Source organism: Salmo trutta, chromosome 21 (assembly GCF_901001165.1).
Source record: "Salmo trutta chromosome 21, fSalTru1.1, whole genome shotgun sequence".
NCBI classification, from domain to species: domain Eukaryota; kingdom Metazoa; phylum Chordata; class Actinopteri; order Salmoniformes; family Salmonidae; genus Salmo; species Salmo trutta.
Genome location: NC_042977.1, coordinates 5,267,828 through 5,328,775, shown reverse-complemented (window position 1 = coordinate 5,328,775; position 60,948 = coordinate 5,267,828). Strand labels below are relative to the sequence as shown.

The 60,948-nt window shown below is 42.8% G+C and overlaps 4 protein-coding genes across 6 annotated transcripts; 1 reads left to right on the top strand and 3 right to left on the bottom strand.

Annotated features, from left to right (window-relative positions):
* Window positions 1-3,104: 3,104 nt before the first annotated feature.
* proca (protein C (inactivator of coagulation factors Va and VIIIa), a) lies at window positions 3,105-10,035 on the bottom strand. Its single transcript, XM_029704005.1, has 10 exons — window positions 9,925-10,035; window positions 9,580-9,629; window positions 9,309-9,408; window positions 8,057-8,214; window positions 7,925-7,949; window positions 7,504-7,614; window positions 7,091-7,231; window positions 4,555-4,673; window positions 4,088-4,205; window positions 3,105-3,794 (listed from the first exon to the last, which is right to left on the bottom strand). The coding sequence occupies exons 3-10, from the start codon at window positions 9,376-9,378 to the stop codon at window positions 3,247-3,249; spliced, it is 1,290 nt and encodes a 429-aa protein (XP_029559865.1). The 5' UTR covers window positions 9,379-9,408; window positions 9,580-9,629; window positions 9,925-10,035; the 3' UTR covers window positions 3,105-3,246.
* A 2,500-nt stretch (window positions 10,036-12,535) lies between these two features.
* Window positions 12,536-18,109, top strand: LOC115156554 (inner ear-specific collagen). 2 transcript variants are annotated; one of them, XM_029704004.1, is made up of 5 exons: window positions 12,536-13,013; window positions 15,727-16,189; window positions 16,550-16,630; window positions 16,783-16,863; window positions 16,983-18,109. In XM_029704004.1, the coding sequence occupies exons 1-5, from the start codon at window positions 12,987-12,989 to the stop codon at window positions 17,876-17,878; spliced, it is 1,548 nt and encodes a 515-aa protein (XP_029559864.1). In that variant the 5' UTR covers window positions 12,536-12,986; the 3' UTR covers window positions 17,879-18,109. The 2 variants fall into 2 exon arrangements, with proteins under 2 accessions (XP_029559864.1, XP_029559863.1); XM_029704003.1 differs by having other exon boundaries at window positions 12,537-13,013; window positions 15,724-16,189.
* Window positions 18,110-30,148: 12,039 nt separating this feature from the next.
* Window positions 30,149-43,353, bottom strand: saga (S-antigen; retina and pineal gland (arrestin) a). 2 transcript variants are annotated; one of them, XM_029704000.1, is made up of 16 exons: window positions 43,251-43,352; window positions 42,770-42,850; window positions 42,131-42,191; window positions 41,513-41,557; window positions 41,066-41,265; window positions 40,785-40,844; window positions 40,509-40,576; window positions 39,506-39,641; window positions 37,651-37,735; window positions 37,133-37,205; window positions 36,836-36,973; window positions 31,871-31,948; window positions 31,743-31,757; window positions 31,548-31,600; window positions 31,392-31,401; window positions 30,149-30,798 (listed from the first exon to the last, which is right to left on the bottom strand). In XM_029704000.1, the coding sequence occupies exons 2-16, from the start codon at window positions 42,815-42,817 to the stop codon at window positions 30,690-30,692; spliced, it is 1,179 nt and encodes a 392-aa protein (XP_029559860.1). In that variant the 5' UTR covers window positions 42,818-42,850; window positions 43,251-43,352; the 3' UTR covers window positions 30,149-30,689. The 2 variants fall into 2 exon arrangements, with proteins under 2 accessions (XP_029559860.1, XP_029559862.1); XM_029704002.1 differs by lacking the exon at window positions 31,392-31,401 and having other exon boundaries at window positions 43,251-43,353.
* A 9,413-nt stretch (window positions 43,354-52,766) lies between these two features.
* On the bottom strand, window positions 52,767-56,556 carry cldn15la (claudin 15-like a). The gene is made up of 5 exons (XM_029703999.1): window positions 56,073-56,556; window positions 54,335-54,499; window positions 53,808-53,889; window positions 53,533-53,646; window positions 52,767-53,114 (listed from the first exon to the last, which is right to left on the bottom strand). Exons 1-5 carry the CDS (start codon window positions 56,287-56,289, stop codon window positions 53,030-53,032), a joined length of 663 nt encoding a protein of 220 aa, XP_029559859.1. The 5' UTR covers window positions 56,290-56,556; the 3' UTR covers window positions 52,767-53,029.
* Between the last annotated feature and the right edge of the window lie 4,392 nt (window positions 56,557-60,948).

Below are 60,948 nucleotides of genomic sequence, written 5' to 3'. Positions count from 1 at the left end.
GGACCATTTCAGGTTGTCAGTGATGTGCACGCCAAGGAACTTGAAGCTTTTCACCTTCTCTGGTCGATGGATATGGATGGGGGCGTGCTCACTCTGCTGTCTCCTGAAGTCCACGATCAGCTCCTTCTCTTTGTTGACATTGAGGGAGAGGTTCATTCTCCTGGCAGAACTCCGCCAAGGCCCTCATCTCCTCCCTCTAAGCTGTCTAGTCATTGTTGGTAATCAGGTCTACCACTGTTGTGTCGTCTGCAAACTAGATGTTTGAGTTGGAGACGTGCATGACCACGCAGTCATGGGTGAACAGGGAGTACAGGAGGAGGCTGAGCACGCACCTATGTGGAGCCCCCGTCTTGAGGATCGGCGTAGAAGAGGTGTTGTTGCCTACCTTCACCCCCTACCTGGGGTCGGCCCATCAGGAACTTCAGGACCCAGTTACATAGGGCGGGGTTCAGACCCAGGGCTCTAACCTTAGTGATGAGCTTGGAGGACACTATGGTGCTGAAGGCTGAGCCATAGTCAATATACAGCATTCTTACATAGGTATTCCTCTTGTCCAGATGGTGTGCAGTGCGATGGTGATTGCACCATTCGTGGATCTGTTGAGGCGGTATGCAAATTGTAGTGGGTCTTCGATGTTGGGTAAGTTGGAGGTGATATGATCCTTAACTAGCCTCTCAAAGCACTTCATGCGATAGAAGTGAGTGCTACGTGGCGATAGTCATTTAGTTCAGTTACTTTTGCTTTCTTGGGTACAGGAACAATGGTGGACATGTTGAAGCAAGTGGGGACGACAGATTGCTCTGAGGACGCGGCTAGGATCATTTGTAACTTTGAAGATGCATTGAATGTTGTTTTACTATATAAACACAGAGTAATGTAAATGATGATATATACATATACAGTACCAGTCAAAAGTTTGGACACACCTACTGGGGGCTCCCAAGTGGAGCAGCAGTCTGACCCTGCTACCATCTAGAAGGAGGAGACAGTACAGGTGCATCAAAACTGGGATCGAGAAGTTGAAAGACAGCTTTTATCTCCAGGCCATCAGACAGTTAAATAGTTATCACTAGCCGGCCTCTGCCCAGTAACCTGAATTGAACTTAGTCACTGTTACTAGCCGGCTACCACCAGGTACTCTCTACCCTGTACCTTAGAGACTGCTGCCCTATGTACATAGTCATTGGTCACCTCCCTGACCAAGGCCCTTCTCCCCCAATTGCTCAGTTTGGCCGGGCGGCCAGCTCTAGGAAGAGTCTTGGTGGTTACAAACTTCTTCCATTTAAGAATGATGGAGGCCACTGTGTTCTTGGGGACTTTCAATGCTGCACATTTTTTGGTACCCTTCTAGAGATCTGTGCCTCGACACAATCCTGTCTCGGAGCTCTAAAACATTTCTAAAAACCTGTTTTTGCTTTGTCATTATGGGGTACTGTGTGTAGATTGCTGCTGATTTAAAAAAATGTAATCCATTTTAGAATAAGGATGTAACGTAACAAGATGTGTAAAAAGTAAAGGGTTCTGAATACTTTCAGAAGGCACTGTATATATATATATATTCTGGACTCTGACATTGCTTGTTCTGATATTTATTAATTTCTTTCATTACATTTGTTTCATTTGTGTGTATGGTTTTGTATTGTTCGGTGTACTGCACTGTTGGAGCTAGAAACATAAGCATTTTGCTGCACCTGCGATAAAATCGGCAAAATATGTGTATGTGACCAATAACATTTTATTTTATTTGCCTGTTGGGGTTCTTACATGGTGAGTATATGGGTGCCCACTTTTATATTTTGAACTCAGGGTGCCCTGGCGCCAGGGTGCCCTGATTTGTTATTAGGAGTGCATCCCAGCACCCATTTTATGTAAACCTGTTTGCAACCATTATCAGATGTTACCCTTCCATGGATATGGGACAAGTGGTAGCATAGCAGTTTAGAGCATAGAGCCAGTAACTGAAAGGTCACTGGTTCAAATCCCCAAGCCAACTATGTCGACGTACCCTTAAGGAAGGCACTTTGCACTAATTGCTTCTGGATAAGACTTTTCTGCTGAATGTATACATGGGGGACATCTTGGGTGCTTTCAGACATTTTTAACACTCTGTTCCCTTTGTCAGTGTTGTTTAATGTTGTTCATTGCTATAGGTTAATCTATTACCTGTCTTTGGTGTTACATGCATTATGTTTTCATGCATTATGTGTCAGGTGCTGCTTGTGTAGCCTAAAATATCTGAGACTTTACTGAAGCTATGTGTCTGACATGTTTAAGCCATAAAAAAAATCAAGACAAGAGACAAAAAGAATCTAGACTAGAGAGAAGAAATCAACCATATGATAATTGAGACTGTATATCTGTGAATTTCAACAACAACAAAAAATTGTACAACTGTTTGTACAAGTGCTGGCCTTTAACTGTGATACTGTATGTGCTACAACAAGGTAGAAATAGCCAATAGAAAAAATACTTCTGTATGAACTAGGGCTGAATATTAGGCAACTACAATCCCTTTAAGAAAGTATATCACTGTAAATATCATAAGAAAACCTTTATCCTAACCCTAAACTTAACCCTTAACCTAACCCTAACCTTAATCCTTACCCTTTACTCTAAACTTGTAATCCTAACCTTAGCAAGCAGTTGCTTATCAACAGATAGTGTGTTTATAGTATGACCATCTGTAGATCATCTTTATGGGACTATCCAAATCAAGTGTGACTAGAATCTCTCCCTGGCGGTCTAGTGGTTAGGATTTGGCGCTTTCACCATTGCAGCCCGGGTTCCCGGTCAGGGGATGAATAGCTTTGGGCTCCCGAGTGGTGCAGCGGTCTATCTCAGTGCTAGAGGTATCACTGCAGATCCTGGTTTGATTCCAGGCTGTATCACAACTGGCTGTGATAGGGAGTCGCATAGGGCAGTGCACAAATGGCCCAGCATTGTTAGAGTAGGCCGTCTTAGTAAATAAGAATTTGTTCTTAACTGAATTGCCTAGTTAAATAAAAAAATAATGTGAATAATACCAAAGGCCAGTATTCTACAGTACCTTTGTTTGTAAAGATGACAAAATAATGAATCTGCCAACTAACATTAAAGAAAAACTGTGAAACTTGAGAATGTGTTGATTTATTTCACAAAGCATGTTACATATCTAAACTGTAGCCGGGTGGATAGACTCAGTAGGGAGGATGGAGGGAAGGAATTGGAAGCGTAGAGGGACTTGTCTTAGGGCTCGGGAGCCTTGTCTCACCCTTTCCGCACACTATCAATCCACTCATTGTAGTTGGACACCTTGGTGTAGATGCCCAGTTTGTCCTCGTCACCACAGCCCTCGCCCCAGGACACCAGGCCGATGAGGAACCAGGTATCACGGTACAAGGTGACCATTGGGCCGCCGCTGTCGCCCTCGCACGCGTCCTCCCGCCGGCCTAGCACACCGGCGCATAGAACATTGCCTGTCACGTTGTTGACCATCTGACGGGCACACAGGTCATGCTCCACCAGTGGCACCTCGATGAAGTTGAGTGCTGAGGTGAAGCGCTGGGAGTTCTGCTCCTCCTTGCCCCAACCCGTCACCACTGTGCGTGTGCCGTTGAGGTGGAGCACACCCTCGGCCAGAGCGCGGCTAGGGAGGCATGCCGGGAGGATGTACTCGGAGAAGGAGACAGGAGAGGCCAGGCGCAGCAGGGCGATGTCGTTGTCCACCGTGACTTTGTCATAGTTTGGGTGAGAGAAGGTCTTGATCACAGGCACGGTGACTTCGGTGCCCTCCAACTTATAGCGCTCGTAGTCACCTGTGTTGAAATAGTAGATGAGTGAAAGTTAAATATGGATCATCAGTGATAAAGAGCTGGTTGCAGCAACATAGGATAAAGTGTTTTACAGTCACTGATAAGAAACACTCATTTTCCATTGCAATAGGTTTTAAACTTTTCCTTTGCATGCCCTTTTGAACACTACCCTAATCTGGCCATGTATAGGGAGAAGAAGGTGAGAAGGATTGGTCTGCTGGAGTGTATAATAAGAATAATCATAATAATCAACTCACCTTGTATCGGGGTAGTGATGAAGGTATAATGTGACTTACCCAGTCTGACGCTGAAGCGAAGGCTACTGGTCAGGCAATGGGCTGCGGTGAGGACCCAGTTCTCATCAATTAAGACCCCTCCGCAGTGAAACTTCCCCTTTGCATTCAACACAAGAGCCTAAGACACACACAAACACACACACAAACAACTTTATGAATTTTTAAAGCCGTATTACACTCCTAAATGTATATTCGTCAGATGTTTTCAGATTTCCGCCGTAGTCTAACGTCAACATGATTCCACATCCCACGTCATTGGTTGTATAGATCCAGTTAGATGTTTCGACCCCAAATGAATGAAAAAGATAATATTGCCCTGCAAATCTGGAAATGTCTATCTTTTCCCCTTATGGGCTGGGAAGTGGAATCATCTTGACACTAGACTACTTTTGATGTCAGTTGTAGTGCATGGGTACTGAAACAGAATCGATGTATGGGTAGTGTATGGATCAAGGTATGGATGGTACCTGCCAGGGGCTCTCCCCCTTCTTGCCCATTTCTCCCCCTACCAGCCAGGGCAGTAGTCCTTGAATGGGTTTACTGTAGGAGGTCTTGGCCACCCGTATCTGTCCACAGGAGTGGGCACCTAAAGGTAAGAAAGGAATGGAGAGAGACTGTACTGTACAGTAAAACACAAGCAGTCACACATTAATGTGTCAGTGGAGGCTCCTCCGAGGAGGAAGGGGAGGGCCATCCTCCTCAGTGAATTTCATAAAGATTTTAAAAGTTAAAAAACATTTAAAAAGTTATCATTTTTAGATAAAACTATACTAAATATAACAATTTTTAAAATATATAACTTTCAGTTTCACTTTCTTAGCTAGAAAATGCAGCTAGCTAGTTTAGCCTACTGAAACACCCCGCTCAAACAGAGGGGTGCTATGTTAGCTGGCTGGCTATAACTTATTATTTTTTGTATTTTTCACCCCAATTTCATGGTATCCAATTGGTAGTAGTTACAGTCTTGTCTCACCGCTGCAACTCCCATACTCGGGAGAGGCGAAGGTCAAGATCCATGCGTCCTCCGAAATACAACCCAACCAAGCCGCACTGCTTCTTGACACAATGCCCATCCAACCCGGAAGCCAACCGCACCAATGTGCTGGAGGAAACACCGTACACCTGGCGACCGCGTGAGCATGCACTGCGCCCGGCCCGCCACAGGAGTCGCTAGTGCGCGATGAGACAAGGATATACCTGCCGGCCAAACCCTCCCTAACCCGGATGACACTGGGCAAATTGTGCACCGCCCCATGGGCCTCCCGGGCGCGGCCGGCTGCGACAGAGCCTGGACTCAAACCCAAAATCTCTAGTGGCACAGCTATCACTGCGATGCAGTGCCTTAGACCACTGCGCCACTCGGGAGGCCCTGGCTATGACTTTTCAACACAACACCTGAACTCTTCCAATTCAAGGTAAGCTTTTGGTATTACTAATTTATTGCCAAAGGGCCCACCGGTGTAACTGCTTTCTGACTGCACACTGTAACGTTACTGCATGATTGTAGCGGCTTTACTAACGCGTTAGTTATATTAGCCATGCTGACCTTGACGTTACTTTAGCTAATATGGTGACAACGATGTAGGCTGTGTGTAGCGGTTTGGCTTGGAAAGTTCTTTGGGCCTGGTCACATACAGCTGATGTCTTTTGCATTGAGGTCCACAAGCAAAGGGAAGAGGTGAGAGGAGGAGAGCGCATAGATGCGAAAAGGAATACAACGTGCCTGCTATGAAAGTGAACTGTGTTTACACGTGATCAGAGGTGTATTCATTCCGCCGATTCTGTTGAAAAAGTTTCTTAAACGCAAGCAAATGGAACAAAACAGGGATAAACATACCTGAATTTGTCCAACAGAAACTCTCGTTTGCAACTGTTGGACTAATGATTACACCCTATATAAGCTAGGTGCAGGCAAGAGTGTGCAAGGCGGTATTGAATGTCACTGTGTGCCATGTATCACTGTCTGTTACCTCAAATTTGTCTCTCGACCTGTGGGCACCTACGTTGTAAACTTTCATTCATAGGCTAGGTTGTAGCAACCTCATGATAGGTATAGGGAAAATTGTAGTATCAGGTAGTAGCCTAAACCTATCGCTGTTACATTGAACTGGGTGAATAGAGTATGAATGAGAGTCATCCAATATGCTGTAATAGAAATAAGGCCATGCTCATTCATTTATTTTGTCCACCCTTTAATGGCACTGACCGCCACTGGTGTGTGTGAATTATTTTAGAATGCATTGTTTTGAATTATAAACTGGGTGGGTCGAGCCCTGAATGCTGATTGGCTGACAGCCGTGGTATATCAGACCATATACCACAGGTATGACAAACAGTTATTTTTACTGCTCGAATTACGTTGGTAAACAGTTTATAATAGCAATAAGGCTCCTCTGGGATTTTTGAAAAGGCACTCCGCATTGCGTCGTGTTAGAGGACAGCCCTTAGCCGTGGTATATTGGCCATATACCACACCCCCTCGTTCCTTATTGCTTAATTATAATGACCCAACCAAAGCATGGTGGGTGGGTTGTTCGCTTTGACGCCTCGCTCAATTAGAACGTATCTCTATTTTTATTTATTTGGGCACCGTAGTCACACAAAATACAAAACATTTTGTCATTATTAACTTTAGCTCAAATTGAAGAGGTATCTCAGGGTTGAGGCTTTGCCATACATGCTAAATTAGACCAATTTATCCACTTATGGAAACACAACATCGCTGTCAGCAAAGATGGAAACACAACATCGCTATCCCATCCTTTCCACCTGCCTCATTCTGCTTTCTCCACCTGCTCGAGTTTTTCGTTTAATTAAGACACACATGGATGAACATTTCCAAAACACTGTGTACTCTTGTACACATTTTTACAACACATACTTACAAATTAGACAATCCCCTACATAAATGTTATCCTGTTTGAGGAGAATTCCCTGTACCACAGAAAAGAACCAGGCAGGGTTCAGAAACAACTCTAGCCAGGGCCACAGAGTAATTCTTACCTTCGGGGACACAGTGTCTAGAGTTTTGGTGGAGACGGTATCCCTGGACACAGCTGCAGGTACGTCTCAGGCCGTCCTTATTGTTTTGGCACTCATGGTCACAACCACCGTTGGCTATTGCACAATTAGTGGCTGTGCTAGCTAAACACAACAGACAGTATCAAAGCCAAAACACAAAGAAGCACTGACACAAGGAACAGAACCAGAGACGTAAAAAGTACTCTCCCAGACAAAACACACATCAGAAAAGACGTTTCACATCACATCACAGACATAACAAACACATGTTAATATTTGTTTCTCATATATTAGAAAGCAAAAAATGTATCACAGAAAAAGATACACAACAAACACTCAAACGTCAAGAACATCGCAGGTGCAAACGTATCAAACGCAGCGGTGTCAGAGCTCACGTTGGTCGCAGTGTTTTCCCTCAAATCCTGGATTGCAGCGGCAGGCATAGGACTGGTAGAGGTCCACACAGGTCCCATTCACACATGGGTTTGAAATGCACTGATTTCCATCTAAGATACACACCAAAGACAGATGTAACCCTGAACTCCAATAAGCTGGCCAAACAACATGGCAACATTTTGTACGCTGTGTCTGAGAGGTATAGTACATTGACACAGGGAGACCGACAGTGAAGCTGTTTCGGTAGAAAACATTTGCTTGTGGTTTAAACATTGTGTAGATATCTATTTGCTCATTCAACTGATTTCCGAATATGCATGTTTGCCAATGTGCTTACAAAGTGTACAACGTAAATAGTATAAAATGCAAGGCAGTTAGAAGGATATATGAGTCTATTCGGGAACAAAAGACTTCACTGACCTGTATAAACCGTCCAGAATTCCAACTGAAAAGTAGTAGAAAACTGTCAATGTCTATTATTCCTTAGCCATACAGAATTGATAAATGGTATACACAAAAACGTAACATTTAATTGAATTAAAAACAGCTTACCGTGGCTTCCCTGGCTATGAAAATCTCCCTTGCCTCCTCAAACTCACATCTCTCCTCCACGCATTCCCGCTCCATTGATGGAGGCTTCAGTTCCTCCAGGAAGGTGTTGGCCCTTTTGGAGCGCAGAAGCATGTGGGCCTCAGGACCGCTGGAAAACACTGACCAACAAAACCAGGTATGTTCATTTGGCATTAAGAGGAGGAAAACAGGCTATAACAGGGAGGGACTATCATGGACCAGTGGTGTAAAGTACTTAAGTAAAAATACTTTAAAGTACTACTTAAGTAGATTTTTGGGGGTATCTGTACTATACTTTACTATTTAGATTTACTACTTTTACTTCACTACATTCCTAAAGAAAATAATGTACTTTTTACTCCATACATTTTCCCTTACACCCAAAAGTACTTGTTACATTTTAACAGGAAAATGGTCCAATTTACCCACTTATCAAGAAAACATCCCTGGTCATCCCTACTGCCTCTGATCTGGTGGACTCACTAAACACAAATGCTTCATTTTTAAATGAATGTCTGAGTTTTTGAGTATGCCCCTGGCTATCAGTAAAAAAAATTAAAACACAAGAAAATGTGCCTTCTGGTTTGCATAACATAAGGAATTTGAAATTATTAATACTTTTACTTTTGATACTTAAGTATATTTTAGCCATTCCATTTACTTTTAATACCTAAGTATATTTAAAACCAAATACTTTTAGACTTTTACTCAAGTAGTAATTCAATGAGTGACTTTCACTTTTACTTGAGCCCTTTTCTATGAAGGTTTCTTCACTTTTACTACAGTATGACATTTGGGTACTTTTTCCACCACTGCCATGTACTTGTCCAATATGAAACTTTTATTTTTGCATTGCAAAAGGCAACTTATATTAGACCTCAATGAACTGTCTTGTAAGGTTAGAATGTTATTCAATGTGCTTGTGCAACATGGCACACAAGCTTTTAGGAAATGTAACTCTTTAAGCACCAGAACTGTGCATTATTGTAGTCCTGTGATATTTGGAATTACAACACTTTTTCTATCTACATACAACCCAATTACTGGTCTCTCCTATTGCGCATGCAGTACTATTATATACTATATAGAAACATTACAAAAATACATAAACATTTAGCAGTGTTTGTCTGTACAGCTGTGACCTTACAGGCGATTGCATCATATTGGTGGTGGACAATATGTTTAATGCCATTGAAAAACGTGCTACTGGGTCTTCAGATGATACATTTTTTACCTGATGTGCTGAGAGCAGAAGCCGACCACAAAGTGAGAACCGCGCTCACACAGAGGAAAAGCTCGCCCATGATATCTACAGACCCTGCAGCCAATGGAACCTGTCAACAGGGAACGCATTTGTGAATGGCAGCATAGAGATTTATGTTTACGCTAATCTGATGTTCACACAGTAGCTGTACACTCAGGATTAACAAGTTCTATTGGTAGAAGATCTATATCTTCATTAAAACCACATGAATTATTGCTAAATAAAAATAGAGGTCCCATACCAGATAGTAAAGACCAACAAACTCAATTATCTCCACTTCAATGTTCTTCTCTGAGAAACAGAGATTCAAATGTTAGTGATACATAGAGAAACACAAACTGGTGTGCTAATCCCCTATGCTTTGGGTTACTTCGCTTGCATCTTTCCTCATGCGACGTTTATAAAGATACGCCTAGCGACTGTGGAATCTCTACAAACATGGCCCTGTCCAAATGATAGGAGGAGCGACCCATAGAGTGAATTAGCATTGACTCATGACCTTGCCATTAACTAATAAAAAGATACCATTGATCAAACCAGAGAAATGCCAAACCAAAGCATTGATAAAATATTTTTTTTTACTTACATCTTCAGAAACAAGGCCGGGACAGGACTGTCGGGATGTGCTGTTTAAACTGTGTTAATGACTAACTACAGATGTTTACTGTGAGTCCACAGTCTGTGTTTCTACTGTCTCTCTCAGTCAGTGTTCCCTAACACAATACTCACCTCCCATTCTAACCTGAGCGCGCACAAATCAGCAAAAGCACACGCAAGCGCACACACATTAATTAAGGTCATATACATACAATCAACTGTTATCATTCATATGTACATACATCTTGTTATGTAATGTACTAAATTAGGTTAAATCATGAATAGTTATTAAGTAAGAAACATGTAAGAGATACATGACATGCAAAATATGCTCCCTGCTCATAATACTTTATGTATGTAGTTATAGATGTTTATGAGCAGCTATTAGCAACTCTGTTGTTGATAGTGCATTATGCATAGCTCATAAGGCATTGTGAATGTGCTTACCAATGTGGGTTACCAATACTTTCAAAATATTCTGTTAAGTTGGGTCAATAGTGGATAACAATGCTGTACGGACAAACTCAAATCATCCCTGTCCATGAAAGGCATGAAGATATGAATGATACTTCTAATTTTTCAATTACGTAACACACACTCCCATGCAAATTCACAACTCAGAAAGAGGGAAGGCATCAAATAGCCTTCTTAAAATACTACTGTCCTCAACACAATAGCTTAGGAAGCCTCAATTTAAAGCTCAAAGTACTTGAAACTTAAACACGTAGGACTACATATAGACGAACAATAGAGCACAGAGAAAAGCATGAATAAATGTGGGCGCACGCGCATACACACACATACATACGAGTACACACACACACACATACGAGTACACACACACACACACACACACACACAGACATACTACACCTTTGATATACTGTTTAAATGGCACAAAGATGAGAAAGAGCCGAGGGTATTAGAAAACAGAGGCACATTGACAACAACACACCACCTTCGGTTGGCCTGTATTTGTGTCTGAGAGCGTGGAAATGAGGCCAGTTATTGGGGTTAGCCATTCATCCTCCATTATCCTTATTGTGCTTGAGCCTTGTTTCTATGGCTCAGGTTTCTGTTGTATCCCCGCTGTTGATTTATTACAGAACCGGCCTGGATAATAGAGTTCTGCAGGGTGAACAAAGGTGTTTGGAGCAAAGGTTGTGGTTATTCCCCAAGACACTATGGGTACAGAACTGGCCGTCCCGCTAGGCGGGCCCCCACGCGTAACAGGGTCAGGAGTTTGTTTTGGTCGCTAGGGGCCTGTTTTGTGTCACAGACCAGTTTACCGGTCCACCCTAATCCTCTTTCCCGGAAACACATGAGAAGCACAGCCATCATTGGTGTGGCTTCATTTGTACCCAAAAAATGTGTATGCGCAGATTTGATCGTAAAGACATAAATCCTCAACTCGTGAAATACGTGATTTACTTTGACTTAATATATTAAAGCTACAATTATGTATCTTTTTGGGCGACCCAACAAAATTCACATAGAAATTTGGGTTATAGATCTGTCATTCTCATTGAAAGCAAGTTGGTAGATCTGTTCAAGCGGTAGATCTGTTCTATGCGTGTTCGTTTTTGCATCTTTTACTTTCGGTTTTGTACACAAGCTTCAAACAACTGAAAATACAATATTTTTAGTTATTGAAAATATATTTCACTGCGGTTTAGATGGTACAATGATTCTCTACACTATACAGTACTTGTTTGTTTTGTCACATAAACTGAAATGAGGTGAACTATCAGGATTTTAGCAACCAGGAAAAAAGTGGAGCAATTTCTGCATAGTGCATCTTTTATTATGCTTATATGATGGAATTAACATTATTGATGAACATAACATTATTAATCCATATAGACATTTTATAAATAATTGTCACACAAATTCTCTGAACTATTGCCCTTAATTAATTTGCCTTTGGGTCATATTTCTACAAAAGTTTCCTTTTCTCTGAAAAACCCAAAGACAAGACCATGTCACCCTTCCCTTACTTTAAACAAGACTTCAACATATATTTCCTCAATAAAACGCAAAGTGTGTCAATACAATATTTTATTATATTGGGGGATATTTGAAAATATTACAGACATACCAATGTCTTTGAGCAAGTCCTGGATATAAAATAAATATTATACAAGAGACTCCACACACTGCAATCGCTCCAATGTGATTTATCAGAGCCTGTATTCATAAAGCATCTCAAAGTATGAGTGCTGATCTCGGATAGGTTCACCCCCTGTCCATCCAATCTGACTCATTATGATCTAAAAGGCTAAACAGATCCTAGATGAGTTATTCTACTCTGAGATGCTTTATGAATATGGGCCCAGGTCTATATTGGGGGGTCCTGACATTTCCTGTTAGGGGCCTACAGCAGTCCAGTCCAGAAACAGACACGAGCTGAAGTAGGCCAGTGGAGCCCCTTGTGTCTCTGGAGTGCTGGTTACAACGGACCCAGCTGTCTGAAATAGATCTGCTTTCTGTCTGAGCTCCTTATCTCTCCATCAACACCTTCTTTGAAACCTCGTAGAGGGGAGAGAGAGAGGCAGAGAATGAGATTGAAAGGGAGATGGAGAGAGTGAAAAGGGGGAAGAAAGTAGAGGTGATAGAAAAGGAGAGAGAGAAGAGAGAGAGGAAGACTGAAAAGTGACATTAAGGGAAAGAAGTGAGAGGTGAGAGGAAAAGGGAAGAGATAGCAAGGTGGAGGGAGTCATGGAACAAGGAATAGGGTGGAATATACTGTAGCAACATGGGTGACGCCTCTCTCTCACTTTTTTACCCATCTATTATTTTGATTAGAATTCTGTGGACCATGCTGTTGATCGCTAATGAGTTCGTCTTACAGGTAGAAGCCCTAGTTACTCTGTCCACAGCACAATGAAGTATCTCTTCCTACTCCCGCCCTCCATTCCTCCCTCCTAACCTTTGTCTGCAGGTCTAGAGGGTGCGAGGTGGATTGAAAGAAGTGTTGTTTTGGGCAAGGCCTATATATTGATCAATGCTTCTGTCCTGCTCATCATTCCACCAACATCTCTCATCCTGCACATGATGACACAAGACTCCAAAGGAATGGTGAGTGCAACTCTTTAAATTGTGAGTGGGTTCTTCGGGGATTTTCACACTACTGAGCAGAACTGAGCTGAGCCAAACCAAGCTGTACTGAGTTGGCCTAGTTGTATACATCCACCATTGTTGCTGGAACTTTGCTGAAAAGGACCATGTAAAAATGAAAGAGTCAGCACAGTTTGGTTTGAAACGGCAAGGTAGTGTGAATAGGATATCTGTGGTGGTTGAAAACCCGCACGGAGCGCTTTTGAAAAATGGAAAACTTCAAAAGACTATTTATTACCAGTGAGTCAAGGCTGTTGGTTAGGACCGTTGATCGTTTGGGCTGTTCTTGTATGAGTATTGACCAATGGTGAGTCGTGAATGAGTGATCCGTTTTATGGATGAGTGGTACAATTGCTGTGTTGATAAGTGTTTTGGTGATTGATGTGTTATTGGTTGGTAGGGATTGCATGGTCCTATAGTAAGAAGCAAATTTGTTTTATTGCATTATCTGTAGAAGATGATAGTCTTCATGGTGAACTTTAATAAATTGGTTAGACGTGAGTGTGCAGTGATTGGTAAGGGATTGGTGGATCATTCTCAGGAAACAAGTACATTAGTCACTAATCACTATTATAACTTTGCGATAAACAAAATTAAGTATGGTATAGGTTAACTGAAAACATCCCACTGGGCACACCACATAATTTCAGCATGGAAATTGGGGTAATATTTGGTTGAGACGTTGATCGATGAGATTTCAAGCTTTATTCACACAAAAGACAGCCAGAAGTTTGTTGAATTCTGTTTTACCACTATGCTTTCAACCATCGTAAAGCACAACCAAATTTCTATGGAAAAACCATGTCTGATTTGTCATCGAAATGTGTTGTCATTGCGGTTTCAACCATTTAAAACACAACAAAGTTAAAATGGGAATACAATGTCAGATAGATTTACAACAACTTAATGTGTTATCACCATGCTTCATTTAATAGCACAACCAAATGACCCGGATTGCAGTTGAGATTACATCAATGCTGTTCCAGATTCTGCATAGATTATTATAGCAATTGTGAAGATTTCCACAGACCTGCGACCAATGCATGCTATGCTGAACATGCACACATTCTATGATTACATAAGAAGACATTTATAGTAATCTTAAAATGTGGCCATGGGTGTGTTATTCATTTTAAGGTTGAATAAATACTGGCACATTAGTTTGTAAGATAGTCTTAACGCTATTTACTATATTGCAAAAGTGATTTTGAATTGTTGTCAACGCAACCTAACATCAACATTTGAAGGAGATGTATCTTTTGTGCCCCTGACGTAGTCTGGTTTTAATTCAAGTTTGTCTACAAATTAATAATGAATATGTTGGATACATGTCTCCATCTCAACCAAAAATCTAAATGAAAGAAGAGTACTGAATTAGATTTTTCGCTGAGAAAAAGACATGAATCCAACATATAGATTCTGAATTTGTAGACAAACTGGAATTAAAGCCAGACTAAGTCTGTGGCACAGATGGACATTTCCAAGTAGAAGATACATCTCCTTCAAATGTTGATATTTGGCTGCATTGACAACCAAACACAATTCAATATCCAGTTTGTCTACAAATTAATAATTGATATGTGGGCGTGGCTACTGACTGGCACAAGTTTTTCCCGAAAAACAATTCTCATCCTAAATGATATCACAAAATACTTAATGATATGACATGATTATTGTTTGGATCCCCACCGACCATTCCAAACATTTGGATTCCAAAACTAATGTTCCAATGTCCAACCAATTGATGTTAAGGTTTTTAGCAGAGTCTCTCTTCTGTAACACTCAGACATTCCATTCTCAATACTGAAAAGCCAAATAGAGAAAGTTAACGACCGGGGTTAAGTCATAAAACTGACCCAACTTCCCCCCCTTTCTCTCTGGTGGGAGGGGGGTATCTTTGATCCTCACCCAGGAGCGAGAGTCATGACAATGTCTCCAGCTCAATCAAAAATCTTCAAGAATCTTCAAGAAGATCTTCAAGAAGTTCAAGAATATAGGACAAAATCAAATCAAACTTTAAATGCACTTTAAAATAAAGTTTAATTTGATTTAGTCCTATTCTTTAACTATTTTGAGATCTCTCAGTAATCATTCTCATGATGCAACATTTGTAGTAATATCAAAGCTGGGATTGGTTAAAATCCTGGATGGGAGACCAAATGGATAGCTCAAGATAGATCAGCTTTCCAGTAGGAGGTGTTGCCCAGCCTATTGTTTTTTCTGATAACGGATATAACGTTGAAGATCTGGGTACAAGTTCAACATATTTTATACAAGGTTTGTCTATGTTGAAAATTGGTGGTTGAAGTTTCACCTTCAAAAAAACTGTTTACGTTAAGGACTTTTTTCAAATCCAATGTATTTTCGACGTAGATGCCATGTCACAAATTACGTTGAAACAATGTTGATTTAACCAGTTTGTGCCCGATGGGATACCACTGTATTTTTCTTCCCATTTTGCAGCAAAAATACATTTTGGGTCATTGTTTGAAGAAATTAAATTGATTAAGTAGTTCTCTTGAATGATTATCATATTATGCAGAAATCATGAAAACAACTGAACATATCTCTCACTCTCTCTATCTTGTTCTCTATCTGTCTCTCTCTTTTTGTCTCTCTGGATCTGTTTGTGTATGTCTGTCTCTTTTTCTGTCTCTCTCTGTCTGTCTAGAAGACTACCAGTCTGCTGGGACTGCTCCTATGCACCACCATCTCCTCTGCGATGCATACTTCACCCACAGGGGGATACAACGAGATGCCCCCTCAGGCTCCGACAGGCTCCGACGACAGCCCCATCCCCCCTACGGACCTCCACATGTACCCAATACGATCTGACTACCCTATGCCCACCAACAACCAGAACATGAATGCCCGCAACGGTCCAATGCCCCCCTCCGACTACCCCAATCCTGGCTTCCCCGTGCCACCAAGCCCTCACATGAACATGACTGGGAACTGGCAAACTGGGGAACTGCTGGTAGTTGAGGCCGGGTCGGAGCCATACATGTCGTACTGCCAGACACTACTGGAGGTGCCAGTACCGCCCCCCATGGACCAGGTGCCCTGGTTCTGTGTCTGCTCCCGCTGCAAGGCCAGCGTGGGACCCAAAGGAGACAGAGGAGACAGGGGCCTGCCAGGTATGTAGAAAGGCATAGAATAGTTTACATTTTTATTTCACCTTTATTTTACCAGGTAGTTCCATTAGAAGTAGAAAAAGAGATGTACACTCTTAAAATGGATCAAAAACATGAAATGGATCAAAAACATGTCGTTTTTTCACCCTAATTAGAAGTGTGGACCTTTTCTTTTGCTCTGACAGTATTTTAGGTCTACACACCATCTAAACTTACTAAACAAATTATATAACTAGCTGCATCCACAGTCTTTGCCTCATTCTCTGTTCTCTCTCTGCCACTCTCAAGCATAGATATAATATATTAAATACAGTATATTAGCTAGCTACATATTGTTTACGTCATTGTTCTTAACCCACAAAGGTATTCCAGGAAGTCCTGGGAGAAGAGGACTCACAGGGTTCAGAGGTCGGCCTGGGTTCGTGGGCCGCCAAGGACTGAAGGGTAAGTGATACTTGTCAATTCTTTTAAGACTCAAAAAAAGCAAAAAAGCTGTGGACTGTTCCATGTCTGAGCAATGACGGTAATACAAGCTTGCAGAAAATTATTTGAAACTTTGTTCTCTCTTTCTCTTACTTTCTACCTCTTTGTTACAGGTCAGAAGGGTGATGATAATGAGAAGGGCGAACGTGGGCTAGTAGGTTTCACCGGCACCAAGGGGGCCCGCGGCTTCAAAGGTCAGTCAAACAACAGATGCAGAACATAAACTCATCTCTCCATCATCCAACTTTGGAACTTTAGATCTCATCTATGTGTGTGTGTGTGTGTGTGTGGTGTGCATTTTTGTGTGTTTCAGGGGACAAAGGGGACCAGGGTCTGGAGGGTGCACAGGGAGAGATGGGGCCCCAGGGAGAGGTAGGGACCTGTCCTGAGTCCTGTGAAAGTGTTCAGGGCCGTGCAGGACAACCAGGGATACCCGGACCGGCTGGAGCCAGGGGTCTCCCTGGAGTAGCAGGCCCTCCAGGGACTACAGGGAGCAAGGGCGAAACAGGGGACATGGGTTCCCCTGGGGTCCCCGGGACAAATGGTGAGAAAGGTGAACTGGGGGCGAAGGGCGAGTGCAACTGCACAGATGGAGCAGACGGGGCAGACGGTCAACAAGGGATCCCTGGGCCCAAGGGAGAGCAGGGTGTGTTGGGCCCAAAGGGTGCCATGGGTCTCAACGGTAAAAAGGGAGACCAAGGTGAACTCGGTATGATGGGCATTCCCGGGCCATGCTCTCCAGCCATCCAGTCCTCATTCACCGCCGCGCTCGGCACAATGTACCCGCCACCGGATAAGCCAGTGCCGTTCACCCAAGTCATCACAAACCAGCAGTTTCATTTCGACCCCATCATGGGCATCTACAGGGCACCAGTGAACGGCACCTATGTCTTCAGCTACCACCTGATGGTGTTCAGCAAGGTGCTGAAGGTGGGTCTGTTCCATAATTTCAACCCTATCGTGAAGACCACGGAGCCAGCCCAACTGGGCACCGCTAGCAACCAGGTGGTGCTCCACCTGGTCATGGGCGACCGGGTGTGGCTGCAGGTGAAGGACAACATCACCAACGGCATGTATGCTGACTACGAGAGCAAAAGCACCTTCTCTGGCTTCCTGCTCTACCCCGACTCCTGCGACTTGCCCTTGTTCCGAGACTTTCCTCCAGCAGGCGCACCAGGTGGTGATGAGGGGAACTATAGTTGGGGGTAGATAGAGGGGCCATCCACCACCCCATCGCCTTAGTCAGTGAGAGTTACTTACACAGACACAGGTTACACACACATCATTTGAAGACACACAATCCACACACACATACATTAACAAAGTTCTCGATGTTAACACCAACAGAGCACCTTCTCTAAATCAAAAGCCATTTCCAATGGCCTGTTAGCTCTGGGTAGTTTTCTATAACATTAATGAATAAATTTTCCTACAAAACAACCTATTTGTTTGACTGATTTGTTTATCTTAATGAGTGAGAGTGTGCTCATGATTGTATTGTTTAGCTTAGCAAAATCACTTATTCTTGCATAGTGCAGATTTAGGACATTTTATTCCTGGAGGTTTGTGACCTTTGTGACCACATTCACACATAAGCTCCATATACGAGTACAAAATCTCAGTTAGCTAGTTTTAACTTATCTGCTTTTTGATACAAAAATCCAACTTCATGTCGCTACTCACATGTTTACGATATTAGCGGTCTGATAATAAGAGCTATATTTTTGGGATTCAACATTAGAGCCATTGTAAAAAAAAAAAATCAGACTGCATGATTACATTTTATGTCGTCCACAAGATTTAATTAATGAACAGAGACGGTATGGGTGTAGAGGAGGAGCTGCAACAGGATACTTGTGCTAGCTGTTTTCAAAGTAAAAGCTGTGTGACTATCTGACGTTACCTGACCATCACTCCAGCTAGCTAGCTGTCGCCAGGTTAGTTATAAATAAGGGCCACCAACAAGTAACGTTAGCTAGCTAGCTGACTTCCTTCAATGCTTGGTGGCTTTACTGACAGACAACAGGGAGATTATATTTAAAGCCACAAAGCATCGAGCTAAAGGCTAAAGCTAGTGAGCTATCATACCAAACAATTGTGTGTGTGTGTCTGTAGACTGTACACGGCTCGTTCAAGACAATCCAGCCCCAGCTAACAAGGCTTGACATACCAAGTTTTGAGCATCACCCTCTCTCTGTCATGAGGTGAGTATTAATTAATTATCAACAATTGTCTATATGCTGTAGGTAGCTAGCTATAGGTAGTCCTTTCCCTCCACCTAATAATGGCAGAGATGAAAGGAATTAGGATGGATCGTTCAATTGTTCAACCATTCAATTATTCTCAATGGTAATTACTGAGTATAGGTGAGTATATCTGTAGAGGAAAAATAGGTGGGAATACTGAGTATGCCAGCGTATGGCCACCAATACACCTGCACCACTGGGTGAGATTGAAGCTGGCAGTGTTGACAGTGACACTACACATATAGGCTGGCACAACACTTATGCTATTTCTTGCCTTATATGGTATGGCTTTGTACAGTGCATTCGGAAAGTATTCAGACCCCTTGACTTTTTCCAGATTTTGTTAACTTACAGCCTTATTCAAAAATGTATTAAATTGCTTTTTTCCTCATCAATCTGCACACAATATCACATAATGGCAAAGCAAAAACAGATTTTTAGAAATTAAAACAAAAATTCTTAAAAACAAATTTAAAATAAAAAATGAAATATCACATTTACATAAGTATTCAGACCCTTTACTCAGTACTTTGCAGAAGCACTTTTGACAGCGATTACAGCCTTGAATCTTCTTGGGTATGACAGTACAAGCTTGGCACACCTGTATTTGGGGAGTTTCTCCTATTCTTCTCTGATCCTCTCAAGCTCTGTCAGGTTGGAATCGCTGTACAGCTATAGTCAGGTCTCTCAAGGACATTAAGACTTGTCCCGAAGCCACTCTGGTGCTGTCTTGGCTGTGTGCTTAGGGTCGTTGTGCTGTTGGAAGGTGAACCTTTGCCCCAGTCTGAGGTCCTGAGCGCTCTGGAGCAGGTTTTCGTCAAGAATCTCTCTGCACTTTGCTCCGTTCATCTTTCCCACAATCCTGACTAGTCTCCCAGTCCCTGCCGCTGAAAAACATCCCCACAGCATGATGCTGCCACCATCCTTCACCGAAGGGATGATGCCAGGTTTCCTTCAGACATGACGTTTCGCATTCGGGCCAAAGAGTTAAATCTTGGTTTCATCAGACCAGAGAGTCTTGTTTCTCATTGTCTGAAGGCCTTTAGGTGCCTTTTGGCACACTCCAAGTGGGCTGTTATGTGCCTTTTACTGAGGAGTGGCTTCCTTCTGGCCACGATACCATAAAGACCTGATTTGTGGAATGCTGCAGAGATGGTTGTCCTTCTGGAAGGTTCTCCCATCAAATCAAATCTATGTATATAGCCCTTCTTACATCAGCTGATATATCAAAGTGCTGTACAGAAACCCAGTCTAAAACCCCAAACAGCAAGCAATGCAGGTGTGGAAGCACAGTGCCTAGGAAAAACTCCCTAGAAAGGCCAAAACCTAGGAAGAAACCTAGAAGGAACCAGGCTATGAGGGGTGGCCAGTCCTCTTCTGGCTGTGCTGGGTGGAGATAACAGAACATGGCCAAGATGTTCAAATGTTCATAAATGACCAGCATAGTCAAATAATAGTAATCACAGTGAACAGGTCAAGGTTCCATAGCCACAGGCAGAACAGTTGAAACTGGAGCAGCAGCACGGCCAGGTGGACAACAAGGAGTCATCATGCCAGGTAGTTCCGAGGCATGGTCCTAGGGCTCAGGTCCTCCGAGAAAGAGAAAGAAAGAAAGAGAGTATTAGAGAGAGCATACTTAAATTCACACAGGACACCAGATAAGACAGGAGAAATACTCCAGATATAACAGACTGACCCTAGCCCCCGACAAACTACTGCAGCATAAATACTGGAGGCTGAGACAGGAGGAACTCTAGAGCTCTGTCAGAGTGACCATCGGGTACTAAGTCATCTCCCTGACCAATTCCCTTCTCCCCCGTTTGCTCAGTCTCCCTTTATTGCTCTAGGAAGAGTTGGTGATTCCAAACTTCTTCCATTTAATTAAGAATGATGGAGGCTACTGTGTTCTTGTGGACCTTCAATGTTGCAGAAAGGTTTTGGTACCCTTCCCCAGATCGTGCCTCAACATAATCCTGTCTTGGCGCTCTACGGACAATTCCTTCAACCTCATGGCTTGGTTTTTGCTCTGACATTCACTGTCAACTATGGGACCTTATATTTATCTGGTGTCCTGTGTGAATTTGGAAAGGTGTGTGCCTTTCCAAATCATGTCCAATCAATTGAATTTACCACAGGTGGACTCCAATCAAGTTGGAGAACCGATGATCAATGGAACGATAATCAATGGAAACAGGATGCACCTGAGCTCGATTTCAAGTCTAAAAGCAAAGGGGCTGAATACTTGTATGTAAATATAGTATTTGTTTTTTATTTTATTTGCAAAAATGTAGAAAAAAACTGTTTTCACTTTGTCATTATGGGGTTTTGTGTGTTGATTGCTGAATAATTTGTTTTATTTAATACATTTTAGAATAAGGCTGTAACAAAATGTGGAAAAAGTCAAGGGGTCTGAATACTTTCCGAAGGCACTGTATGTGATGGGATGTATAGATATTATGGACAGTTTATGGATACAATATGTAGTATATCTGTAGAATATGTAGGATAGAATGGTATATGTACAGCAATAGTTAAATAGGATAGGACATAACTAGAATACAGTATATACATGTGGGTCAAACAGTATGTAAACAATACTAAAGTGACCAGTGTTCTATGACTACGTACTTAGGGGCAACAACCTCTAAGGTGCAGGGTTGAGTAACTGGGTGGTAGCCAGCTAGTTACAGCGACTAAAGTTCAGGGCAGGGTACTGTTCTGGGCAGAGGCCAGCTAGTGGTGACTATTTAACAGTCTGATGGCCTTGAGATAGAAGCTGTTTTTCAGTCTCTCGGTCCCAGCTTTGATGCACCTGTACTGATCTCCCCTTCTGGATAGTAGCGGGGTTAACAGGCCATGACTCAGGTGGCTGAGGTCCTTGATGAACTTCTTGGCTTTCCTGTGACAGAAGGTGCTGTAAATGTCCTGGAGGGCAGGCAGTGTGCCCCCAGTGATGCATTGGGCAGACAGCACCACCCTCTGGCAAGCCCTGCGGTTGCAGGTGGTGCAGTTGCTGTACCACGCAGTGATACATATCCCGACAGGATGCTCTCAATGGTGCATCTGTAAAAGTTTGTGAGGGTCTTAGCGGCCAAGCCGAATTTCTTCAGCCTCTATAGGTTCACTACACTGTGTGGGCGTACCATTTCATATGTACACAGAGGCACTTGAAGCTTTTCACCTTTTTCAAGGGTGTCAAATGTTGGAACTGATTATATTTTTTCTTGACGTGAAGTTGTTTGGCTTGAACTTGTTTGTTAATATGTTAAATATGTTACAATAAAAACATTGACTTGTTAGTAAATGCAGCAGGTTCTGTACATTTATGAATCATTGTACATCTTCGCCAGCTGTCCGTTTTGTAATGAATTAGTGTTGGGAGTATACATGATAATTTCCCTAGGAAATAAGGGCAGTAAAGTTATCCAAACAATAGCATTAGTAACTTTAGTCTTTCAAATGTATGGGGTGATCACATCAGAGCAAAAGCAAAGTAGCAGTTACTAAAATTACCACACTTGAGAATAAAGTTCTTAACAAATCAACCATGGAAAATATACAAGACATAACTAACTCTTGCGATATCAACAGAGTTCATTGGAATTGTTTTCAGTGAAGCTCAGTCAAACAATAACTGTAAAACTATCACACAATTAAAATATAAAACTTCCATTAAAGCATTAATATTTGATGGGGGCCTCTATGTACATAATAATGACAAGAGTATTGTCCTCACTAAAGTGCCTGTGAGAGGAAGCTAACAGACTACTGAGACGCAGCCAGTGTGTTGACAACGAGAGGTGTTGAATGTGCCACCTGGAGGTCAGTGGGAGGCGAAGGGGCAGAAGTCCAAGGGCAAAACATTGCTCAGTTTGTGGTGAAAGGAACTGCAAGAAGTTGGCCATCATGGCAAGGAGCTCCAGGTGCTGCTGCAGGTACGAGGCATGCGCCGCCTTCAACTCCTCCTGTAACACACACATCACGCCATGTTGGAAACATAGGGGTTAAGTGGAAGGGGAGAGTGGGGGGCAATGGTAGGGTGTAAGGAAAGACTAATATGTCACCTTTGTCCAGAAACTTGGAGTGCATCTGCATGTCCTCCTCCCACACCAGACACCTCTTCTCAAACACCATGTTATTATCCCTTAACTCTGACACACAACACAAACATTTAAATAGGCTAGCATTCCTAATAGTGTGTGTGTGTGTACCCATGTGTTTTTGGGGCGGGAGCAGCAGGATCCCCATGTTGACGGGAGAGCCTACCTGCACTCAGCTGGCCAGGTGCCTAAACAGGATATGCCATCACACAGGGAGAAAGAGGCAGGAACAGTGGTGCTCTGTATGTCCCGGGTTCCCCTGGTGTAGGCTGGGTTACTATAAAAGCACTGACATCTGCTGGTGGGGGAAAAAAAAGCCATTGAAATTTGCTTGATTGATTGTATAAGTGATGTCAATTTACCCATAAGGTAAATGGCTGGGATGTCGTCCACTGAGTCCAACGTCCTCTCCACCCCAAACACCTGCTGTCTGCCATCTGCACCCCAGCTCCCTCTGACCTCAGTTTGAGGCGTTAGCCTACCAGACTCTTTGTGCATGTGGGCAGAAGTGTCTGGGAACGAGATCAAATCAAACACAACTGAGAATGCACATCACCTTCATAGAACAGTGAAAACACTTCTCACACCCACCACTTCTCTAGCCACCCTTTGCCTTGACAGCTTTGCACACTCTTGGCAATCTCTCAACCAGCTTCACCTGGAATGCTTTTCCAACAGTATTGAAGGAGTTCCCACATATGCTGAGCTCTTGTTGGCTACTTTTTCTTCACTCTGCGGTCCAACTCATCCCAAACCATCTCAATTGGGTTGAGGTCGGGTGATTGTGGAGGCCAGGTCATCTGATGCAGCACTCCATCACTCTCCTTCTTGGTCAAATAGACCTTACAGAGCCTGGAGGTGTGCTGGGTCATTGTCCTGTTGAAAAACAAATGATAGTCCCACTAAGCCCAAACCAGATGGGATGGTGTATCTCTGCAGAATGCTGTGGTAGCTATGCTGGTTAAGTTTGCCTTGAATTATAAATAAATCACAGACAGTGTCACCAGCAAAGCACCCTCACACCTCCATTCTTCATGGTGGGAACCACACATGGAGATCATCCGTTCACCTACTCTGCATCTCACAAAGACACGGCAGTTGGAACCAAAAATCTACAAGTTGTGCTCATCAGACCAAAGGATAGATTTCTATCAGGTATGAAGGTTAGACCCAGATGCAGAACACGTCAAATTAACAATAGTTTAATATCCCAACAGGGTCAGGCAATAGACAGGTCAAGGCAGGCAGGGGTCAGTAAATCATAGGTTGGGCAACAGTACCGGACGGCAGGCAGGGTCAGGCAGAGGTAATCCAGAGGGGGGCAAAGGTACAGGTCGGCGGTCAGGCAGGCGGGCTCGGAGTCAGGACAGGCAAGGGTCAAAACCAGGAGGGCGAGAAAAGAGAAACTGGAAAAGGCAGGAGCTGAGACACAAAACGCTGGTAGGCTTGAACAAACAAGACAAACTGGCAACAGACAAACAGAGGTCTAAATATACAGGGGGTAATTCACAGGGGATAATGGGGAAGATGGGCGACAGCTGGAGGGGGGTGGAGACAATCACAAAGACAGGTGAAACAGATCAGGGTGTGACAGATTTCCACCGTTCTCATGTCCATTGCTTGTGTTTCTTGGCCCAAGCAAGTCACTTCTTCTTATTGGTGTCCTTTAGTAGTGGTTTCTTTGCAGCAATTCCTGATTCACACAGTCTCCTCTGAACAGTTGATGTTGAGATGTGTCTGTTACTTGAACTCTGTGAAGCATTTATTTGGGCTGTAATTTCTGAGGCTGGTAACTCTAATGAACTTATCCTATGCAGCAGAGGTAACTCGGTCTTCCTTTCCTGTGGCGGTCCTCATGAGAGCCAGTTTCGTCATAGCGCTTGATGGTTTTTGCGACTGCACTTGAACAAACTTTCATCGTTTTTTAAATGTTCCAGATTGACTTACCTTCATGTCTTAAAGTAATGGACTGTCGTTTCTCTTTGCTTATTTGAGCTGTTCTTGCCATAATATGGACTTGGTATTTTACCAAATAGAGCTATCTTCTCTATACGAACCCTACCTTGTAACAACACAACTGATTATCTCAAACACATTAAGAAGGAAAGAAATTCGTCAAATTAGCTTTTAACCAAGGCACACCTGTTAATTGAAATGCATTCCAGGTGACTACCTAATGAAGCTGGTTGAGAGAATGCTGAGAGTGTGCAAACCTGTCATCAAGGCAAATGGTGTCTACTTGGAAGAATCTCAAATATAACATATATTTTCATTTGTTTAGCACTTTGATTACTACATGATTCCATATGTGTTATTTCATAGTTATGTCTTCACTATTATACTACAATGTAGAAAATTGTTGAAATAAAGAAAAACCCTTGAATGAGTAGGTGTGTCCAAACTTTTGACAGGTATGTGGAGGTTGACATGTGAGTGTCCTGGTAAAAGGAGATCAAGGTCATGTTTTTCGGGATGCTCTTCCTCAGAGGGAGCAGCATCAGAAGCAGCAGGCTAGCGCCTTCACGCTAACCCCTTCAGAGAGGACACAGGGTACAACACAGTCTGCCTTTTCACTTACTACACACACACACACAGGTCAGAGCCTTCAGATACATACCCTCTAACCGAGCACATTGGGAAAACTCTGCCCCCTTACGTACACACACCTCCTTACCTCACACTACACCACACACAAATAAATCTCATAAGATTCTCGGTGCAGACTTTAAGCCTTTCTATCTGGAAATTATGACCATGTGTTTGTTTGTGTGCTCATCGATTCCTGTGTGTGTGTTACCTGTAGGATGTGGTCTAGCTGCTGCAACAGCTCCATGTCTGTTGATGTTCTTCTCTACTGAACATGTGTAGGATGTGAGGGATTGTAAGGTACTGTAATTCTGCATCCAGCTTCTCCATGGAGAAATAATATTCTACACACAAAGTCAAATACACTGCATACTGTCCGGGTCCTTCTCTAGAAAAACAGAGGGAAATATGTAATTATACTCTAGTACAGGGGTATTCAACTCTTACCATACGAGGTCCGGGGCTTGTTGCTTTTCTGTTCTACCTGATAATTAATTGTACCCTCCTGGATTCCCAGTTATAAATCAGTTACTCATTAGAGGGAAAAATTTAAAAAGGCAGTGGAACTGGCTTCAAGGTCGAGAGTGTAGTTTGAGATCTCTAGTATATACAAAGTCATACCATGCAAGGCAGGGAATGGCTGTAACGGGCGTCGTAAGGATTAGACCAAGGCGCAGCGAGAACGTGTATACTCATCTTCTTTATTAAATCAAAAGAAGGAAAAAAACAAACAAATCACGTATACAAAACAACGAACAACACTAAACAGTCCTGTCAGGTGCACAGACACAAAACCGGAAACAACTACCCACCAACCCCCATACATAGGACCTTCAGAGGCAATGAGGAACAGCTTCCTCCAATTGAAGGTCAATCAACAAACCCTAAACATAGAAATAGAAAGACTAGACTGAACATAGAAATACACTAACATAGAATATAGACCAAAAACCCTGGAACACTCTGAACAAACACCCCTCTTACATAAGCACATAGACCAACAAACCCCGAGACACTCTAAACAAACACCCCCTGCCACGTCCTGACCAAACTACAATAACAAAATACCCCTTTACTGATCAGAACGTGACAGTACCCCCCCCAAAGGTGCAGACCCCATATGCACCTTAAACAAAACACACCAAACATTTTTTTTTAAATAATCCCAAACTAAAGGGAGGGAAGGGAGGGTGGCCACCGTCACCGACGGTTCTTGTGCTACACCCCCCCTCCCCCAACCCCCTACTACAGAGGTGGCTCAGGCTCCGGCCTTACTCCCCAACCTACCCTGTCCACCCCCGCTAAATACTCATTAAACTTTACCCCTCCCGAAGTCTCTGGGCTATGGCGCGTCGCTGAAGACCTCGGGCTGATGTGTATTGCTGGAGACCTCGGGCTGATGCGCGTCGCTGGAGACCTCGGGCTGAAGGGTGACTCTGGCTGCGCCGATTCTGGACTGTAGGGCAACTCTGGCTGCGCCGATTCCGGACTGTGGGCCGTCTCTCTCGGCTCCGGACTGTGGGCCGTCTCTCTCGGCTCCGGACTGTGGGCCGTCTCTCTCGGCTCCGGACTGTGGGCCGTCTCTCTCGGCTCCGGACTGTCGCCGGACACTCTGGACGAGGCACTGTCGCCGGACACTCTGGACGAGGCACTGTCGCCGGACACTCTGGACGAGGCACTGTCGCCGGACACTCTGGACTAGGCACTGTCGCCGGACACTCTGGACGAGGCACTGTCGCCGGACACTCTGGACGAGGCACTGTTGCCGGACACTCTGGACGAGGCACTGTCGCCGGACACTCTGGACGGGGACTGCGCACTGAAGACCTGATGCGTGGAGCTGGCTTAGGAAGTGCCAGACTAGGGACACGCACCACAGGGCTAGTGCGAGGAGCGGGAACAGGACATCCTGGACTGGGCTGACGCACTGGAGGCCTGGTGCGTGGTGCTGGCTTTGGAGACGCCAGACTGGAGACACGCACCTCAGGGCTAGTGCGGGGAGTGGGAACAGGATACACTGGGCCGTGAAGGCACACTGGCGGTCTCGAGCGCAGGACTGGCACCACCCTTACTGGCTGGGTGCCCGCTTCCCCCCGGTAAATGCGGGACACTGGCACCGAGCATACCGGCCTGTGGATGCTTGGCCTCGACGCCGTGCGCATCACCCCATAGCACGGGGCCTGACCAGTACCGCTCTGCCTATGGTAAGCACGGGGAGTTGGCTTAGGGCTCAACCCTGGCCCAGCCAAACTACCTGTGTGCTGCTTTCATGCCAACCGTGTTCCAACAAAACACTCCCGGTCCTCTCCAGCCTTCCTCCATGGTCCCTCTCCGGCTAGGATCTCCTCGCAGGTCCACGACTCCCGATAGCTCCTCTCCAGCTCCTTAACCCGCTGCTTGGTCCGTTGGGGGTGGGTAGTTCTGTAACGGGCGTCGTAAGGATTAGACAAAGGTGCAGCGGGAACGTGTATACTCATCTTCTTTATTAAATCAAAAGAAGGGAAAAAAAAATCACGTATACAAAACAACGAACGACACTAAACAGTCCTGTCAGGTGCACAGACACAAAACCGGAAACAACTACCCACCAACCCCCATAGCACAAACACCCCTATACATAGGACCTTTAATCAGAGGCAACAAGGAACAGCTGCCTCCAATTGAAGGTCAATCAACAAACCCTAAACATAGAAATAGAAAGACTAAACATAGAAATACACTAACATAGAACATAGACCAAAAACCCCGGAACACTCTGAACAAACACCCCTCTTACATAAGCACATAGACCAACAAACCCCGAGACACTCTAATCAAACACCCCCTGCCACGTCCTGAGCAAACTACAATAACAAAATACCCCTTTACTGATCAGGACGTGACAATGGCAGAAGTGCTGTGCCTGCTTATATGTGCAGTGTCACTGTTAACACTGCCAGCTTCAATCTCACCCAGTTGTGCAGGTGTAGTGGTGGCTATACGCAGGCATACTCAGTATTCCCACCTATTTATCTAAAGATATACTCACCTATACTCAGTAATTACCATTGAGAATAATTGAATGGTGGAACAATTGAACGATCCATCTTAATTCCTTTCATCTCTGGCATTATTAAGTGGGGGAAAGGACTACCTATAGCTAGCTACCTACAGCATATAGACAATTGTTGATAATTAATTAATACTCACCTGATTGCAGTGTAATGGTCAAAACATGGTGTGCCAATCTGTGTATGCTAGGGCTGGATAGTCTTGAACAATCCTTGCACAGTGTACAGACGGACACACGCAAGCACACGCACACCTGTTTGGTATGATAGCTAGCTAGCTTTAGCCTTTAGCTCGATGCTTTGTGGCTTTAAATATAATCTCCCTGTTGTCTGTCAGTAAAGCCACCAAGTATTGAAGGAAGTCAGCTAGCTAGCTAACTAACATTACTTGTTGGTGGCCCTTATTTATAACTAACCTGGCGACAGCTAGCTAGCTGGAGTGATGGTCAGGTAACGTCAGATAGTCACACAGCTTTTACTTTGAAAACAGCTAGCACAAGTATCTTGTTGCAGCTCCTTCTCTACACCCATACCGTCTCTGTTCATTAATTAAATCTTGTGGACGAATTAAGAAAAATGTATTCATGCAGTCAAAATGATTATCCGTCTTAGTTGTTTAAGTTCGGATATTGATTGACTGAATTGTGAAGTAACCTTACACTATATTTGACTTACACTATATTTGGGTGAATTGCGACTCAGTGAAAGCAGAAGGGTATTGAAACATGTTTTGATGGTATATGAACCTCAGAATGAACTGCATGTCCCTGAATGGCAAAATAATTAGTTTTGTGAAAAAGGCTCCTTGCAATTTAGGAGACATTGGGCTATTATGGAATTTGGTACAGGGGGTTTTTGGAACAGATGTATACTCCTCAATAGTATCTAAAGTGATTGATGATGCATTGTGATACAGGTAGATACAGTATGTTGTTTTGTAGTACATAGATTTTACTGTTGTTGCTTGTGTTTTGTTCTGTAAATTGCTCATCCTCGCCTAAATAAAATGTAAACTCTTGGTCTTTGTCTGTTTTTGATTGGTTTGACCATGCATCCGTCTTTGTGTCGTTCATACTTATTTGTGTGTGACTTGAAGCACAAGGGACAAATCTGCCCGTAACAACACCTGTGAGGCAGCCCTACACTCTTACAAAAAATTGTTCCAAAAGGGTTATTTAGCTGCCCCCATAGGAGAACCCTTTTTGGTTCCAGGTCAAATCTTTTTGGGGTTCTTGGTATAACCCTTTTGGGTTCCATGTAAAACCATCTGTAGAAAGAGTTCTACATGGAACCCAAAAGGTTTATTCAAAGGGTTCTCCTATGGGGACAGCTGAAGAACCCTATACGTTTCTAGATAGCACCTTTTTTCTAAGAGTGTGCCTCCCAGGTAGATTTTAATCCAACCCCCACTGTTACTGTTATAGGCTTGAGTAAAGCCTGCGTTGACAAAGTATCTTCCATGTATGAAAGGATGCTATGAAAATGTAATACTATAACTTTTGTGAGAACATCTCTAGCTTTTAATACCATAACACAAGTACAAGACAGTTGGTCTTCACTGCAAGCACAAATATATGCCCAGTTATCTAGTGCACTACACATTTATCTACTAGAGAACGCTAATAATAGTCAATGTAACAGAACATCTTTTACATGACTCAAAATGGCCGCCATTCACCTCACAACATGGCTGCCAAACTCTTTATAAGACAGGGATGGATGTTACATTACCCTGTGCTCACAGTGACCATAAGACAGTGAGTGAAATCCTGCAGATTACAAAGCTGAAAGAGTCTACTGATGGTGAGGCTGAAATACAGACCCCCTAAGCTTTGTGAATAAACTATAAATCATCCACCAGCAATGTTCTAAACCTCTAAGGGTGACTCAAACACCTAACCACAATTGTTTTGACTGCTATCGTTATACTTTTTACTCAATACTATCCCCGTTTTCCATCCTCATTGCATGGAGTACTGGAGGCAACCACAAGGGGTGCTGTGACCGAGGCTGCCTGGCCAGCAACGAGGGGCCCTGCTCAGGAAGCGGCGTCTCCTGTAGACACGTTGCCCTCCTCTTCATCGTCGGCCATCCCCTTCAGGTGGGAGCGCTTGAACTCCTCAAACACCATCTCCTCTTCCAGCTCGCTGCTCCCAAGAAATGTGTGGATGGACAACAGGACAGATGTAAAGCCAGAGAGGTGGCAAGACAAGAAGACAGACAGACAGACAGATAAGCAAGAAGGTACGTGTATGAAAAGACAGACAGGTGTTTAGACACAGACAGACAGACAGACAGACAGACAGACAGACAGACAGACAGACAGACAGACAGACAGACAGACAGACAGACAGACAGACAGACAGACAGACAGACAGACAGACAGACAGACAGACAGACAGACAGGTGTTTAGACAGACAGACACAGACACAGACACACACACACACACACAGAGTCAGGTAGGCAGCCAGAAAGACAGACCAACAGTGATTGGAAATAAGCGGAAATACAGACAGAAAGAAATGAAAGACAGAAAGATAAGAGGAGGAAGACACAGAGGCATGGTCAGAGAGAAACAAGAGAAAGACAGATAGAGAGATAAAATGTGTCCAGGTGCATGTTCAGAATATGACACCCTCCACGGATTAACTGTACTTGCGATCATAATCGCAGTTGATCAATCATGTAATCACATATGACTTCTAAGCAAGACATGGAGGAAAGATAATCCAATTTTACCTTTCCCTCACTTCAGAAGGCAAAAGATAACAACACGAGTGATTAGATTTCATGGGTTAGTTACTTTTGGACTATGGAGTGAAGCCTTGAAAGCTTCAGAAAAATGCAACAAACACATGCACTCATGCCCACATCTTGAAATAAAAATATTTGTACCTAGGTCAGGTTTTGGGTGCATCAGTGTGAGTGGCAGCTCTACTCCCACCTCACTGAAGTAAAACAAAAAGGATACAGATTAACCGCACGTATAATATAAGCAACCATAACAAACACTCACACAAACACGCGCAACTGCACACACACACACACACTCTTAGAAATGCAATGCTGAATAAGATAAAGCCATCATACCTAGATCCCATTATTCTACGAAAGCATAAAAGAGAAATAAAACGTATTAAACACACAAAATAAAGAACATAATCAATAACAAACACAAACGCACACGCGCCGCACACGCACACATACAGTGGACTGACCCGCCGATGATGAGCTTAACCATGACTCTGTATGACACCAGGATTCCTAGAACCTCCTTCAGCACACCTTCTTTAACACTGTAGGGCAGGATAGAGAGAGAAAAAGAGAGAGAGAGAGAGAGAGAGAGAGAGAGAGAGAGAGAGAGAGAGAGAGAGAGAGAGAGAGAGAGAGAGAGAGAGAGAGAGAGAGAGAGAGAGAGAGAACGAGGTGAAAGGAATGGAAATGAAGAAAGTATCACCAGTATAAAAGGCTACTTGTATCGCCCTATAGTGTTGCCTTTGTAGTATCCTAATAATGACACACTTTAATATGTTTCAATAAGGGATAACATTTGTGTTCAGGAAGCAACGCCATGAATGTTGCAGATAGAAATGACAAGAGTAGAGCTTACATGATTATTGGTTTAGAGATAAATCCCAGCAAACCGGGAACATTCCATAAGATTCCCATTCAGTTCTCGTTAGGGTTTATCTAACATTAGGATGATAACGTCCCATAAACATTCAAAGAATGTTTTCCATTTAAAAAATATATGTATATAACTGATTTTCTTAAATGAACTGTAACTCAGTAAAATCTTTGAAATTGTTGCATGCTGCTTTTATATATTTATTTTTTCAGTGTAGAATGTTTTTATAAAACATTTGCCTGATGTTGCATGAATGTTCCCAGAACACATTTTTTCTGTTCTTTAAAAGGTTCCCAGAATGTTTCATTCAGGTGAGTTTTTGTGTTTTGGGAACATATAAACAGTATATTTTGTGATGTCCCCATAATGTTCTCACCAGACTGTTCCCACAACCTAATGAAACATTCTGGGAAATGTGTTTTTGTACAGTACTAGTCAAAGGTTTGGACACATTATGCCCATACCATATAGATATATATATATATATATCAGCAGGGACAGGGAAGCTGGTCAGTATTGAAGGAATGATGGGTGGCGCTAAATACAGGGACATTCTTGAGGGAAACCTGTTTCTGTCTTCCAGAGATTTGAGACTGGGACGGAGGTTTACCTTCCAGCAGGACAATGACCCTAAGCATACTGCTAAAGCAACACTCGAGTGGTTTAAGGGGAAACATTTAAATGTCTTGGAATGGCCTAGTCAAAGCCCAGACCTCAATCCAATTGAGAATCTATGGTATGACGAAAAAGATTGCTGTACACCAGCAGAACCCATCCAACTTGAAGGAGCTGGAGCAGTTTTCCCTTGAAGAATGGGCAAAAATCCCAGTGGCTAGATGTGCCAAGCTTATAGAGACATACACCGAGACTTGCAGCTGTAATTGCTGCAAAAGGTGGCTCTACAAAGTATTGACTTTGGTGGGGTGAAAAGTTATGCACGCTCAAGTTTTCTGTTTTTTGTCTTATTTCTTGTTTGTTTCACAATCAAAAATATTTTGCATCTTCAAAGTGGTAGGAATGTTGTGTAAATCAAATGATTCAAACCCCCAAAAATCTATTTTAATTCCAGGTTGTAAGGCAACAAAATAGGAAAAATGCGAAGTGGGGTGAATACTTTCGCAAAGCCACTGTATACCGGGGGGTACCAATTTCAGAGTCAATGTGCGGGGGCAATGTTTTTTTGAGGTAGAATGTACATGTAGGTAGTTATTAAAGTGACGATGCATAGATGACAACAGAGAGTAGCAGTGGTGTAAAGAGGGGGTGAGAGGGGCTGAGGCACTGCAAATAGTCTGGGTAGCCATTTGACTAGATGTTCAGAAGTCTTATGGCTTGGGGGTAGAAGCTGTTTAGAAGACTCTTGGACGTAGACTTGGCGCTCCGGTACCGCGTGCTGTGCGGTAGCAGAGAGAACAGTCTATGACTAGTGTGCCTGGAGTCTTTGACAATTTTTAGGACCTTCTTTTGACACCGCCTGGTATAGAAGTCCAGGAAGCTTGGCCCCAGTAATGTACTGGGCCGTTCGCACTACTCTCTGTAGTGCCTTGCGGTCGGAGGCCGAGCAATTGCCGTACCAGGCAGTGATGCAACCAGTCAGGATTCTCTCAATGTTGCAGCTGTAGAACCTTTTGAGGATCTGAGGACACATGCCAAATCTTTTCTGTCTCCTGAGGGGGAATAGGTTTTGTCATGCCCTTTTCACGACTGTCTTGGTGTGCTTGGACCATGTTAGTTTGTTGGTGATGTGGACATCAAGGAACTTGAAGCTCTCAACCTGCTCCACTGCAGCCCCGTCGATGAGAATGGCAACGTGCTCGGTCATCTTTTTCCTGTAGTCCACAATCATCTCCTTTGTCTTAATCACGTTGAGGGAGAGGTTGTTATCCTGGCACCACACGGCCAGGTCTCTGACCTCCTCCCTATAGGCTTTCTCATTCTTGTCGGTGATCAGGCCTGCCACTGTTGTGTCATCGGCAAATGTAATGATGGTGTTGGAGTCGTGCCTGGCCGTGCAGTCATGAGTGAACAGGGAGTACAGGAGAGGACTGAGCATGCACCCCTGTGTTGAGGATCAGCGTGGCGGATATGTTGTTACCTACTCTTACCATCTGGGGGCGGCCCGTCAGGAAGTCCAGGATCCAGTTGCAGAGGGAGGTATTTAGTCCCAGGGACCTTAGCTTATTGATGAGCTTTGAGGGCACTGTGGTGTTGAACGCTGAGCTGTAGTCAATGAATAGTATTCTCACATAGGTGTTCCTTTTGTCTAGGTGGGAAAGGGCACTGTGGAGTGCAAAGGAGATTGCATCATCTGTGGATCTTTTGGGGTGGTATGCAAATTGAGTGGGTCTAGGGTTTCTGGGATGATGGTGTAGATGTGAGCCATGACCAGCCTTTCAAGGCACTTCATGGCTACAGACGTGAGTGCTACGGGTTGGGAGTCATTTAAGCAGGTTACCTTAGTGTTCTTGGGCACAGGGACTATGGTGGTCTGATTAAAATATGTTGTTATTACAGACTCGGACAGGGAGAGGTTGAAAATGTCAGTGAAGACACTTGCCAGTTGGTCAGCGCATGCTCACAGTACACATCCTGGTAATCCATCTGGCCCTGCGGCCTTGTAAATGTTGACCTGTTTAAAAGTTGCGGAGAGCGTGATCACACACGGAACAGCTGGTGCTCTCGTGCATTTTTCAGTGTTATTTGCCTCGAAGCAAGCAAAGAAGTAGTTTAGCCTTTCTGGTAGGCTCGTGTCACTGGGCAGCTCTCGGCTGTGTTTCCCTTTGTAGTCTGTAATGGTTTGCAAGCCCCTCCACATCCGACGAGAGTCAGAGCCGGTGTGGTACGATTCAATCTTAGCCCTGTATTGACGCTTTTCCTGTTTGATGGTTCGTCGGAGGGCATAGCGGGATTTCTTATAAGCTTCCGGGTTAGAATCCCTCTCCTTCAAAGCGGCAGCTCTAGCCTTTAGCTCAGTGCGGATGCTGCCTGTAATCCATGGCTTCTGGTTGGAGTATGTACGCACAGTTACTGTGGGGACGACGTCATCAATGCACTTATTGATGAAGCCAATGACTGATGTGGTGTACTCCTCAATGCCATCGGAGGAATCCTGGAACATATTCCAGTCTGTGCTAGCAAAACAGTCCTGTAACTTAGCATCTGCTTCATCTGACCACTTTTTTATTGATCTAGTCACTGGTGCTTCCTGCTTTAATTTTTGCTTGTAAGCAGGAATCAGGAGGATAGATTTATGGTCAGATTTTCCAAATGGAGGGCGAGGGAGAGCTTTGTATGCGTCTCTGTGTGTGGAGTATAGGTGGTCCAGAGTTATTTTTCCTCTGGTTGCACATTTAACATGCTGATAGAAATTTGATAAAACAGATTTAAGTTTCCCTGCATTAAAGTTCTCGGCTACTAGGAGTGCCGCCTCTGGGTGAGCATTTTCTTGTTTGCTTATGGCGGAATACAGCTCATTCAATGCTGTCTTTGTGCCAGCCTCTGACTGTGGTGGTATGTAAACAGCTACAAAGAATACAGATGAAAACTCTCTTTGTAGGTAATGTGGTCTACAGCTTATCATGAGATACTCTACCTCAGGCAAGGAATAGCTCGAGACTTCCTTAGATATCGTGCACCAGCTGTTTACAAAAATACATAGACCCGCCACCCCTTGTCTTACCAGACACCACTGTTCTATCCTGCCAGTACAGCGTATAACCAGCCAGCTGTATGTTGATTTTGTCGTCGTTCAGCCACGACTCCGTGAAGCATAAGATGTTACAGTTTTTAATGTCCCGTTGGTAGTTTCATCTTCCCAGTAACTCGTAGATTTTATTGTCCAAAGATTGCACGTTTGCTAGCAGAATGGAGGGAAGTGGGGGTTTATTCAATCGGGAAGTGGGGGCTTATTCGATTGCACCCTCCCTCAAAACATGAGAATTCTGTGGCATTGTGTTGTGTGCAAAAACTGCACATTTTAGAGTAGTCTTATATTGTCCACAAGCTGCACTTGTGTGATGATCATGCTGTTTAATCAGCTTATTGATATGCCACACCTGTCAAGTGGATGGTTTATCTTGGCAAAGGAGAAATACTCACTAAAAGGGATGTAAACAAATGTTTCAAATATTTGAGAGAAATAAGCTTTTTGTGCATATGGTACAATTCTGGGATCTTTTATTTAAGCTCATGAAACATGGGACCAACACTTTACATGTTGCGTTTATATTTTTGTTCAGTGTATAATCATCAGCACGACTGGACATTTTTTGTATTTTGAGAACATTTGACACGACCTAACGAGTGTTCTGGGAACTTTCACAGAACCAATTTTGGTTTGCTGGGATGTCTGTTCTACACAATATATCTGAATGTTCCATAGTCGTGTTCAGTCGGCACAAACAAATGAAAATGTTGCGAAAAGGTAAAGGGGAGGTAGAAGCGTTTCTCGTTTTCCAAATGTTTTGCTACGGAGTGTCCTAATGAACACAACACAGATTGTCCTCCAGCATCACCACTTGTTTTACTAGCTGGCGATGGCTGACGGGATACTCACATGCTAGACGATGCCAGATTAGTGTCTTCATGCTTCAACTTGCCATCAACAGCTATGCCCCGCCTCTCCCGGTTGCAGATCAATAGCGGAGTGAGGGTGTACACTTTCTTCAGGCTTGCACCAGCAGCAACAGCATCCCTAGACCAATGGGAAAGTCCGAGTTAGACATTTTGGAGTGCTTTCCAGGTTGTATGTATTGCAGTCACACTGCATAGCTGATTCTAATTATTCAAATATAATTTCCATTGAGGTTTAGTGCAGTTTAAACATGTATTCACTCAAAGGCTGGATGCTTACCCAGATTCCTCTAAGGCCACCGCCCTCACGTAGCTGTCATTGGAATACAAGACCACAGTGGCCACCTGGTCCACTGAGAAATAAAATATAGAGATAGAATGTGTAGGACATCTCCAGTCACGTTGAAGACTAACTTATAGGGCACGAGTCAGGCTTCATAACATTTTTACATTTACATTTTATCAGACATTCTTATCCAGACTTACAGTACTGAGTGCTTACATTTTCAAGTTTTTTCGTACTGGTACCGCGTGGGGAATCGAACACATAACCCTAGCGCTGCAAGTGCCATGCTCTACCAACTGAGCTGCACAGGACCCATAAAGTCTTTATAATGCCTACATAGATACTTTACAAATCATTTAGCAATATAATAAGGGTAATATGATATGTTCTTACATCTGGGGCTTTGCAAATTGCGGGGTACTGCTTGTTACAGTTTTGATATAATATAGATCTTGTTCATTCGCATATGTGTCAGTGTTGAAAGTTTGCCACATGTGTTGGTCTTTCCTTACCAGAGACAATGATGTTCTTCACATTCTTGTTGGAGCTGTTTGTGACGTCGACACACACATTAATGGGCTCTCCATGGTAGTAGATCTGCAAGGGAAGGAAATAATGTCAGAGAGGAGGGCTCCTTGTGGCAGCCAATGTTTTGTTGTGGCCATATGACCATATGGAACTCTCTGAAAAAATCCCAGGCTTTGTCCAAGGTCTATAAATAAAATTTATACAAGCAATGCTTGACATGTTGGACCCCATTGAACAAGCCCCAGCACATGTAAAAGCTGGGGTCGTGTGTATCAAGCGTCTCAGAGTAGGGGTGCTGATCTAGGATCAGTTTTTCATTTTAGATCACAGTGAATAAGATAACATGACAGGGGGGACCTGATCCTATATAAGAAATCCTACTCTTAATACATATGACCACTGGTCCCACTTTCAACAAACACTATATATAGTGCATTCGAAAAGTATTCAGAGCCCTTGACTTTTTCCATATTTTGTTACGTTACAGCCTTATTCTAAAATGTATTAAATATTTTTTTCTTCCATTATCAGTCCACACACAATAGCCCATAATGACAAAGCAAAAACAGTTTTTTAGAAATGTGTGTAAATCTTTTACAAATAAAAACATGCAATATCACATTTACATAAGTATTCAGACCCTTTACTCAGTACTTTGTTGAAGCACCTTTGGCAGCGATTACAGCCTTGAGTGTTCTTGGGTTTGAAGCTACAAGCTTGTAACTCCTGTATTTGGGGAGTTTCTCCCATTCTTCTCTGCAGATCCTCTCAAGCTCTGTCAGGTTGGATGGGGAGCATCGCTGCACAGCTATTTTCAGGTCTCTCCAGAGATGTTCTATCAGGTTCAAGTCCAGGCTCTAGCTGGGTCACTCAAGGACATTCTCCTGCGTTGTCTTGGCTGTGTGCTTAGGGTCATTGTCCTGTTGGAAGGTAAACCTTTACCCCAGTGTGAGATTCTGAGCGCTCTGGAGTCAGTTTTCAACAAGGATCTCTCTGTACTTTGCGCCACTCATCATTCCCTCGATCCTGACTAGTCTCCCAGTCCCTGCTGCTGAAAAACCTCCCCACAGCATGATGCTGCCACCACCATGCTTCACCATAGGGATGGTGCCAGGTGTCTTCCAGATGTGATGCTTGGCATTCAGGCAAAAGAATTCAATCTTGCTTTTATCAGACCAGAGAATCTTGTTTCTCATTGTCTGAGAGTCCTTTGGTGCCTTTTGGTAAACTCCAAGTGGGCTGTCATGTGCCTTTCACTGAGGAGTGGCTTACTTCCGGTCACTCTACCATAAAGGCCTGATTGTCCTTCTGGAAGGTTCTCCCATCTCCACAGAAGAAATCTGGAGCGCTGTCAAGAGTGACCATCGTGTTCTTGGTCACCTCCCTGACCAACGCCCTTCTCCCCGATTGCTCAGTTTGGCTGGGCGGCCAGCTCTTAGAAGAGTCTTGGTGGTACCAAACTTCTTCCATTTAAGAATGATGGATGCCACTGTGTTCTTGGAGACCTTCAAAGCTGCATAAATGTTTTGGTACCCTTCCCCAGATCTGTCCCTCGACACAATCCTGTCTCAGAGCTCTACGGACAATTCCTTCGACCTCATGGCTTGGTTTTTGTTCTGACATGCACTGTTAACTGTGGGACCTTATATAGACAGGTGTGTGCGGAAAAACAATTTAATCCATTTTAGAACAACGCTGTAATGTAAGAAAATGTGTAAAAAGGGAAGGGGTCTGAATACTTTCCGAATGCGCTGTAGATGCTTCACTAATTATTTATGAGCAAATGCATAAAATCTAAGGCCAGTGATGTGTTGTTAACTCTAATGGTATCCTACCCACCTCCTTGTCAAGACTCGCCTCCAGGTGCAGGGGCTTGTCGGACATGACAAACTCACGGGTGGTTTTCCCAGAGGGGGCCGTCCCGCTATTCTCCGGGGCATACTGCAGCTTCCGGATCATCAGATGCACTGTACTCCTATAGAGGAACGAGAGAAGGGGGAAGGGAGAGGGGGAGAGGAAGAGAGGGAGTGGATGAGAAAGAACCATTGTTATGGAATATGTTAGCTAGTTTAGACAGCATGCTACAGCTCACTACCAATTCCACACTCCATTCCCCAAGGGAACCGTGTCCAGGTGCTGAGCCTGGTTGATAACGAGACAGGTGCTGCCAATTATGTGATTGTCACTGACCCAGCTGGAAAAGCTGTGAGACTGCTGGTTTAGTTTGGTGTCCATGAGGCCTTTTGTTTGTTTTTGAGTCTTTAGTTTGGGCATGCCTTTTGTATTTTTCCTTTTCTACATATTTATGTTTTGTCACCAACAGAACAAATAATAATCAGTTTGGACTGACCGACCAAGAGATCAAGAAGGAGCTGGCCCTTTGCCTAAAGGAAGATGGCTGTCTCCCTGGGCACATTTCTCACAAAAAATGTACACATTCATTCAAGTTACAGACCATGTACAGTGAGGGAAAAAAGTATTTCATCCCCTGCTGATTTTGTACGTTTGCCCACCGACAAAGAAATGATCAGTCTATAATTTTAATGGTAGGTTTATTTGAACAGTGAGAGACAGAATAACAACAAAAAAATCCAGAAAAAACGCATGTCAAAAATGTTATAAATTGATTTGCATCTTAATGTAACTAGGCCTAGGACCCCTAAACAAAGCACGTGCAACAACATTGGTAGGCTAGTTATTGGTTTCGTGACACCATCCATCAAAGTTTGTTGTGATATATAGCCACAACCGGCTATTTCTGTTAAAGCAGCTCTCCAGGGCCGATGGTGGAGACTTGGGGTTAGGAATGGGGGTTATTTGGGACAGAGAAAACTCCACTGACCGTTTGCGGACTTTGGCCTCCTGGCTCTCCGCACTGAAGGCTTTGACCTCAAACTCCACGACACATTGCTACCAAGACAACCACAGAGCATGCTCACAATCAGAGATACATTTTTCTTAAATTTTAGATTATATGAACTGTATACGTCAATCGTCACAATGTAAAAATTCTCAGAATACAAAATACAGTATATGCATTTAAAATATAATGAACAAATATCACATAATATAATGAAGCAATGTAAGAAACAACCAGGTCAAGGTTCACGATGTTTACCTTCCCAGAATCTTTAGGGCCAGGCTGCAAACCCACTGAACAAGGCAGGTTATCAGGGAACTGAAACACACACACACAGAAAAATGTAATTAAGATGAACGAGAGGTGTGAGTGTGTGTGTGTGTGTGTGTGTGTGTGTGTGTGTGTGTGTGTGTGTGTGCATAATGAGGCGAGTAGGCCTATGTGAGTTTTGTGTTTTCCTTGACATGTATATGTGTTTTTAATTTGCAATGTGCATGTACAATAAAATGTTGGTATCTCTTGAGGTCCTTGACCCTCACCTCGAAAAAGAAAGGGAAGGCATTGTCTCCCAGTTTGCGCAGCAGTTTGCCCTGCATCTTGGTGTGTGTGGACTGCTCCCTGTCCTGCATGGGTGGATACACCTGACGGATGGCCATGTAGATCTCCCTACGAAAGGCAATTCCCATCACGTCCATATCGTCACGACCGTACCGGAACGTGCAGGACAGCTGGACGAACGCTAGGGGGCGTCAAAGATATATGATTACATTAAGTACTGCTATTTTCAATGGTTTCTCAATAAGAGTTAAAGTAAAAGCTATTTATTTCAAAAGTTGTTCCATTTTATATAATTTTTTAACTCAAATCACTTGCTGAATTGACTGCCTTCAATTAAAATGGAGCCCAACGCTGTTCCACACATACAAGCACATACACTTGCCCATGTGCACATGCCCACACACGCACACATTTGGTGAGATGCAGACCTTTTTTTCCTTTGAGGACCTCAGGGTCAACCAGTATGACACCATCTATTGTGAATGAAGAACAGCATAGGTTAGAATTTACAGAATTAGACAAGACGGCGGCCAGGATTCAAACCAATGCAGATTAGCAACGGGTGCACAGCAATGGACTTCTAAAGGCCATTTCTCAGAGGTTTGTGGAGATCACATTGGTTGTTTATCTGCAGGTAGTTTATCTGCGTTTGATTGATTCCTGGCCAAAGGCTCTGAAGAATTAATTACATTGATGTAAGTGTTTATTGCTAAGGCTCTTATCTAAAGCAATACTGTGAATCCAGTAAGCCATTTGAATGAGGGGTTTCAATTAAAGGGACATTACAATATCTAAGTTTGTCAGATGTTTTCTGACCTCAAAAGTGTCCTTTGAGAAAATTCGACATCCTAGGTCATCTGTTATGTAGATTCAGCTAGATCTGGCAGAATTTGTATCAACTGTGTGTTAGATTGTTTGATGTGCAACGCCCTTAGTGTGTTATGTGTTTGCTGTGTAATGATTGGTTCGTTTTTGACTTGTTGAGTTGCTGATTGGTTCACGGCCGGGTTGTTTTAATTGACAAAGAGAGTATGAGCTGAGCTTACCCACTGGGTCGACAGAGTCCACACGATCCACAAAGTCCCTCTTCGCCATGTATACTCCAACCTGATCAAGTACAAAACATAAAATCATACCTGACATCACTAGGAATTATGTCAACACATTAGCACATGCATGCACACAACACATAAACACTCAAACACATGTAAACACTTCACAGCATTCCAAACCCACTTGCAAGCAGTTTATCATTGGGGAAAATGTGTTACGTATCCTTTAACACACACACACACACCTCAGAGGAGTAATACATTAATCTAATCTCAATGTAATCTGTCATACGCATGGCTTCATCCGTGTCACCTGTTAACGCCATCACTTTGCCAACGACACCAAAATCATGAAATATCTAAGTGAATAGTCTCTTTCCACAGCCTCTTGACACAAGCAACTATGGAAAGAGACTACTGGGGGATATGTAAGAGCTAAGTGAGCAGAACTATTGTTAGGTTTCCTTGTCGAATACAAGTCCATGTGTGAAATATCAAGAATAGTCATATTTTGTTATTATTGCATTATGCCACTATAACAATAATGCTTAGCACACAGACACAAACAGACATGCGCACGCATACCTGCAAACACACGCACATACGAACACACACACACACACACTCACTCACCGACTTGTCCTTGGCCATCTTCTTGAAGATTACGTTCTTGGGACTCATGGTGGCAAACTGGAAAATCTATGAGTATGAGATCTATGGGTTTACGGAGAGAGAGGGAGAGAGAGAGAAGGGAGGGAGATAAATAATTGATTAGACAAATCCCCAATGCTTTCTTTACTAATGCCATTATTAATTTGAACAACCACCCAGTATTTACAGTTAAGTGAAGAATATCCTAATAAATACAACACTGCGTGCATTTTGAACATGGTATCTGACAATGACATACAAACTCCTCCTGACACAAACCCCAAATCAACATTAAATTGACATATGACATCTCAGCAATGCCAAGCATCCAATACAATTGTTTCCCATCGTTCCCCTCCCTGCCTAACTGCTATCCATCATTGTAACAAACTGTTTCATTTACAGTAGCCCAGTGTGACTGCATACACACTTAAAATGCACACACACACACACACAAACAGACCTGTGTTGCTAGAGCAGGAGACAATCGGAGGAGAACAGTGGTGGAGGGACTTGTATTTGTACCCTGTATCTGTCAATGTATTCCCTGACCAATCAGGTGAGTCTCTCTGCCTCACAATGACACTTAGACATACAGACACACACACAGATATGTTCACGCACACACGTATGTGCACGCACACATACACAGACTTCCTGGGCCCACTGTACCTAGTTGAGCGGATTGGGATTGGTTCCCCTTTGCTCAGCACAGGGTGGGATTAGAGAGAGAGAGAGAGAGAGAGAGAGAGAGAGAGAGAGAGAGAGAGAGACACACACACACACACACAGATAGTGTGAGAGGTCCCTCTGACACGAGGACACACACTCTCCAGTATTAGCCAGGAGTCACGCGCTACCCCTCTTCCTCACGTTCTGCAGATAAAAAGCCTCACACCCTCCCCTTATTCCAATGATGTACAACCCAGCATGACTGATTCTACTAACCATCTCATCGTAGTCTTCAATCAAGGCTTTGGTTAGTAGAAACAGTTGTGTTGTTACTCAGCAAAATGTCTTGCATATGTGGGTGAGGGTTGTTGTTGCTTTTAAAGGATGCAGATACATAAAAATGGTATCCACGAGTAAATCTGACTCTTGGGAAGTAGATAAAGGGCCTCATTTCCAAAATCCTGAGCTATTCCTGTAAAAAATGGGGCAGTCCTCTTTTTTTATTGAACGGTGGAGACAAGAGGAAAGGTAGGAGAAGTTTGAGTAAAAGGGCAGTAGGTTGGATTCAAACCCCTGGCAACTCTGGCTTAGGTACACCAGGTCAGCGGCATTGTTTAATGGGCCTTGTCGATTCAAACAAGGATATTTTGACTCAATCAATGTGAAAGCTAAATTGTGAAAACGTAAAAAGAGGCTTTGTACACGGCAACATATTCCTGTGTGGTTCACTGACAACATTTCAACCCTTCATCAGGTCTGAGATGACACAGAAGCAGACAGACACACAGAAAGAAAGCTGTAATCCTGTGTTCTCTCTGTCTGTAGAGTGAGGGCTAAGTTCTACGGGGAGGCAAAGGGGATTAGTGCCTGCAGGGGAAAATAATCATTGTTATTACACTGGGGATTACATTCACACACCTACACCTAGACACACATGCCAAGATGGCCCCCTTGTCACACTTTCACTTGCATAATCAGAAGCACACATACAAATGACACACATATAAACACACTACTCCACCTTAATGCCTCTAAATCCCAGTTCAGATAAAACAGCTGACATGAGACTAGACAAAACTAGCTTGTTTTAGAATGTTGTGTTGTACAACAGCTGACTAAGAGCCAATTTATGCTTGATCTGAAAATGTGGTCGGAGGCGCCTCATGGATGGTGTGACATAATTGCGTAGCCTCCGCATCGCCGTGCGCCTCCCAAATGTTTTAACAATGCGGAAGGCTCCGTATAGATCCGCATTACGTGATTGGTTGACGATAGGCGGGGGGGGGGTCCTGTATAAACACAAACTCACTTCCTTGACAACTTCCTTCACAACACAACAGCTCTGCTCCACGAAGAGCAAGAAGTATGAATGTCCTGACCTCTGCAGAGGCCGTATCACTGTAAATGCTGCACGGCCAATGCAGAAGTCGGATTGACCATGTAGGGCCTTTAAAGACTGGGCATTCAGATCAAGAAGAGGCATTCAGATCAAAAAGATGAGACCGTTTCAACGGTTATACCTTAAAATGACGTGATGAAACAAAGTTGCCACTTGCTGTAGTAAAGTGTTATAGCAAACGAGTGTCCTGAAATAAATGCAACAGAAACAGGGCACACTTGGTGACTTGTCAGATAAATATCAGCAAGCTAGGCTAGCTGAGTGCAGCAAAAGAGCTAGCTAGCTCTCTGCTTGACTAGCTAGCTGCACACAGAACATTAGCGCACTGTTCTCTGATTGATCCATGTAGCCAGTCTCGTCGCAAGACTTTAGCTAAGGATTTGACAAGTTGAATCTTGGAAACTCCAGCCGACGACATGAGAAGTTCCTAAACTAGACCTTCAGGTCAAGCAAACGTTGTTCTGAAACTCCTGAAGACCATCACGTTGCGTCTTACCTTACATATCTGAACTTGGCTTAAGACGCAAGATCTTTTGCACACGCACATAATGCATACAGGCCCAGAGAGGATCAGCTCACACTTAAACGGTCTCTCTAAATCTGATAACAAAGCGTTCTCCCCATCCTTATTTCAGTAACAAGCAAAGGGATGGGGCTGGAGAAATGTAACCACTCAAACTCATTGACAGAGCTATGGATGCAAAGACTGACCATCCATGATATCAAAATTATAGTTTTAACTGTGTTTTGAGGCTATATAGTTTTTGTTTGCATTTAGTTTGTTGACAAACATTGGATTAAAACAAGTTTATATTTAGGGTTATGATGGGGTACGACAGTTGAACTAAGCTCATGAGCCATTTATAAGTTATATTCTTCAACAATCTAATGAACACTCAGGGAGAAAAAGGTGTATATTTACGCGCAGAGCGCGGCAGGTGTTTATTTTGCCTTAGCAGAAGGCAGGAATCGTGGTCACAGGTGGGCAAACAGGCAGGTGAATCAAAACTAGGACTGACGGCTATAACTGGTTCTCACAAATGAGCTAGGAAAAAGGCTTAGTAGAGTCAAAACGAACAATACCTCACAAAGGCACAAACAGAATAAACTGAACTATATAAGGAGCCGATGAGACCAGGTGAGTAACTAACACAGGTGAAACATTTACGTCATTTAGCAGATGCTCTTATCCAGAGCGACTTACAGTAGTGAATGCATACATTTCATTCCTTTTTTTTTTTTCTGTGCTGGCCCCCCGTGGGAAACGAACCCACAACCCTGGTGTTGCAAACACCATGCTCTACCAACTGAGCTACAGGGAAACCAATGAACAAAAATGAAAGACAGGGCTATGTTCAAGAACACATAGAAACAAGGCTACATTCAAGAACACAACGAAACAGAACACAAGGTTGACTAAGAAAATAAATACAGAACCTTACAAAATCAATGGGTACATATCATTCATTTATAAGTCAAAAATTGGATGTAGCAACTGCTGTCTGGTTTAGATGTTAGTATTTTAGTTACTTCGGTCTAAAACCCAGTTCAGATACAACATGAGATGAGAGGAGAAAAAACGAGCTAGTTTTATAATGTTGTGTTATATAACAACTGATTAAAGACGGGGAATTCAGATCAAGAGGAGACGTGCCATTGAGACTATTTCCATGGTAACGGTGCCTCTTTACAATGACATGATGAAACTTTGAAACAAAGTTGTCATTTGTAGCAAGGTCTTATAGCAAATGAGTATCATAAAATACATGCACCAGAAACAGGGCACACTGTGACTTGTCAGAGAAATATCTTCAAGCTAGGCTCGCTACTTGCAGAAAAATAGCTAGCTAGCTGCTTGGCTAAAACAGAATGTCAACGCATTGTTCTCTGATTAACTAACTACCGCAGAAGCTAACGTGACTGTGGTCTATTTAGAGTCCGATCCCATCAACATCTGCAGCGGCATCAACATCAAGCTCAGCACCAGGAACTAGTTTAATTCACCTTGCTAAATCTTTCCACGACGAGCAAATACATATACTGGAGTTAGGCAATAACATAATCTTGTTTTAGGGCTGTCTTGTTGTGTCTTGTTGTCATAGTTGGTGTGTTTACAAGTAGGCTACATTGTCTACTGTAGTTTTCTCTGTATTGTGGTGGCTTAGTTGATTGTTCATGCAAGACAAACGTCTAAATTGGAGAAAATTAGGTATTAGTAAGAAGGGAATGGTGTGGGTGATGGATTGATGTCTGTTGGGGGTGGGTATTGTGTGTGAAGGTTAGTAGGCATGATTTATTGACATGAGGGGGATGGGTGGATATAGTACCTTGTTTGATTGTGTGTTGATGAGGACAAGGTAGTAAAATGTTAGCTAATTACTGACAACTGTGTTTCCTACAGACTAACCCTGCTGCTGATGATAAACTTAACACCAGCTTCAGTAGTACAGAGCCTGTAGACCCATTGGATGAAAGCCTTCAGCCGAGAATAAGCTCAAGCTCAACATCTTCTGACTCGGAAACAATCCAGGACAGCCAAAGGTATTTATGAAAGCACAATATCCTATTTAGATAACAAAATTACCAATACACTAAACTGTCTACAAGCCAAGTGCTCCTCAAACTTTTCAGTCCCTTGCAGTCAGTTCTTTGGCATGGGAGAGAGTGGCAATTAGTATACTTTTCTAGCCTATTTACTCTACTGTTGGCAGTGCTTTTCTTCTCAACAGCACAACTGTAGGTGCTCATACACAACAATACACAACTAGACTGTCAACAAGTCAAGCCCCCCTCAAACTCTACACACCTTTGCTAACAGCTCATCTCAATGCCCCATTATTGACTCTTGAGTGCAACGAAACAAATACCAGTCTACTGTACCATTTTCTGTTTACGGATTGACATGTTTTTTGTATGGTTACACATCCTAATGATCAGTCTTAATGTCTTTCGAGGAGACTTGCGGTACAAACAAATCTTCTTCAAGAGCTCGAAGCAGTTGGTGGTGAAAAAGTGTACGAGCCCAGAACCCACCACTTCAGCAAGAGGCTTGTCCACCTAGCTGTGGAGTGCAGAAAGGACCAGATGGTTGCCTACAAGGAGCCAGAGTCACAGTTCCCGAAACCTAAAATGCTTGCCAACATCGCCATTGCGCCAAAGTCTTCTTAACCAGCTGCCATTAACCAACATAAGACAAGGTTCACCAGCTGAACCATTCTGAAACCTGCTTTGAACAAACAACTAACACAACTAGACTTACTGTATGTTGTAGTACAATATAGAATGCCTAGTATGCTCACAACTGCATTGTGGTATAGATATTGCAAACTCTTGTACATATGTATAATGGTGTTTTATATCATCTATTTTTTATGTGTACTGACAAGTGACTAAATGATTCCAGCTGCATCAGAAACCAATGAAGAGTTGACTTCAACGTCTGGCAGGGGCGGAAATCCCGGGGGGACGGGGGGGACACGACCCCCCCATCCTGGGAAAAATATGATTTGTCCCCCCCAATATATCACTGAAACATAACTATGTCATTTAAATAAAATTAATAATACGCAATGAAATAAATTGTGCTGATTATAGACACTTAATAGCGCGTTTTTAAGTTTCAAAAGATTGCAACCCCCCCACCCTTTGCCTTACAATGGTTTGATCCACTGCTAGTTCCTTAGCTTGCTAGGTAACAGAGAGGTCGTATCTACTGTCTGAAAGGCACTCAATGCACGTAACTGACGTGAGGTTAATCCAGTCAATCGCGCACACACACTAGCTGAATATGCAGAGCTAGCACGCAAATATTAACTATTAAGCTAGCTAGTACCTATTCCATTTATGTGGCGTCGTCAAAGATGGAATCAGCATGCAGATGATGTAAGTTAGTGCTTCAAAGTCCCTGTGATAAGGTTAGCGATAAACTGAAATCCAAACTGAACAGAACTACACTCTCTTCTACCATTGTCTTAAATATATTTAATGGTCTCGTTGCAAAAGCTAAATTGTCGCAAGTGAACTTTTATTTATTTATTTTATTTCACCTTTATTTAACCCGGGTAGCAAGGATTATAGCAAACACCACTGAAACTGAATTGGTGCTCGCTAGATTTGCAAATTCAGCTATTGTTGGAAGCCAGCCAATATGAAACAAACTATTAAAATTACAAAAGGTTGCAGCATATGTTGTGTAAATGGTGAACTCATACAGCTGTCAACTCTTGTCATTTTAATCCGTTTCACATTTGCTAGCTACCTTTTAGATCGAAGCCCAAATAGAATGATTGAAGATGATAGAAGCCCATCTCCTACTGTAAATAACCTACACACTGTGTGTGTAGCCAGCCAGCCAGCCAGGTAGAAAAATGGCAGAAAAATAAAAGACGGACATCAGAGTATTTTTCAATACACCAAAACGCATAGTAAGAACCCTAGTAGCCTAATATCTCAAAGACTAGTTGATAAAATGGTCATAAGAAAGAAATGAAATTCTAATGGAAATGTTTCACAATGACGTCATTAGGCAGAGCAGGCAACAGATGGCACACAGACAGCAGAGTTGGGGACAGATATGCAGGGACAGACTGGCAGAGACAGGGAGTCTCAGGTAAGTTTGTTGAGTTTTTTGTTTGGCAACATTATGAAAGGTTCTCAATTTGTAAAATAGGAACATAATTGGAAAATGCCATGGATACCCCCACTCTCAACTTAAACTGGTGACTGAACTAAGATTTGTTAAAGGCAATGGTATTGCTGTTGTGATTAGTTGTGTAGTTTTGGGTACCGGTAGTTAGGAGTACGGCAAACACCTTATTTCTTTGGTTCCTCAATATACATTTACCATATTACAATGTAGGCTATGTGTTACAGCACTACTTTTGGTGTCCCCCTCAGGAATTGCTCTTGAGAAAATTTCATGTAATTGTCCCCTCCAAAGTTGATATCAGATTTTCGCCCCTGCCGTCTGGATCAATTTATTGGGATATTCACTAAATGTATTTGGATAAACTAGCTACAATCTTACTGATAAAACAAATGTTGCAGGGTATCACTTAAACTTTCATTTGTTGGCAAGTAAACTTGTTTCAATAAAACAGTTGATTAGTCTGTTGATATAGCAAAGAAGTAGACATGGCATGTATTCAAGACAAAGTATTTGCTCTGGAGACTGAGGTGAGTTTACACAGCAGTATGCAGGAACAGTTACGGCAATGTATGACATATATACAGTAGCGGAAAAATATACTACTAACGCCTATAATAAATACTACAGTTCTGCAAAGGGAATACTGATATTTGGTGTTTTTGGGTGGTGCAGTGAGGTGTGCGGAGTCATTTTTATTGCGGTTATGGGACCTTTCACATCTCTTGAGTCATCAACTTCTTTGTATCCAAGTTGTATTGTCTGTGAGAGAAAGACAAAAAAAACTATTAGACATTCATGGGCAATCACTGTGTACTGTCTGTATTCCTACTGTATCAGCATGATGTAGAATATGAGACATCTCACAGACATAGCTAGCTAGTGTGACGTACAGATAATGTATGGTCACATTTGTGTTTATGTATTGTTTCTTTGTATTGGGGAAGAATGCTTTTACTGAAATGTCAGTCCTCCAAGGTCTCGCCATTGCGATGCATTTATACTATTATTGGCCAGTAGGGGGCAGTGAGACGTGTTAGCTTCGCACTGGGACTATATGCGATTGTGCAGCTGTGTGTTCTCATAATTGAGAGAACCTTTGAAAGAGAAGCAACGTCCTCCTGTTTCATCATTTATCCTGTGTTACAGGAACTATTATCTGCTGCACCAGTCCCAAAACTGGGACACTAGCTATAACACACAGGTATAGTCACTCCAAGACTAATATGAGTCATAAAGCCAAAGTCATTCCTTTATTCTTTGTCATCGTCATTAAAACATTTCTCCAGTTTTGCTCCTAGTGAGATGTACTGAGGCTAGCTAGTCTAGTTAGCGAGCTAGCTATTCCGTTAGACTACAGTACATTTTAGGTATAGCAAACATGGCTAGCTAGATTGAAGTGGTACTAGCAAGCCCCGTTATGGCCAAATCGATCATGAAATTGTACTGAACAACACTGCCTCGTGTAAAAAGAGCTTATATTGCTAGTAGTGCTGAGCAGTTAGTGCTTTTTGAGGTCGGTTCGGTTTTGTTACGGTTATTCAAAAAATATATCAAGGTTTTCAATTTAGGTTTCAATTATCATTATCTTTTACGTTAAATGCTCTACGCATTATGTGTGTTGAATGCTGTAACAACACAGAATAAAACAATTAATACAAGTCCCATGATGGTAGTGACTGCCCATTACTGCTTATCACTTATTAACCATCATCTATTCACAATAATTTACTTTAATAAAACATTTCAGTTATTGTGTATATTACATTTGTTTTCTTTGATTACTTTATTATATAATTACAGGTAATCGCCTCCTTTCTATAGAGTTGCTGGCTATGACTGACAAAATCCCTATTTTAGTAGTTCTTCAAAGTAAATAAGGCATACTTCTATGACTGCTAAATACTAACTATCAGTCATTTAGATCATGTATTTTCAGGTAGAGATACCTCGTGAAGCAACTGCTCCCCTCTCCATCGCGCATTCTTCTGTCTCTTTTACATTGCAGGCATAAACTAAAATGGAAAGAGGAATCCTCAGAAGCAGCCATTGTGATTATTTAGCAATCTCGGATAAACAGTGCACGGTAACAAAGCTCCCATTAACCTGTAAACTAGTACCACCCCATTTTGAAAAGCCTGCCTTCTAGGGTGAAACAAGGAAGTAGGTCTCCGGTCAGGATGTAGTCTTTACGAAGCCAGGGAAAATGAGTCAACCTAGATAACATGCAATGGCCTGGCAGATAGGAACATCATTGAAATGTCCAATGGCTCTATTGAATAAGGACAACCATATCTTAGCCACTAGCAATGTCCAGCCAACCTTTTGATACAGGACGCAGTATCAAAACTGTCACCTATAACAAAATGAAGGGCACTATGGTAGATGGCATCCAAAGGTTTAAGAGTAGTAGCAGCTGCACTTTGAGAAATAATATCACCATAGTCAAGAACAGATAAAAAGGTTGATTGAATAATCTGCTTAGAGAAAGACACGATCTGTTTCTGTAGAAAAAGCCAACTTTTAATCTTAGCTTCTTAACCCCATCAATCACGATGGCCTGAGTTCTGGCCTGAGTTCTGTCACTAAGATAATCGTGGTCCCGTGTGGCTCAGTTGGTAGAGTATGGTTTTTGCAACGCCAGGGTTGTGGGTTCGATTCCCACGGGGGGCCAGTACGAAAAAAAATAAAAAATCTATGAAATGTATGCATTCATTACTGTAAGTTGCTCTGGATAAAAGCATCTGCTAAATGACTAAAATGTAAATGAAACCATGAACAGGCATCAGAGCTCAGGCCTTATTCAATTAAATAGCATGATCAACAGTATCAAAAGCTTTTGACAGGTCCACAAACAAAGCAGGACATGTCATTTGAGTGTCTAAAGCATTGACAAGATCATTAACAACTAATGTGGTTGCTGTAATAGTACTATGCCCAGGCCTAAACCCTGATTGGTTTACATTCAAAATACATTTCTCAGATAAAAAAGAGCAAAGTTGTACATTTACCAAGGATTCAAGAATCTTAGCTAGACAAGGAAGCCTTGAAATGGGGTGATTATTATTAACATCACTACTGTTATTAAGATCACTACTACGTGGTGAGACTGGAAAAACACCCCAAATGGATGTCTGGTGGTGAAGTTTCCCTTTAAGACCGCTGCAGTGTGTCTCATCTTATGTATCTGAAGTGGGCTTTAGGCATTAACACATTTTAGTAAGGCAGTTCAGTTGCATGAAATGATGACAAACACCAAAACATATATCAAATGAATGTTTATTCAGAGGATAGCAATTCCACACAAACAGATCCCATTACCAATAGTTCAACTCCAAATTATTGCAGGTTATTTGCATCAACCTCAAAATCCTTCAAAACAATTAGCAAAATTCATGGTGAAAGAGAAAAACAAAAACATGGGTAACAACAGTAAAATATGTGCTCTTAAATGTGAGCGTCAACAATGGTGTTGGGGTGGTTGAAAAGTGGGAGAGGGGAGGTGAGGTGGTAGGGGAGGGACGTTTTAGACGTAGGCTTTGGTGGAGTCCGGCTCAGACCTGGCAGCAGGTGCGTAGATTGTTTTAGGCTGACTTGAGGCGTAGTACCCTCTGGATTACATCAAAGACAGAACAGAAGGTCAGAGAGGGGCAGACAAACTAAACAACAGGTGAAAAATCAAAAGGTGGCAGGCACAAAATGTAAATGAGACAAAACAAGTGGAATAAACAAAATTCAAAGTGAAGCTTAAGGAAAAACAAGGGAGGCAGACAAAACACATGAAACAAGTGAGACACCGAAGTAGAAGACAAAAAAGAACATGTGACAGTGAGGTAGGTTACAGTAGTGTTTCTCAACTCCAGTCCTCATGTACCCCACATTTGAGTTAAATGAGGTATGCTTGAGTGGGTCTAGAACAAAACATTTGTAACATGGGGGGGTAATCAAGAAGTGGAGTTTAAAAACACTGAACTACAGGGTATGTGAAGGTACTGATGAGAGGCGAAGGAAGTCGAATGAAAGACCTACGCTTTAGGCGTTTCACTTTTTGCCCTCTTGCAGGCACAGCAGAGAAGAGATCCTCCCAGCATGGACAGACAGGCTGCGCCCCAGCCCAGGAAGAGACCAGTGCCCAACTCAAACCTGCACACAACAAAAATCAGTAAGGAACAAAATAATATTTATACAGTATGTAGTTATGTATTATTATGTGCATCAACGGGTGTTTCACATCTTCTATGTGTATGAATTTAATTTACTTTTGTGGTTGCTGAAAACATTTTTTGCTTGGTCTTTCCACTTACTTCACCCCACCAAAGAATGGGTTGTTAAAGTCCTGTACAACTCGGGTGGCGTACCAAGAACAGCAGATCAGCTCGCAGAGACCTGTAAAAGAGAAAGACACTTTCTATGAGAGAGATGAAGAGCAGAAGAGACATGTGAGGTTAGGGAAGGAAAGAAAGAAAGAAAGAGGAAGGTAGACAGAAAAAGGAAAATGGAAGACAGAACAGGGAAAGCTGATACGAAACAGAATGAAGAAACAAGCGGTAAAGGTGTAAAGGGATGATATAAAAAATGGGATGATAGCAAGATGAGAGAGAAGTGAACCACGGTGAACAAAATAAAGATGTGAAAAAGGGACTCAATGACAAAACAAGAAAAATATATCTGACAGGACACCTCTTACTCTGACGCTGGGTAACGTATATCAGAACAGTTAGGGATATCAAATTCTGTTAACTTTTCCAAACGTAATACGTTTTTCAGAAAAACAGGAACCATAGGAAAGTTTCTGCAACTATGCAACAATAGGTAGTAAATCTGAACTCACCAGCGAGGATAAAGATGCCTCCACCAGTGACGGCAATCTTGGCCTTTGCCTGCTCCGTGGCACTGCCAATCTTAATGCACTTTAGCCCCAGCAGAGACACGATCATAGACACCAGCCCTAAGAGCAGACTGATGATCATCAGGGCACGGCTCGCCTGTACATGGCCTGAGGGGAGGGGAAGGAAGGGAAGAGAGAGACGAGAGGAAGAGTTGCATATTTAAACACAGCTACACATCAGCTACACAACATTCAGTTGGAGAGTCATTTGTCAGCTTAATTTGGAAACTGTATACATATACATACATAATTACTGGTTTGTTGGTGGACTAGACTAAGACAATGGTAGACATTTTCAAAGGAGTACTATAAAATGTCCCAAGAAATAGACTCAATGCAGAGAACATGTCCTTTATAAATGGCAAGGAACTGTATTCTGAACATGAAAAAATAGCATACTTATGCTAAAGGTGAAACTTAACAAAACATCCCAGGATATGTCCATAGTGGTATTGTAATAACATGTCTTTTAAATCCCAGCCCATCACATTTCTAAACTGAATTTAATCTGACCAATATTCAGCAGTTACTCATAAGGTTGTTATTAGATATTTTTGCAATTCAACAATATACTGTACCATACTGTATCAATATACAAATCACCCTTTAGATTGCAGATAACTGCTATCAAAGCCAAAGACCTAATAACCCAGATTAATTTCTGCCTATAATTAGAACTGCTACTTTGACACTGGCCAAGGTGCAGTAGCTTCCCTCCATTTCCTTGTCATTGGAGCACAAAATGTCCACCATCATGACACACATCACTGGCCTTAGGAAGGGGAGAAAGATAGAAGAAGAAAAATAGAGATTCAACTCTAGAAGAGAGTTCAAATGTGACTTAGCGGTTAAAGCTTTGGGCCAGTAACGGAAAAGTCGCTGGTTCGAACACCCGACACGACAACATCTGTCGATGTGCCTTTGAGCAAGGCAGTTAACCCTAATTTGGACCAGGGGTGCTGTACTACTATGGCTGACCCTCTGTAAACTGCACATTATCTGAAACTTTCATAAAGAGTTAACATTATTTTAAAGTTGTAATATTAAAAGCGCCTACATTTGAAGTTACATTTAGGCGGGAAAGCAGTGGGAAAGCATGTTCATATTAGCCTTTTTCATGAAAGCTCACAGCAAACAATGTAAAGATACATTTATCTTCTTGCAATGGTAGAATGTAATTGGACATAATTATTGTTAATAGTTACATTATCTTCATTTAACCATATCAGATATAGGCACAGGTGTGCCCTGACCTCTCCCCACCAAAGATGCCAGTCACTCTAAGACTGGCAATTTTTACATTTTTAGTCATTTAGCAGACGCTCTTATCCAGAGCGACTTACAGTAGTGAATGCATACATTTCATTTCATGCATTTTTTAAATTATTATAATTTTTCTTTTTGCCCCCCCGTGGGAATTGAACCCACAACCCTGGCGTTGCACACACCATGCTCTACCAACTGAGCCACAGGGAAGACCATGGCAATGCTGGGTCTTGTTCAGTAAAGCACACCAAAAGAAAAACATTTAAAAACATTTTGCAATTGACAACGAGAATTAGTGTCATTTGACCAGTTCAGGTTGTACCTCCCCATTACACTCCGTTTCAAAGCATTTTCTCCCTGGTTGAAGTGTCTGAGTTGGTGGTGACGGTTAGAACGTTACACTACTGGTTCTTACCGGGCAGGCCGAGCAGGGACTCAAAGTCGCGGCACTCAGCGATTCCAGAGCTGTCTTCGGCACAGGAGTGCCACAGGTTCTCATACTGTCGGGTGGAGATGATGACGCTGCCAGAGACGGAGGACACCTTCCAGTAGTCATTGGCGAGAGCCGTACCAGTAATCAGCCAGCTGGCGATACACATGAAGAATCCGGTTGCCTCCACAGCGGTCGACATGGTCAAAACCTTTCACAACACACAAGACTGAATGGATTCCCAAAATACACAGAAAATACAGAACTACAGGGCCAAATAGGTTAAGAAATTCCCGAAAAATGTAATGACTCAAAAAAACGACACTACACTACTGACAGGGTATGACCTAAAAACAACCCCAAAAACAACCTTTTAAAATCTTCCAATGTATGCATAGAGGACTGAAGGTAGAGATGTGTGGGGTGGATGTTAGCTAGTGTCTCTATCTGTTCGTTGTGCTTCCTATATCTCAGGTCCCTGGCTCTGACATGAGGACTTTACACCCTACCAGGGGCCATAAAGTTAGTGGAGCCGCACCCATATGGGCCCTCTCTACCACCTCCCCCACTTCTCTCCAACCCTACTGATTATGATGACGTGATAAGGATGGAAGACCTTAGTGGCCACACCCAAACCAGGCCCTCGATACTCTCGCCTCCTGCTCTGCTCCATTCTCCTAAGTTTGTGTTGACAATGATGATGATGGTGACAGAGTTACAACATGCTGTATGTTTCCTGTCGTAAAGGGAAGACATATCTGGCACCTCCTCGTCATCTTTTGGTGGTCTGTAATTGAACCCCCAAATCAAAACTTTGGTGCTGTCACAATAAGTCTAGAAGTCTAAATACACGTTTAGTAAAAATGTTTTTAATCAATTATTGGACTTAGACTTAACTACAACAGCATCGGCTGTCAAAATATTACAGGTTTTGACTTAATTTGACATTAATAACTGACCCATTTGCTACATTCACATGTTCTCCTGCTAGAAGATGGTACTCGAAATGGGTCACTGAACAAACTGTCATAGATTGAAACACTACTGAAATATCCATGCTAATGATTGCCAAGAAACGAAGATAATGATTTTATGACCATATGAATTTCCCTCCTGTCGCTAAGCCACAGAAATGCTATGCGAAACAGCTACTCATTGTCGTGTGTGTGCTTGTGATTCCAACTGTGGGTGACCATATAATGAATTAATCAATACTACTACACAGATGAAAAATTGTTTGGTGACCAATGAAATATGTTGCTGCACTGTAGTACATTGTTCTGATATTTAATACTTGTATGGTTAAACTGTAACATAGTCAATCCGTCTTCAACAGCTCCTGCTCTGATAGCTTTCAATGTCAGCTATCAATATTAGTTTGCCCTCTCTTAAATCTCAAAGAAATAGTTGGGCATGATCCAATAGTTTTTTTTCCCGCACAATATGTGCATGCTTAATGGTGTCATTCTACATCAACGGGTGTTATCATTTTACCTTCCCGCTGTTCATGTTTACTATTAAAGAGGTTTCTCTTTTTAAACCTTGGGTGTGCCTACTGTGGTTTCAGCTTGCAAAACTGATTAGACCTACATCAAGTTTACAACATAGGTTTCCTCAACATAGGCTTAGAACAGGCATGGTGAATGAAATATTTGATACCACATACAATATTTGTTATTTAAAAAAATAGTTGAACTCTTCAACTGAAGAACCATGGTGACATGGTATATGTCTAGTTGTATAGTCAATATAAATCATCCATAGTCTTGATATTCAGACTATAAATATACAAATTGTACAGTACAATACATGTCCATGTCCGTTGAGAACACTGGACATTACAGGGAACTTAAAATGAGATACAAAATCAGTAATCAGCTGAAAATGAAAAACGCACATATATGGTTCTTCGGTTGAAGGATGCAGTTTTTTGAAGTGTGTACCATCTTTGTAGACTAGCACACTATCAAATAATTGAGGAATGTTTTTTTTTGCTTTTTGGGGGTGGCACCAAAGCATTTGAAGTTGTTCCACAGGTCTCCATAAACACCCTTTCAGTGGTTCTTGGGAAACTCAGTATTGCTCGTCTTGCACATATACGTGTACAGAAAAACAGGAAGTTACAAGATCATGTACTCTAAATATGAAGTTGGATTAATCACCTGAGCAATAAACATGATTATGTTCCGTCTCAGTTAAATCATTTGACTGAGACTGAAAACATTTGGTCTAACCTAGAGCTATTCAAAATCCTTGAGCCTGTAATTGTTTCAGAAGAGACGATTTCTCTCTTGAGAAAAACTTTTGAAGAAACGCATCTGTAAAAATGTATGTTGGACAATTTAAATTAGAACCATAGGGTGGTGGGGTTTAAAGTGTTCGCTTTGTTTTAGGATATACATTGCCTAGTGAAAGTCTGCACACCTCTTGCACTGTCTTCACATTTTACTGCCTTAAAATTAAATAAAAACAGGGATTCAATTAGTTTTTTCCCCTACAGATCTACACAACATACTCCACATTTTCCCAAATTAAAAAAACAGCAACCTGAAAATGTCTTGATTGTGTATGTCTTCACACCCCAGAGTTGATACTTGGTGGATGTACCTTCGGCAGTCATTCAAACAATGTCGACTGAATTGCACAAAGATTCAACTAAGACTTTGGACAAAACTTTTTCAATACCTGGTTTGCACAACCATTGCTGCCTTAGTTAGCATTTACTGCTAGATATCATAAGTTGAAATATCTTACCTACCCTACCGGCAACTGAAGTTATTCAATTCTGTGAGCTGCTCCATGCTACAACCAGTGCTCTTGCTGCCTGATATTCTGCTGAAACTAGCTATGTGTGCGGCGCACATGTAAACATATTTCACGTGCTTTGAAATTGTGTACTTTATGCATGGTTTCTCTATTGTACTACATAATTGATACGGCATATACTGTACCACCACTATACTACTTGTATATGCCTTGGGGGCATTAAGAAGTGAGTATATGCAATGCCCACAACAAAATGTGGGTATATGGGATGTACCTGTGCAGGTATTCCCAAACTGGGGTACCCCCAGGGGTACGCGCAATGTCGTTGGCGTTGACCCCAACGGGGCTATACATTTGGGTGAGTTTTTTTGTTGTTGCCTGAGTAGCCTCGTTTCACTGCCCAAAATAAAATGAAAACATCTAGTGTTCAGCAAAATAACACGACGTCAAATACAGCTAGCCTAGTCAAATAATGAACAACAAATCACATTAACCATTACTCTCTCGATGGGAATTCCACTAATGGTCCGTATGTAGCCAAACGTAGCTGCTGCTCATTCCGTTTGCTCAAAAATGTATAAATGGTCAAAAAAATATGGTCCACGTCCATAGACACATACCAGCTCTACTGGTAGTACTGCTACTACCAGCAGTACTACACCTGCACCTGTCGATGACACAAGCTGTTCTGCTTCCAAGAGCACATCCAATGCTAGCATCAGTAATTTTGCATTTGCCCAGCTAGCATGGACACTGACAGTTGTGAATCTGATGCATCCAAAGAGCTACTGCCCCCTTACCCAGGAAAGAATCGAACAACAGACAGGGACATTGGACCATCGAAGAGGCGCAAATATGATGAGAACTACATTGATTTGGGGTTCACTTATATTGGGAGTAGTGCCTTTCCTCAGCCACAGTGGGTTATATGTGCAAAAGTACTATCTCACAACTCGATGAAACCTTCACTCTTGCACAGACATTTAGAAATAAAACATACCAATTCGAAAAATAAGCCATGAGAGTTTTTTGAGCGAGAATTAAGATGACTTTCGAGTAGTAAGACATGTATAAATGCAACAGATACCATTAATAAGAAGGGGCTAGAATAGTCTTATATTGTGAGCTACCGAGTGGCTAGGACAGGCAAGCCCCATACTATTGTGGAGGACTTAATTCTTCCTGCTGCCGCAGATATGGCTGGGACAATGCTGGGGGAATAGGCCCAAAAAACTATACAGACAATGCCTTCATCAAACGACACTGTTTCACGACGCATCAGTGACATGACAGGAGATGTTTTGAAACAATTACTGCTTCACATACAAGCCAGTGAATTCTATGTGTTACAGGTGGATGAGTCAACAGACATGGCGGTCCTGGCACAGTTCCTGGTATATGTCCGTTACGTTCATGGGGGTCAATTAAGGAAGACATCCTCTTCTGCAAACCACTGGAAACCAGGACAACAGGAGAGGATATTTTTAAAGTACTGAACAGCTTTGTGACATCAAATGGACTTTGGTGGTTAAGATGTGTTGTTAGCTGTACTGATGGCGCAAAAGCCATGACAGGGAGACATAGTGGAGCAGTAACGCGGGTGCAAGCAGTTTCTCCCGACACCACTTCCGTACACTGCAGCATCCGCCACTTCCGTACACTGCAGCATCCACCGAGAGGCTCTTGCTGCAAAGGGAATCCCTGGGGAACGGCTCTTCCATTTGAGGCAGGGGACGAGGAGCGCACAGGAGTTTGCACTGGAATTCCGGACCTTGGCCGCCGGAGCAGGCTGGAACGACAGGGCCCTCATCAACCACTACCGATGCAGCCTGCGCGAGGACGTCCGACGAGAGTTGGCCTGCAGGGATGCCACCATAACTTTTGACCAACTGGTGGATCTGTCCATCCAGTTGGATAACCTGCTGGTCACCTGCGGACGTCCAGAAGGGGCTCTGTCGGTTCCATCTTCCAGCAACTCCGCTCCGGTGCCCATGGAGCTGGGAGGGGCTGCGCGTAGGGAGGCTGGAGGAGGGACCTTCAAGTGCCCGGTCTGTGACCGCAGAGGGCACACTGCCGGTCGGTGCCTGGTTGGTCC

Bases quoted from the DNA above. Each gene is read 5' to 3' on its own strand.
- proca (XM_029704005.1), bottom strand. From the start codon at position 9,378: ATGGGCGAGCTTTTCCTCTGTGTGAGCGCGGTTCTCACTTTGTGGTCG. The intron at 7,615-7,924 runs GTCAGTGAAGTC...TGTGTATCTTAG, and splicing joins ATTCTGGACGGTTTATACAG to ATGGAAATCAGTGCATTTCA. The intron at 7,232-7,503 runs GTGAGCTCTGAC...TGTTGTGTTTAG, and splicing joins GGGAAAACACTGCGACCAAC to CTAGCACAGCCACTAATTGT.
- cldn15la (XM_029703999.1), bottom strand. From the start codon at position 56,289: ATGTCGACCGCTGTGGAGGCAACCGGATTCTTCATGTGTATCGCCAGC. The intron at 53,890-54,334 runs GTGAGTTCAGAT...TCTCTTTTACAG, and splicing joins AGGCATCTTTATCCTCGCTG to GTCTCTGCGAGCTGATCTGC. The intron at 53,647-53,807 runs GTAAGTGGAAAG...TGTTGTGTGCAG, and splicing joins CCATTCTTTGGTGGGGTGAA to GTTTGAGTTGGGCACTGGTC.
- LOC115156554 (XM_029704003.1), top strand. From the start codon at position 12,987: ATGATGACACAAGACTCCAAAGGAATG. The intron at 13,014-15,723 runs GTGAGTGCAACT...CTGTCTGTCTAG, and splicing joins CACAAGACTCCAAAGGAATG to AAGACTACCAGTCTGCTGGG. The intron at 16,864-16,982 runs GTCAGTCAAACA...TGTGTGTTTCAG, and splicing joins GGGGGCCCGCGGCTTCAAAG to GGGACAAAGGGGACCAGGGT.
- saga (XM_029704000.1), bottom strand. From the start codon at position 42,817: ATGAGTCCCAAGAACGTAATCTTCAAGAAGATGGCCAAGGACAAGTCG. The intron at 40,577-40,784 runs GTAAACATCGTG...TTGTCTTGGTAG, and splicing joins GCCCTAAAGATTCTGGGAAG to CAATGTGTCGTGGAGTTTGA. The intron at 36,974-37,132 runs GTAAGCATCCAG...CCATTGGTCTAG, and splicing joins GTGGCCTTAGAGGAATCTGG to GGATGCTGTTGCTGCTGGTG.